Source organism: Sprattus sprattus, assembly GCF_963457725.1.
Source record: "Sprattus sprattus genome assembly, chromosome: 12".
Classification (NCBI taxonomy): domain Eukaryota; kingdom Metazoa; phylum Chordata; class Actinopteri; order Clupeiformes; family Clupeidae; genus Sprattus; species Sprattus sprattus.
In genome coordinates this window covers 22824023-22880875 of record NC_137910.1, presented here as the reverse complement: position 1 = coordinate 22880875, position 56853 = coordinate 22824023, and the positions used below count along the sequence as shown (strand labels likewise).

Here is a 56853-nt window from a genome sequence, read left to right as displayed (position 1 = left end):
AGAATTTATGGATGGCTAACATGCACACTCAGCCCTTTGAGTAGGTGTTGACATTTTTTTGTCCAGTCGCCCTGTCACTTAATCACGGCCAGTCCATTTGTTTTGATTCACTAGCCCTACAGCCAATCATAATCTCTCTTGCTTTCATGGTTTTGTTTGAGCTTCTTATATAGAACAAATCTTACATTTGTGTTAATGTCAGTGTTTAAGCATTCATGTATACAATCCGTACAAGATGATTTGGGATTGGACTGTATTTGATCTAGTCTTTCATATAAAACGGCATCATACATGACATACTGAATGCATTTGACACCAAAAATGCATGAAAACTCTTTGCATTTAGAATGGGAGTTGAGCCCTTGAGGAAGCATCCAACCGTCATGTTAGCTTTGTACCCTTAAGGGACAAGGTTCCTATTTTTAGAAATATTTTTGTATGCCTTCAGGACATCTCATGGCTATGATAAATTAAATGGTCATAATAACTCACCATCTCCCCTGTCATTTTAAACACTAAGAAAAAAGTGCAATATAGAGGACTCATCATAGGTAATGAGAATATACAATTAACTGTAAAAAGTCTTCTGAAGCGACTATGCAGCCATGATTATCATTTTAATGAATTGAAGGGATTGCTGGTGTTTACAGATCAGCTGTGTATTTCACTGTTACTGATGTGTTCACCGAAAGGACCAACCATGTATGAGCACGCATGTTACTATCCTGTCTGTCCATGATGGTTGCATTTATCCTTAGATGACAAGAAGCACTAATGCAAGCAGGTACCCGAAGCTACATAGAAATATGTTTGTTCATTTCTTCACAAGGAGAATTTTTAACAGAGATAAAGACATACATAAATACATACAAATGCTCACTGAGCCATTTTGTGATCTCTTTGATGTTTAAGACAGAAAAGTTATTTTGTTTTGAGAAAATATGCCAGTCAGTATCATAAAAAGGGTTATTTCAAAGGAAGTTTGATGAGACAAAGCCAAGCCATTTTAAAAAAGCCCTTCAGTAAGCCATGTCCATAAGGATCTTGACTGTTCTACTGCTTTGCTTTCTCAGGACTTCTCATTGGCAGGACAATGGTTTTGGTGACAGTGATGGCAAGCCTAATATTAAGTTTACCATGTCTTGGAAAACTAATTAGGACCGTGTATACTATTCATTGTGAAGAAGCATTAATAATGTCAGGGATCAAGAGGGAAATTCAAAACACTTCAACACATATCCATCAAAACACGTGGGCTGAAAACTTGGTGCTCATTATTTTAATATGTTTGAAATGCTGTACGTAAAAAAATGAATCTGGCCAGTCTCTTTTTAGCCTGATGAAAACATCCCTAATCCAATCTGACAAAAAAACTTTGTAATTTATGTTATCCTACAAGAAGCCAAGAACATACTGTTCATACTGTTCATGTTGTTCGGCGCCTCTCAGTATGGTATCTGTTGAAGAGAGAACCACCACAGAATATGTTCTCTTCCACAATCAGAACTAATGTCCTATATTGATTTTTCTGATGACGATGGAAGACTTTTTATTGATTTATGGTAGTATTGAAGTCTTTTCTATTTCACTCCCTTTCCACAGTAAAGAACACACACTGTGGGAATGCCACTGGAACATCACCTAATCCAAATAGCACCAGTCAATTGTGTGAATTCTGTAGTTTTTGAAACTCTTTGTTGAATGAAGTAAAGAATGTGTTTGAAAGTTTCTTTTGTTAAGTCAGTATAAAAAGGAAAGCCTTCTGGAAGGATGCAATTTAATGGTCTCTGGCCAAAGAATGTTACCCACAATGGCCTGAAGCTGGGCAAGGTAAGCATTTTCAGGAAAGTTTCAAAAATGTAAAACTTTTGGCAAGCATTTTGAGAATCTGTTTGAGCCATAGTGCCAGGCACAGCCAGTTCTGTAGTTGCATATTCCTTTTGACAGTCTCAGCTGTGATCAACATGAAGAACATCCCACTGTGTCCAAGATGCTGGATCGTGTTCAAAAAGAGTACTTCTCAAAGGCCAATGCTGATATGTAAATCATTTGTTACCTTCCCAGGGATGGTGAGGACAGTGATGCATCAAAGGGTATGTTTTTTTTATATTATACACACGCACACAATCGAACATGTTTCACGTTGGTGTAGTCCTTGATCTGTTCATCAGGAATTGCAAGTACTCAGCTGAAGAAATTGCATTCTTGCCCTTTTGTAAAACTGGGTACCAATAATGCGTACCTCTCTGTCACTTGCACCACCCGTCTGGGAAAGACACTGGATGAATGCTAGATTCAGTTCCAGATGCATACAGATCGATCCCCCCCTCGCCCCCCTTTGGACCTCCACACAGGACTACTTGCACCAGCCTGTTCACCAGTGGTAGGGAAGACAGAGAAGCCAACTGAGACCATCAAACAGTGGACCAAGGATGGCACTGAGGCTACAAGGCTGTTTTTAGGCCATTAACTGGAACCTCATAGCCTTATCCAGTAACATCAACCAGCAAGTGCACACAGTTTTAGCATACAAATTCTGTGTGGACAATATCATTCTTCAAAAAGGTTACTTTCTTCCCCAACAATAAACCTTGGTGACTATAGAACTCAAGGAAATCGTCAATTACTAAAAGTCTTTGACTGGTTCTGAGACTGAAACAAGGAGGTTAACAGAGAGGTCAAGTGTGCTATCGAAACCAAAGTATAAAGTAAAGACGAGGTGGAGGGAACATTTACGTGAGGGAACCTCTGCACTGTTTGACAAGGTCTCAAGACCATGGCAGCTGTAACTACTTCTTCCACCACCCACAGGTTCATTCAGGGTGCCGCCTCTGCTACCCAGGCTGCAGGACACAGAGGAGAAGGGCAACCATGCTGTTCAGCTTCCAAGCATCCCGGACCCTGACACGGCTCATGCATTGAACTGCCTCTCCCCCACCTCTCACACACACACACACACACACACACACACACACACACACACACACACACACACACACACACACACACACACACACACACACACATACACACATACACGCACTCACACATGGCTTTGACTCTGTACTGCCACCTCACCCGCCTGCTTTGTAGCAGACTGCCATTGTGCTTTAACTATGTTCATAGATCTACCAATCAATATGTAAACAGTGTTTGCTGCATTATACTTTATTGTGCTATTATAAGTATTATTATACTATTATTATAATGTGCACAGCTTAAGTGTCTTGATTTAAATGTCCGACCCTGGAAATTGCCCTCTGGGACAAATTTGAATTTAACTTTATTGAATTGAATTGAATCTCGGACCTTTGACACCATGGTTTCACCGCCTAATGTTGGACAGACAAACTCCCATACTCTCACACTGCATTCAAAACATGCTTTAGCCACAGATTTGTTAGTTATCAAATGTACTAAGTGCATTTTAGCATGTAGCCTTAAAGCCAATTATATCTCAGTTTATGTCTCTTTTGCAGACCCACCAACATTACCACATCTGTTTTATTGATGATTTATTTGAGTGTTTTTTCTACCAGGGCGATTGCTCTTGGTCTTGCTCCTTTTTTCATGCTCTGGTAAATGGAACATTTTTGATTTAATTGGAGTTTTAACAGTGTTGAATAGCAAAGAGTCAGTGAATTCCTTTTAACCCATGTCCACTTGATGATTCACTTAGTTTTGCCCATCCATAAAATGTTTTTAAAAGTTTCAATAGTTATATTCTAAACTCTGTTATTCACAAACAATGCATACGTAGTGGTGAATGGTGTACTTGCCTATACATCTGAGAGATGTACAGTTGTGGTTTGTAGAACAGCATGCAACATACAGTTTGACCTCTTTCAAGCTGCTGTGTGAGCTGAACACAAAGCTGCTAATAAATGGACCTTTTTCAAAAGAGGGTTTGTTTTGCCCCAAAATATCATTGAATTTGATCAAATGCAATTCGTCTCCCAGATTTGCACTTCCTGCAAAGAAATGCAAAACATGTGTTCTGTTGTGTCAGTGGTAATGGACTGTGCACTTGAAAACTGGTTACTTTCCAGTGCCTCGCCACCACCTTCGCAAACACGCAACACTCAAAATAACTGTCCTTGACAGTGGGGGTCCATTGTCATGTGTAAGTTTCATGCCTGTCATGCCACTCCAATTATCTGGGATCTGATGGTTTCCAATCGACAAGACCCCCCAAGACTCTCTCTTCTCTCCTCTCACCCACCGACTCCAGCTAATAATGAAGCCGCCACATGAGGCAACAGAGATAATAATAATCCTGCCTCCATCACTTCTCTAGCGGGGTGCCATTGTTGCATCGATAGAATGGCTGAGTGTGAGTCACCTGCTCCTGTTCTCCCTCGGAGTTCTCATGGTCCCCAGCAGCTCTTGCGATTACCAGCCTTCGGGGGCCACAGTGAGGGAATGATTAACCTGCTGCACATGTTTGCTGTCCTTTGTTACCTTTTGTGATTGTGATAAAGCCACAGGGACCTACTTGACTTGTTGCCTTCCCACCCCCAGGACACAGCCTGGTGTTTGCAGAGCGTGCATTTGTGTGTTTACCACCAGTTGCTGTTTTGACGGCCAGATTCAGAGGCTGACATGTTATCAGTTATCAAAAACAGTGTCTGAATGTGCTGTTAGATAAGGTATTTCTTCGGAATGTCATTGAAGGTGCGAATGACCTAATGTGCTCTAGTGTTATACGGGTATGTGTTGCAGTATGGATCTATGCAAACAAAAGACAATCAGAAATCAAGACTGTGACTAATGACTCTGCTCTTTTTTGCAGGTGGTCAAGGTCTCCTACAGATAAATATGATAACATCTACTGATGGCAACATTATGATGAACACAGTTTCTGTGGCGTAACAAATACTGTAGTGTACAGGGCATATGCATTATATACCATATTACTGGTGTATCCTGTAATTACTCAATTTTTTTCTATCAGTTTATTGCTGCATATTATAACGCACCTAACGTATTAATTATGCTGCAACAAATTAGACCAAAGCACTGAATTATTTTCAGTGTTGCTAACCAGTGCAAAATATATTGTAAGTGCTGTTGTGAATTCGCTTAATGAGATTTTCTTCCATTGTTAGACCCAGACAGATTTATGTGTGCTTACGTACACTGTGTAGCCAGACTAATCAGTACAGTGGGCGTACTCATTCTTTCACCTGATAATACACAAAGACATTTATTTGTTCCACGGCTTATACTAGGTGCCCTTGGGCAGTAATAAGGAGAGTTAGGGGTGCAAGAATGCGTTATAGATTGTGAAGAATGTTTTTGTATGTGTTTGCACAAAATTAAATCACAGAAAGACAGAATAGAGAACTTTTTGCTCATCGTTTTTTTTTTTTTTTGTTCATGGAAATGTTAATTTTTGCCGATGCAATGTGCCTTTGCTTTCAGTAGATTTAAAAATGAATTAACCAACAACATGCCGCACTAATACACATATGGCTATACAATCAATGTGGCATGGTGTATAACAAAAGCTCTATAATGTAATAGAGGGTCTCAGTCAATTAATCCAATTAATCCAATTAATCCAATTAAGTCAGAGCAGAGATAACAGCCAAATTAAACATTAACATTTAATTTCAATATTTAGATTTTGATCCATATTCCACCCATTTTGACTGAGCAGTTCCCTGAAATAGTGCAGAAGATAATTAATTACCTCTTTGGACAATCTTAATTATGGACCAGAGGAGACTGCAGAATTTATAGCAGGCCACTTCACTAACGAGATTAAATACTAGCTCTTCTCAGGTTGGGGTCAAAAATTCGCTCCAAATGTCATTGAAGAAGTTTTAGTAGATTCTCCTACACCTGTATTGATCACATTTGTGCAGAATAACCAGGGCTTACAGATTGTATCTGAAGCAACATTTCACACAATGAGATCAGTTAGACAAAGAAAAATGAATAATCTATAATACTCTTCTTGGGTTCAGATGTGTAATGTAGTCAAGTGGAATTGACAAAAAGGGATGTAGTTCATGGCCATCGTAATATATTGCCAAATAATGAGATGTATGATTTGACAAGATAATGTTTCATCGGGGACTAGGGACATTTATGTGTGATGCAGAATACTCAGGTAAACAGTGGAAGCACTGCTGAAGTGATTTCCATAGCAGACAGATGTCAAAATGTACCGTGATTGTGTTTATTTGCCAAAATGATGAGCCTCTCTTGCAGACTCTCATGCACACCTGTGAAGATGTGGCACCAGAACAAAGAGCAAGGCTCCCATAGCCTGATTACACACAACAGGTAGAAAGGATGATTGGCCAAAGGTAAGTGTCACGGAATTAACATTTTAACGGCACGCCGCCAAACATATCACCTGAAGTCAAAGTGCAGCTTAAGTCCACTCAAGCAATGATTCTGCATCTGTTTATGTATTCATGCACAATCCAAAGAGTATTGTAATTAAATACCAGGCGATGCTTAGATGCCTCAGATCCCACACTTGGGTCATTGGTGGCTCTTTAATATTCCTGCCAAACTGTTACCCGTAGATGGCATGCATTAGCATTTGGCTCTCCCCAGAGGTGTGGCGACCCCATTTTGCATTGTCAAATAGAGAGGTGCCTCATCAAGGCGGAAATATGAGTGCATACCTCCTCCCACCACTCAAATATGAAACCAGAGGCAAAAATATCGGGTCATTATCCTGATTGATTTCCCCACTGCCTGAAGGATGCTGGGGAGAACGCGCCCAGCTATAGGGCTGAAAGGTAATCAAAGGCCGCTAGCTGGATGGTTCGCCTTAGGAACACTTTAAACTCAATCAATTGTGATTGCAGACTATTAATATTCTCTCCATGGGGATAGGGATGGCTTACAGACCTCGGAATTATGGTGGAAGTGTGCAGTTCCAGAAAGTCCCACTGGTGCGATCAGGTGACATGGATGCCCTGGCAGGTATACCCAGAGGGGCCCAGATGTCTGCCACAGACTGCCAGTCTGAGTCTGAGGCTTCAGCAAATAACACACTATGCTTTGATTGACTGCGTGCGGATGGTATGAAGTCCATCCTTCTTCTAGGACAGTGTCTAAAGGGGTCATGGTGATGGCACAGTTTGTCAGTTTTCTGCAACAAAGGATACAGCCAGGCAGTTTATTTACCTGCAGAGGGAGAAGCGTTACTTTAACGAGCCGTTGTGTGCTTCTTGGTGAATGTTCATGTGTACAGCTACTGAAAATCAGAGCCGGCACAACAATGCCGCAGCCCACATACTGCATTCCTAGCACTTTAATTATAGCATTAGGCCTTGTGGTTTTTGACACAGACTTGTAGTTTACTGCAGGTGATGCTCCCGTGTTGTCTTCAGCAGAACTATTAAAGTAAATTAGTGTACTGGCTTTTGCCCTGCTGAATATCCCCAGCTGTTTGTCTGTTGTTTGATTGTCAAATAAAGATGGATTAATTAGAATGGATTAATTTAGCAATATTTAACAGACATTGCGCTACCTGTGAAAACAATGTCCTCCTCAATATTGTCATAAAGCTGGATAATAGTAGGTGTGCAGATTATGTCTCTTTCTAGAGCTTTGAGGGTTAAGAAATCAATCTTGTAGAACAATCTGGCCATGACAAAATTGAAAAAAAGGAGGAGAATGATTTAGTGAGAGTCTCATGAGTTTTGGCCCAAGCAAAGGTCCCCTTCTAATTAAATACTGCTGTGAGCCATACTCTTTTAGATATTCCCTCTTTCATTTCCGACAGTGATCAGACACACAAAAGCTTTCCTTTGGCACAATTTGCTCCCATTCAGATTGAATTGATTCTGTTTCAATCCTGTTGTGATTGTATTGATTTTAATTCAATCCCGTTTTTCATTGTACTGATTGTCTTTCACTGTGCCATTTACTCACCTGGCCCTCAGAGCCCGTGTTGACACTGTTGGTGTGGCACACACAGAAGAGTCCTGGCTTACAGCCCATTTCAGATTTTAAAATGAGATTCACACATTAAAACGATAAACAAAAACATATTTGTTAAATCTTTATTGAAATCCAAGGTGTGGAAAGATGAGCCTTATTAAAGCAGATTACCGTTGTAATCCACACCTTGTGGATCCGTCACACACATGCACACATACACACTTTCAGTGAGCAGTGAGATTTAACCTCTGCATTTGATCTACCGTCAGCTAAGGAGCAGTGAGCACACACACATTGAGAGCAGTGACCACACTGACATTGAGAGCAGTGAGCATACACACATTGAGAGCAGTGAGCACACACACATTGAGAGCAGTGAGCACACACACATTGAGAGCAGTGAGCACACACACATTGAGAGCAGTGAGCACACACACATTGAGAGCAGTGAGCACACACACATTGAGAGCAGTGAGCACACACACATTGAGAGCAGTGAGCACACACACATTGAGAGCAGTGAGCACACACACATTGAGAGCAGTGAGCACACACACATTGAGAGCAGTGAGCATACAGACATTGAGAGCAGTGAGCACACACATTGAGAGCAGTGAGCATACACACATTGAGAGCAGTGAGCACACTGACATTGAGAGCAGTGAGCACACACTCATTGAGAGCAGTGATCACACACACATTGAGAGCAGTGAGCACACACTCATTGAGAGCAGTGAGCACACACACATTGAGAGCAGTGAGCACACACACATTGAGAGCAGTGAGCACACACACATTGAGAGCAGTGAGCACACACACATTGAGAGCAGTGAGCACACACTCATTGAGAGCAGTGAGCACACACACATTGAGAGCAGTGAGCACACACTCATTGAGAGCAGTGAGCACACACACATTGAGAGCAGTGAGCACACACACATTGAGAGCAGTGAGCACACACACATTGAGAGCAGTGAGCACACACTCATTGAGAGCAGTGAGCACACACACATTGAGAGCAGTGAGCACACACACATTGAGAGCAGTGAGCACACACACATTGAGAGCAGTGAGCACACACACATTGAGAGCAGTGAGCACACACACATTGAGAGCAGTGAGCACACACACATTGAGAGCAGTGAGCACACACACATTGAGAGCAGTGAGCACACACACATTGAGAGCAGTGAGCACACACACATTGAGAGCAGTGAGCACACACACATTGAGAGCAGTGAGCACACACACATTGAGAGCAGTGAGCACACACACATTGAGAGCAGTGAGCACACACACATTGAGAGCAGTGAGCACACACACATTGAGAGCAGTGAGCATACACACATTGAGAGCAGTGAGCACACACACATTGAGAGCAGTGAGCATGCTGTGGGAGCAGCAACAGTGCAGCAGCAATGCAGCACACGGAGAGCAGTTGGGAGTTAGGTTCCTTGTTCAAGGGCACTTCAGCCATGGGTGTTGAGGGAGGGGAAAGCGCTGTTCATTCACCCTCCCCGGCCACATTTTCCTTGCTGGGCCAAGGGATCGAACCGGCCACCTTTCAGTCAGAAGCTCTAGGATACCTTATACCTATTGGTGTTGGGGGAGGGGTGCACAGGGTATCAACATAATGCAGGCTTTGAAATCTCTCAGCCATTTTCCACCATAGGCATGAAGGAACTCATGCCTGATAGACGTTCTGCTGGTTTCCTGGTTTTGTAAAAGAAATATTGCAACAAGGGAGTGTGGGGGAAATGCCACAGATTAAGTCATTAAGTCAACATTAAGTCCATTATGTTATACATTTCATCTACAGTGAGTGTGTTAATGTATATTTACATCAATGCAATCCAAACCATCATAACTTTCACAACAAAGAAGATAAATGCAACTCCTGCCAGAAGATCCTTGAATAGACTGATACACACACACTTTGGGCTTTGGCCTCAGCTAGAACTTTCTCCCCATCACTGGAAACTTGTACAATTAAATCAAACTAGCCTTGTCATTAAATAGGCCTCTTATCCTGGCCACTGCTTTCTCTGTTACTTTGTTTGTGAAATTAGTGTTGAAGCCCTTGTCTGTCAGTCCTTAGTTTCAGCCAGCTCCATTTGCACAGTTGTTAGAGACAATATCTGTAGGGTCAAGATGAGAGTACCCTGCCAATGCTTCTTCTTTAATGCCTGAATGAGAGACATTAGCCTCCCAGCAGCACATCACTGTGATGGGACACAAGAAGGATGTCCGATGACCCAGCACTCTCATGCAGCATCAGTACTTCACGGTTCTGGCAGACACCTCAGGTGCACAAGTTGACATGTTTTATTTTTTTGGTGGATTTTCGAGGCAATGAGAACTCTGTACATTAAGAGAGTAGATATTTCCTTTCTGTCAGACTCTAAAAAGATCTTTGGCTGTCTGTAGTTTTACTTTTTTTTTTCATTCTTTGTTTGTATGGATTTTCCCAGAAGTACAAACTGTTGCTAAATAACGCGCCCTGATAATGTGTTTTATCTGATAATTGTGGTTTTCCAGTGACCTCTCTGTGAACTCGATCAACCTTCTCCAAGCTCCATCAGACTCATAGATTCATAACTTCAGGAAATGACATCAATCCAGAGGTTTCAGTTCGCCTAACATCAAATTTTATTTCACCATCTTGGTTGTCTTGGTGAGTCTCACATCTCTTTCCCAGAATTAAAAGGAGAATACCCAGAATTCAATGGAGAGGCAATTCATAATTAAAAATAAAATAAAAAACAGGAATCTGACTTAGCCTGCCCAACATGTAATAACCTGTCCTGTCTATTACAGTAACCTTTCACCAATACCACTCTCTGTTCTTTCCCATGCGGTTGGAGTGAAGGAGGCCAGGTGCAAGTACACCTAAAAAAAGCCATCAGGAACTTTATAAAAACCTTGGCAAGTTATGAGTAGCGTCAGGAAGCACCAGCCAGCTTCCCTGTGTCAGTTTAATCACACAACTGGGTGATCCTGATATCTTGATGACGCCTCAGAGAACCAGGAAGTTCAACTCACATCAGCTGATGGCTACTCGCTGTGCATACCAAAATGGTTACAGGCAAATCCCATGTATTACATAAGGTACTTTATCTTCCTCTGTCTCCCTAATGTCTCAGCATACACAGTCTGGAGGTTGGATGGAGAATGTCCACTAGATTCGCCATAGCCTGCCAGTACCTCTTATTGGTGTGAGCAGGCATGGGCGTCATTTTGGTTTGAAAAGTGCTTGGGACATATGGGATTTTAAATAACCCATCTGCTACATATGTAACAAACTTTCTAAGCACAATTTACCATTGACCAATCAAACATAGCGAAAGTTAATGATAATTAACTCTCTTACCTTTATATGTCCTACTGACAGTTATCCACGAATCACACCGTTACGGCCACTGTTATTTCAGTTATGAAGCATAATGACAGGATGAACTAGTTAGTACATGCATTATTAGGACCATTCCTATGTTCCCAAGGTCTTATGTTGCCTGGGTCCTTTGTTCCCTGAGTCCAATATACCCAGGGTCCTATGTTCCCCAATTCTACATATGTGCTCTCCCAGGGTCCTATGGTCCATGGGTCCTATGTTCCCTGAGTGTAATGTCCCCAGGGTCCTATGTTCCCAAGGTCCTATTTGGGAACATAGATACGCTCATAGCTAGTTAGAGATTATCCTGGCCAGAGTTGCCAGAAATGTTTAGATCTCTTTTTTAGCACAGTATCACTTTCTATATTTTGGTAACCAAACCAAAATGCGATGGTAGCAATACTTACTCTGTTAGAACATTTAAAAACACTAAAAGCCAGGAAGACATAATTTCTGGCATTTGATTGAAAAGCAAGCATTTTAGATGGACGGCTTACATAATTGCATTGGAACAAAGGTGAGGGCATCAGATTGGGGGTCATCAAAGAGTATGCTACAATGCTCCATTGCAACAGTTAGACTAACATTACACATAACATAATTTTCATGTATCAATTTCGATTTTCTTCTATCAACTGCTGAAGAAGCACTTTGTTTGAGAAGTGGTCAGACTATATTCTCAGTTCTCCAAGATGGTGGGGATGGAATTGGTGATTACTAGAAGTGGTGGGAACATGTCCCCAGGGTCCCCAGCGTAAATGATGCCTGTGGGCAGGGGTGATAAAGATCACTGGGCAAGGCTCCCTTGGCATAGACTTGCTACTATGTCCCTCTCATCCGCCCTTCTCAATCACTGACACGCCTTAGTTCATTCATTACCTATGTTTTTAAATGACTTTGTATCGCTACTCAGGCCTTAGTATAGGTATGACTGTGTACGTCTTAGTGCGTCTGTCTAGAAAACATGATATTAGACCACATGTGTCAAACTCAAGGCCCAGGGGCCTGATCAGGCCCGACAAGCCATTTAATCTGGCCCGCCAGCTCCTCAGAATATTGCAAAAAGTTCCATTGATTTGAATGAGCAAGGGTGAAATTTTATTTGGTTTGCCTAATTTTCCATCAGGATTAATAAAGTATCCATCTATTTATCTATCAGAGCTTGTCTGCCGCGGCCGCTGGTATGTCGAACGCACCACAAATACTGCAATTCTCACAATGCACTGTCCCCGCGTTGGTAGCATACGTCAATTTAGGGAGTGCTTGCCCCACTGTCCGGCCCTCGACTTACACCCATTATTTTTTTATTTCGGCCCTCTGTGTATTTGAGTTTGACACCCCTGTATTAGACTTTAGATATTAGGGTTCCCTGTGATTTCAGCTATTTGTTCCCTGGGTATTTTCAAACAAACGTCACTGACTCTCCTTTATATCAGCTATTTGTCCCCTGGGTATTTTCACAGAAACTTCACTGACTCTCCTTTATATTTTGTTCGAACAACTTCTGGCTCTTGTATCAATGTTTTCACTGTTACAGCTTTATTTCTTAAGTACAATCTCTCTCAAGTGTGAAACTCAAATATTTGAACACGATTAAGATAAGGGTCTCTTGTGAAGTTAATCCAGTAACCTATCGAAGTGGCATTATTATCCAAGATAAGCTAATGAAACCTTTTTTATTTCCTTTTCTACATCTATGTGTTTGCTTGAATAATTAAATCTGAACAAAAGGCAGTTATAAGTGTATGAAGTGCCTGGATAAAATGGTCCCTACATCAGAAAGTTCTCCCACGCTTTTATGGCAAACTAACCTTTTAGTCTTAGAACCTCAACTAAAACTCTTTACACAATCTGCTGTGTATTTCAGCCCAGGCCTGGCAGAACAGACAAACTGTGTGAGGTGCGCAAGACTAGCCTCACATCTAGTTTGCATTGTAAATGTATACACTGTGAAACATGATGTTTTACGATCCTTAGGTGATAAGTTCTCCATACATTTTCACAACCAGATGCAAAGCAGATGGTCTTGAGCTGAAATGCCCATTTGAGGAATATGTTGCTATGGCTATGCATTGGATAGTAAATATACTACTGTATATATAACATCAGTAGTCCTCCAAACAGTCTCAGGTTCAGACAGCAGCCTTTGCTCAATATGCTGTATGGGCTTTAAAGCAGCAATACGGAGTTCTGTTCCAAAACTAGTAAGCTAACTACCTAAAAGGCATGCTAAAACCTTGCAAACACCACCAATAGCCCAGCTGACACGGATAGAAGCTTGCCAACACAATAACTGGTGTCTTTTGGCAGTTTAGTTGGCAATGTTAAGCGTGAAAGCTTTTCTTCCATTTGTGCAGGGTGTACCAGCCCATTACAAAGAACTCCATAGGGCATATACACATATGCTATCAAAATGAATTAGAGGATGGTACCAAAACTAGTTGCCTATAAAACCTTATCTCAAAAAGTGTCACATGTTTTGCATAGTGTTACTTTAAGCAAGTGATGTCCTGTGTATGGGCAAATAAGTGAGACTCACGTCATATGGATTGCCGGAGGATTTAAAACCTGGCAAATGCTGCCCTCTCCTGTGAAGAGTGTGATGTGCTGCCTGGATGAGGTACTCTCAGAAATTCAGATAATATGCTTTTCATGAGATGTACATAATTATTAAAAGAATTTCATAAAAATAAAAGTTTCAACATGGAGTTTGACCACTGTAAATGACATGCACCTGCTTTGATAGATGTGTTGATTGTCTTTTTTTTCTTTTGTACTTTATTGGCCTACACTGCAGTCTAGTGCGAATGTTGAAATGTGATGGTATGTCCTTCTAAATGCTAATTCAAAACTAGTTTTACACAGTTGTGTAGCAGATCATTGCCCAATAAATAATGCATTTCAGTTGTGTAGCAGATCATTGCCCAATAAATCTCTAATCTCTAATCATAATCCTTGTGCAAAGGCCAATCTAATTTATATTTCCATGCTTTTACTACTCCATCAATTGTGACATAGGTTTTATTGTATCTGCTGCCATGTATCCATTTACAACAGTTTGATCAGATGGCCAAAACACAAACATGCCTGTGCTGCAATCTGAGGTCTGAGAGATGCAGTGTCACCAGTATTACCCATTTCCTGAATGACTGGGCTTCCATTCTCTGCAGCCGAGCTGCAATTGGCCGATCCTTACAGACCCCTCCCGCTCCACTGTTTCTCTGGATCCTGTCCCTGGCTCCTCCCCTCCGCCTGCCACGACCCCTCTCCCCTGCACCCTGACTGCCGTGTTGCCGTTCCACTGAGCGACATCCCCTCCTCTCCAACCCGTCCCACCAAAGCACAGCAGGGGGGATATGAGGGCTCCTTCAAAGTGGCCCTACACCAAACAGACTAACCTCTGTCCAACTGCCAGAGCGACTGACCCTGTATCAAACTGAGCCGAGCTGAAGCCACAGCCATAGCAGAGGTAAGGATGTGCTTTTGCTTTTCTCTGATATCATCACATTATGGCTCCAGCCATGCATGTGAGGCCAGAGGCCACAGCAGCAAGCTGCAGCAGCATGTCACAGACTCAGGCTGTTTGGCTCTGGCTTAATGTCACGGCGACTGGCTCTCCCTGGTTGAGGGCTTATTTTGTGCAGAGCGAGGATTTGCCTGGGTCTGTTGCCGTGTTGATCCAGAATCCATGGGAGAATGAGAGGTTTGGTGAAAAAACAGGGAGAGGCTGGAACAGGAAAGCAGAGTCATATGATAGCAAGGCCGTGAAGTTAATCAGTAGAGAAAGAGAGAGAGCGAGAGATAGAGAGAGCGAGAGAGAGAGAGGGACAGAGAGAGAGAGAAGCTAGCACAGATGAAGTTGGGTGTGTTCAGACAGCAAACAAAAAGGCACTTCTTCCTCTTGAGTGCCAAATATGCGGTGAGTACATTGTGGTTATTGTTGACTTAACTTTGTTTAGGCTTGGTTCGATCAAAGTGTACATACACAGCTTTTGGTGGTTACAATTTTGACAGTCGCTCTGATATAAGTCTCATGTAAACAATCACAATAGCAACACATTTATGAACTGCGAAGCAATTAAACTAACAGTGTGTGGAGTTATTACAATGCTGATCGTATTTGTATTTATTTATTTATTCTGACATGTGCCATCAAGGACAACTCTCTAAAACATATGTCATTCCATTTATAAAAAAAGGAATGCGTTCAAACACCATAGATGTCTCCATATGGTGTACAACAATACATTTACCCCCCCCCCCCCCCCCCCCCAATGTTTTTCCCTGTAGATTTTCCCTCTTCAAAGGAACTGTGAGGAGGCGGATCCAGGGTAGGGTCCATCTTGACCCAGTCTAAGCATTGAAGGTGCACTTATGTACTCCCCTCAGAGTCTGCATCGCTGGGGCATCACCCACAGTGAGAGCATGGAACGCCTAGCATACAGCCAAGGTAAGCACAGTCAACATGCCTGGACTCAGACACACATGCGGAGTGGTTGTGACCTGTGAGATGTCCACAATTACTAATCCTTGGTTGTTGCTGAATTAGTTTCTTCCAATTCTTTATGTTGTTGTTGTTGTTGTTTATTTTTTAAAGAGTCAGTACTTTGGCAACACATTAGTTGTCTTTGTTCAAGGCCTCCACAGTATCCCTTACACGCAACTGATGAATTATTCCTATTGTACAAAAATGCTCTTTTTGCACATTATCTTTCAACCAAATTAAAAACCTGAAATGTCCACCTTACAAAACCTTGGATTATTAGCTGCAATTGTTTGGAATACCTTATTAGAATGATGTGCTTGAAAAATGTATACCTGTCATATTCTGCTTCAGTAAACTGTGGGAACATCATAAACTCCGAACATTTCTGCGTTAATTATGACCAACACTAGAGGGCACTACAAACTTGCCCGACCATAGCATTACGTAGCGCTTTTGTGTCTTGTGAGCGTTTTTGACACCACCCCTTCTTTGCAGACGGACTTGAATAGGGACCACTCGGTGTAAACAAATCTATAGCGCTGAAGAACTGACTTGTTCTGAACATTGACCTGTTAAATCTAATTGGACTGCTTGTCTGTACTGGTCTAAGGATGTAGTTGAATGGACTGACGGCTGGGAGAATCAACCCGATCTGGGTTGGAATCGAATCTTTCACTGTTAATCAATGCCATCCGATAGCGTTAGATATCTGCCGTGGTCGCTGTCAGGGGAGGAATCGTACACAATCTTATGATATTCACTTCTGCAATGGCGACACCTGCAGAACATGACCTCACTTTAGCTGAGGCCGAAAGCAACAAAGAGAAGACTCAGGTGTTTGGGATCCTTAGGTTGCAGGAAGACAAGTCAGCCGGCGACAAAGCTAGCACCGTGGCCGCCAGCACCAGTAGCAGCAACGTCAAATCTGGGGACGGGAGATGGCAGGCGCCTATCTTCGCATTGGCAAGGAAAGCATCGGAAACCTTCTCAGGAAGCATTCATGTTCTTCCCAAGGTAGCAGAGCACAAAACCTCTCCCTTTACCGAAGACTGGAGCACCAAGGGTGAGTGGCGATGTGTTTTTAAAGCGTTTGTTACAGTGGAGGCCCCGCTGATAGGCGAAGATTGACATTTAGATACTATCATCATAATTTTCAATGATGTAATTCCAAGTACGTCCACCACTACCGTCTCGTCTTGTGCATCATTTGTAGTTCCTACCTAGGAAGTGCTATATGAAAGCAGTGTGTCCTGTTTTATTTTATTTCATTTTTTATTTTATTTTTAAGCTCCATTCTCCTCACTCTCCAGATGCCTGTTTTTTAACAACACGTGGTGTCGGTCGTCCAATTAGCTGTGCGAATCACACCGAACCACACCCGGACCCCTGACGCGATGCTCGTTCAGATCATTTACATATGCAAAGTCTTTATTAGTCTTTATTTTCTTCGTATTGTAGCTGTGATGAACTAGCCCGTCGACATCTAATGTAGATTTTGGTTTGTAGAATCTAGTTTCTTGGGACCCTTTGATCTCAAGACATATTGTCCTGTTCACACCGAGAATGTCAATTGCCCTTCATGAACCATTTATTAAGTTAGGCCGATTGAATTTGAATCTTTTCTTTTCGTTAAGAATGTATCAGACTCAAAAGGCAATGTAATCAAACTGTCACGAACAGCGACCCAACCATGAGCAGTCATGTAACGCACTGTACACTGACAGCATCTGATCTCTTTAAAATACATTTACAGAAACATGACATGTAACTGGGAAGGTTTGTCAGCGCCACTAGCCCGTGACTGCCAACTGTTTTTGTATCATGAAGCATTGGGAATAACCGTATAGGAAAATAGCTGGCCACCTGTGTTTAAAGGCTGTTGTGGATTGCTATCAGTTCTGGTAATTGTAAACCCATCCAGGGAGAAATCGGAGTAAATTAAACGGTTTGTGAATGGATTTGCTTACCCATTGCAAACAGCTTCTGGGCTTATACTCATCATTGGCCACAGTAACTCAAAGGACATTTTTATCAGGCTGATGCACTCAGACAGAAATTGATTTTTATCTAACTGACTTGACTAATCACAGCCAAGGTTTCTTTGAGGGGTTTTGATCAGCTGCATCTCAAGCACATTTGTTATTTTAAAGTAATTGTTGTGTTAGTTGTGTCTCAACTGAACTTCTGAATTGACGAATCACAGCCAAGGTTTCTTTGAGGGTTTTTGATCAGCTGTATCGCAAGCATATTTGTTATTTTAAAGTATTGTTGTGTTAGTTGTGTCCCAACTAAACTTCTCAGTTTACTGGGGACGTTATTTTCCTGAATTGCATTTAGATGTTACTGCATGCATTCAGGAATTAGCTCAATCTCTTTCACCTGCACCTGATCACACCACATAAATGAGAGACAACTTCAGGGATATACATAATAGCCGCATTCTGAATATAAAGAAAACTCAGGCAGTTTTAACTGCCCTTGGGTGTGCCATCACTGTCAAACACTGTCAAACTCACTGAGCCCAGGCTAAATATATATACACTATGTGCCTGTTAGTTAAGATGTATATTTATCTGTTCTCTCTCCTTCTCTTTGTCTATTTTTCTTTCATTCTCTCGTTTTCTTTGCCTTCATTTCTCTCTCTCTCTCTCTCCTGTCCTTCTTTCCTTTTCTCCCTCCAGCCTTTCGGGACCCTATGTCCATGGAGCGTGCCAACCTGCTGAACATGGCCAAGCTGAGCATCAAGGGTCTGATCGAGTCTGCCCTGAGTTTCGGCCGAACCCTCGACTCGGACTACCCTCCCCTCCAGCAGTTTTTTGTGGTGATGGAGCACTGTCTTAAGCATGGACTGAAAGGTAGGCTACCATGCTGTGGCAGTTTTTGACTCCTTCCTGTCATCGACTGGTGATTATGAAAGGGTGTTTATGAAAAGGGATAGAGACAGTCAGTCCCCGCACTTCAGAGGTACAGTGAGGTCACCAGTGATCTGTCACCAGTGCGTTGTTAATGCATTTGCTGACAGTTGGTATCCTCAGCAAATGCCCCCCAGGCATTTATGCATCATGTGGTGGGTAATTAAAAGCTGCTCCCTGACTGCTTCTCTTCCCAAGTATAACAGACTGCAGCCTGCTTAAGAGCAACAGCAGTGGTACTTTGATTTTGATTGTGTGAGAATACATGAAATTATTTTTTTTCTCTGGTGGGGTGTGGTTCTTAGTGCTTAAGTTTACATATCAGTGGCTAATTCACATGGCGATAGAATGTTGTTCACCTTTTAATATGTAGATTATGTCATTCTTGCAATGAACTGTCAATAAAATCATAACTATATATAACTATATACATATGACTTTGCAATAAAACAAAACCGTTCTTATGCTTATTGCTTTGTGTCTCTTGGACTAACTTGAGGTGATACTTGTTTGCATCCATCAGTGAAGAAGTCCTTCCTTGGATACAACAAGTCTCTGTGGGGCCCTCTGGAGATGGTGGAGAAGCTGTGCCCTGAGGCGGCTGAGATTGCTGCCAGCGTCAGAGACCTCCCCGGCCTCAAGTAGATACTTCTATATTTTTTCCCTGTTAACTTCCTCCTGGAAGCCATATTAACCTTTAGGAATGGACATTTAGCTTAGCTGTACAGTTTATTTTCAGTTCCATTCTGTTTTGTAACTGGGACGGCTTAGACTGCATTTTTCCAGGAACATGAGTCTGGAAATTGAGTCATTAGTCACATCGCAGCTCATGATACATTGGCAAATTTGATTCCTTTCCGCTAAACGGTACAAAAACCCGTTTGGCCCCCAAGCCTTGACATTTGTTGGGCTCTATCAGTTTAGCTGCAGATGTCTGTGGCTCATTTTCCTTCCCCATGTGTCCTTTTTCTGACAAACGGGGACCTGAAAGAGGAAGTGTGAGAAGACGAAGCAGTCGCACTTCTGGTTTAGGGGACCAGATGCAGACAAACTAAATAAAATAATGTGTGACATGTTACCAATGCAGAAGAGATAACCTCAAACATTGATATATATCTATTTATCTAACTGAATGAGGAACATTTGTATACGGCCTTTCGGCTTGTAAACACCTGCGTAAGTTTATTTCTTTGTGACATAGCAGGCCACACGTCTGCAAAGTTTGATTGACAGCGGTTAGAGCCTCTCTTCTCAGCCATTGAATTAACTCATTTGTTGCATTTGTATGAGCCAGATTTCTGCTTTTGACATAGCGCTATTAAATAAGGTAGAAACTACACTGCAACAGCACAAGCGGCTAATGACCCGGGCTGGCAAAAGAATGCATCAATGTGTTCTTATTTCTGACAATTAAAAACCAACTGACCACTAAAACCAGGGACATTTTTTCAACATGCGGGATTCGGGACACAGGGTCAAAATGCTGTGCAATACAACAAAGTGGGACAAATGCTCACCCTGCTCTGGTTTCATCACCCAGAGGAACATCTGAGCCAACTATGTGATACTAACGATGTTAAGCAATTCAACACAAACTCACTATAGAGTCCACATCATATGCAAAATCACACCAAGTTAAACATGACAGAAAAGGGTGACTTATGGATGAGATATATTTCTGTAGACTTATTTGGGTGAGACACTCTTGATAGAAAACTAACGTTTGTTAGGTGTCTACAAACGGACATCACTCTGACAAAAATTAGTAATTCAGAGTTCTACAGATGTTTTCAAATCAGTTTGTTAAATAATCTGTTGTTAGCATAGTAAAAGTGTTTAACGCTTGTGTGTGTGCTCTTTTGTGTGGATCAGGACCCCTCTAGGGAAGGCTCGAGCGTGGCTGCGTTTAGCTCTCATGCAGAAGCGTCTGGCCGACTACCTGCGATGCCTCATCACCAGGAAGGACATAATGAGGTACGGGTGCTCATTCTCCTTTCCCCTCCCCTCCCCTCCTTTCCTCTCCTCTCCCCTCCCCTCCTCTCCTCTTCCCTTGAACAGCTTTCCCTCCTTCTTAGATCCTTTCATTCAGGAGCAGCACTCCATACAAAAATACTGATGAATCTTCACACCATCCAGATGAATTAGATGGTGTAGAAAATAGTTACCTAATTGGCACATTTTTTAGATAAAAAGAGATTAAATATTCAGGAATTCTTAATGTTGTGATGTTCCTGTTGCTAAATATCCAGTTTTGACGAGCACTTTCCAAAGCGTAGGCTAGTAGTTAATGTTGCAGGGATCTCTGAGAGTTTCTAAGTATTGTAAAATTCTCTGCGGTAGAAATCATGGTTTGAGTGTGTGTGTGTTTTTGTGTGTGTGTGTCACAGTGATTTCTACGAGAATGCAGCGGTGATGTTGGAGGAGGAGGGTGCTGTCATAGTGGGGCTTCTAGTAGGACTCAATGTGATCGATGCAAACTTATGTGTGAAGGGGGAAGACCTGGACTCACAGGTCAGTCTCACTGTGCCAGATCAGACACTCACCATGCTCAATTACAATTCATCTGCCGAATTATATATTCTATATGGAGCCCTTTATTGTAAGCCCAATGAAGAGTATCACACTGTAGGGATAGCCAACACCTTATTATTTCCATATTAACGTGCTTTGTTGTGTCATGATGTTGAGTTTGGTCATACAAAGTTGCCTTGGTACTGTACAGGTGGGCGTGATAGACTTCTCAATGTACCTGAAGAATGACATTGATGACTACAGAAGTGAGGAGAGGTAAGGATGTCAAATGTATGACATTGTAAACATGTTTCACAGTTTCATTAATGCAAAAATGAAACATTTGGTAAAATATTTATCAGTATAGTCTGTTTGATGCTGGGAATATTCAGTGTCCCTCTTACTGTTTCACCAGAAATGGACAGATAGCCGCCATTTTGGACCAGAAGAACTATGTTGAGGAGCTGAACAGACAACTAAAGTGAGCTGCTTTCACAAGAGGGTGCACGCACACATACACACACACTCACCTATAGATCATACATATGATGAGTAATGTTAATGGTGACTATAAACACACGCAATACTTTATATTATCCCCAAGGACAGTCCGCTAAATGCTGAAAATACATTCTTGATACTGCTTACTCACAGATTTAGTATTAAGCTTTCATTGGCATGATAATGCACTGGTCTTTTAAAAGACTTCATAATGCTCAACTGATCTTCTCCTTTCTTGTCTCTCTGATGTGCAGTTCGACTGTACAGGGTTTACAAGGAAGGGTAGACAACCTCGAGAAATCCAACTCCAAACTCATCGAGGAGGTACAACGTTCACTACCTTAATGTCTTTCCCATCTGCCGTGTTTTTGCTCTGTGTCTAAGATAAGGTTTGCTTCCTCTTCTAGCTTGCCATAGCCAAAAACAACATCATCAAACTACAGGAGGAAAACCAACACCTACGAACAGAGAACTCTGTGATTGTCATGAAAACTCAGCATCGTCTAGAGGTAACGCTCTGTTCCCACGGCAAATCTAACTCTCTAATTCAGAGAGATTGCACTAAACCACCATAGCATGCAAGGCTTTGCATGTAGCTGTTATCCATATGTGAAAAAGTGGTTTGTTACATGTTTAGGTGACTCAGGTAGATGTAGACGTTGAGCTGGACACTTATAAGCAGTCGAGGCAGGGCCTGGACGAGATGTACAACGATGCCAGACGAGCACTAAGGGAGGAATGTCAACTACGGCAGGTCAGAACTCTTTCATTCACACAGATGTAGACAGAAAAACAATAACTGTAAAGTCAGCATCTGTCATGGCAGAGAGGTGTACCTGTCTTCATTGTGTACTCATCTCAAAAGGCATGAATCTCTTTGCAGTACGTCATTACAATGTCTTTGCAGTAAACTGTAAACCTAAATCTTAATAATGTAAAGAGGACCTATTATGCTAATTTTCAGTGTTCATAATTACATTTTTGGGGCCTCCTAGAATTGATTTGCATTCCTCAATGTTCCAAAAACACATTATTTTTCTAATATTGTACATCTGTATCCACCCTCTGTCTGAAACGCTTTGTTAGAGCTCCTCTTTAAGCCCACCTTCTTCCCGATGAGCCCAGTGGGAAGGTTTCTGTGGGAGATAGTTACTCCCTCTGGTGTGTAACTCCCTCTGGCTTTTGTAACCTTGCAGACTCTTTACATGTCCAAAAAGCAATATAACACACTTAAAGGAAAGAAAAAAACAGAAAAACATAATCGGTCCTCTTTAGTAATCAGTCACTAGTAGCGCTTGCTTACTCTCAGATGGATAGATGTATGGATGAAAATGTTCTGTATACGGTATTCTGTCTGATAAATCCGAGCTTAATTTAACTGAATTCAGTTGAAGCACAGTGCGTGAATGTCTGTTTGTCTGTCTGCGATGGCTGGGTGGAGAAGGATGTGGAGAATGAGCTGGTGGTGCAGGTGAGCATGAAGCAGGAGATGGAGATGGCGATGAAGCTGCTGGAGAAGGACATCCACGAGAAGCAGGACACCCTCATCGGCCTGCGCAACCAGCTGGACGACGTCAAGACCATCAACGTCGAGATGTACCAGAAAATGCAGGTAGGGTTAATGGCAGTCCTTGCATAGTTTTAGCCATACAAATGTATGCAATGGGTCTAGGTCATAAAATACCAAAATGTCCTTGGATGTGTTAGGAAAAAGAAACTGAAAGTAACTGTAATGTAACAGAGCCCCTGGAAAGTCCCATTCTTTTATTTGAGTGATGAAAGATGAATGGTAGAGAATAGAAGTGAAGGTAAATAAATTAAAAAATTTGCATTGATAAAAATAACCTGTATGACCTGTTTTCTACTCGTGTGTGTGCATGTTGAGGTGAATGTTTTGTTTTCTCTCCGCAGTGGCCCTTATATTAGTATCTTACAGGATAAAACAAATTATAAATGTATTTCAACACAGTGTGCATTCACTGATCGACTGCTTACTTTTCCATTAACAGGCTGCTGATGATGGCCTCAAACAGAAGGATGAGATGATTGCCCGTCTGGAGGAGAAGACCAATCAAATCACAGCAACCATGAAGCAACTTGAACAAAGGTAAGGGTGCAGTGTTTTACCTCATGCTATACCACACTTAAATATCACAGCTGTTTTTAATGTTTTTTTTTTACATCAGACATGACTGTTTTGTGCAATATTGGGCATGCAATTATTTGTTCTTTTGCATGTCTTTAGTAAAGTGGTCTTGTTCCACATGTTTGCAAAATCACATTTTAGTATTTTACTGTACTAGCTTGTGCAGCGTGTTGCCACCAGTACATTGTCATGTGTCAGTCAACATGGATCCATCCCCTCCCCCTCTCTGTTCCATTGCTTTACCGCCATCTTACCTGTACTATTTTTACGACTGCATTGCTTAATGATCTTCTGGAGGCTTTTTGAGTGACATGGAAATTCACTGATATGTACATCCTCTTTCCCTTTTTGTTCTCCCTTTCTTCTTTTCTTTTCCCCCTCAATCATCTTTCTTTTCTTTGAAATCATTCCCTCTTCTTGTGCAACTATACATGATCTCTCTCCCCTTGCCAATGCATCTGTGACCCCCCCCCCCCCCCCCCTGCACTTGCGGTGATTTCTCCGTAGCGACAAAGATTTGCTGAGTCAGACCAGAACTCTCGCCATGTCCTTCGTGAAATGTGCCAGCACAGACACCGAGCACCAATACAAGCTCGTCAAAGATATTTCCTTCTGAATTTTTAAGACACTTTACACTATTTGTCTGTAAACACTTTAACAGCATAGTAAAACACAGTCTGGTATAATTCATGGTTTTTGACTGTTCTCCTTGGCTCTCCACTATAACAGTTATTCTGCAATTGGCTGTTTCTATGACAGACTTTTGTTGTTGTTGTTTTTTTTCATATGGAGCAGTTTTATAGAATATCTGATTATCGTGGTACTGTAAACATAAAATAATTAACAACAGTAAATGTAACTGTTTCACCAGACACCACTAACAAATAAAGATGTGTGTCTTTTAACATGTGACTCAATAAACTTAGATGTTTTGAAATATTCAATTTCGTGTGATTGTGTCCAGAAGTCCCCTCTGAGAAATTACATGAATGGCGCGCTGGTAGCATCTTCCCAGTTCCTTTCCTGTCCCTCAGCTGAGTCTCCTGGCTCTCTCCTTCCCTCTTCTTTCTTCCTGTGAGTTAGGATGCCTGTACATGCCTTGCTTCTTTTCTCTCTTTTTTTTAAAAATCCTGTTCAGTTTACATCAATTTTGTCATTTCATTCCCGCCCCTCACCCTGTCCCACTTGTGATGGGAGCCTCAGTTTTACCCATTCGGTTTGAATTACGCCAGATTGCAGGAGGCCGAGAGGGATTGTGCGACCGCCGAGGAAGGAACGCGGAAGTTCAAGCAGGACTTTGCCAACAAAGCAGACAGTTTACAGAAGCAGATTGCCCAGAGAGAGAAGCAGATGTAAGTCTTGTCTAAAGGCTCCTCATACCCCCTCCTGCTCTGTATTCAGTCTCTTTCTGCCACCAGCTTGTCTAGGTACAGTCCGTGATTCAAATTCAGCTCATTTATCCAGTCTTCTGTAATGGCACCTCAAAAATCCACTTTTCCAGCCAATCAACACCTTGCTTCAGGAGCACGGAAAGGAGGGGTGTAATTTGATTGGCTGTTAAGCTTAAATAACATCTACAGTACCTTTTGCTAGAATCATGGAGCGCACCTTTTTTTGTCTCAGTGTTGATATATTGAAAGAAGTGAGTTTGTTGTTTGTCCATTGGCAATAGGCTGCAGCTGGAGACGGACCTGAAGATTGAGCGGGAGTGGCGGCAGACCTTACAGAATGATCTAGAACGGGAACGCGAGAATGTTGCTCAACTCAGCGCTGAGGCTCAGCAGATAAACGGACTCAAAAAAGTAAACGTCCTTATTCTCTCAGTTTTCCATATTCTTCACTCAGCATGTGCTTAAATGACTCAATGTTAAGGTTATGTAATCTCAGAATAATCCAGTCCTGTTAGGCAGTATGTTAGGCAATTTCTATAGCCACTTGAACTATATTACACTGATAGGCATCAAACAGAACTTAGATGTAGACTGATGGCTGGTGCCAGTTTGTGTAGTTCCATTGCAGTGGTTGCGTGTACATTGCTCCAAATCCTTATGTGTTAACTTGTGTTCAGCTAAATAATGCTTTAATTGATTTGTTGGGCATGTTCAGTTGTGTCAAGACCCTGAAATCGTATCTTTTGGATGTGTTCATACAGGAGTTTCACCGGATGCATGATGAAAACAGGCAGCTGAAGGGTATCTGTGAGGATCAAGAACAAGCCCTAGAGGAGCTTGGCTGCAAACTCAGCGAGTAAATAAGCATTTCCCTGTTCTGAATGAGGTCCCATCTACACTCAGCATAGTCATAAGCATATTCCTCTTCTGAATGTAGCATTGTGGTATATCTAGCTCTAGTGACTGAGAAAGTGGTAATCAGTAATCATAAGGCATTAGTAATCATAAGGCATTAATGTTTAATTATATTATAGGCAACCTCATTACCAGAATTCATGAAAGTGAAATCATCCATACTCTATTGCTTCTGTAACACAGGATATTAAGGCAACACTATGAATTAATTCTTGAAAGGTATCTGTTTCTTTAGTCACTGATGTTTGTGTAATATATTTAGATCCAAACTGAAGATTGAAGACATCAAGGAAGCAAACAAGGCACTTCAGGTATGTTGTGTGTGTGTGTGTGTGTGTGTGTGTGTGTGTGTGTGTGTGTGTGTGTGTGTGTGCGTGTGTGTGTGTGTGTGTGTGTCCCTCACACATAGGGATATTTGGGATTCATATATCTTTATCAAATTACAATACAATCAGGACATGCTTTGTAGTAGTATATATGCTGCCTGGGAATCCAGCATATGACCATGGATGTTTCAGCAAGCTCAACCCATTGGGCTTCAGATCGAGCTGCTCAGCAGAAACAATATTAATTTTGAGTGATTATTAGTACAAATAATTATGATCAAATAAATGTATCAAGACATTTGATTTCAGCTCTTTTTTTATTTGATGTACTCTTGACTTCTCTCAGGGTGGCCAAGTGTGGTTGAAGGATAAGGATGCTACCCACTGTAAACTGTGTGAAAAGGAGTTTTCCATTTCCAGAAGAAAGGTTGGTGACCACGTCTGCAAACAGATAACACTCCACTTCACTCCACTACATTATGTTCCAAGATCAGAGAGAGAGGTTATTTATAACATGATATTATTATTTTTGAATTTCTTCATTTCATGAAAAGGCATGTAATTTTGCTGAAAGGGTGGCATTCAGTAATATCTGAAGAAAAGCATGTCCTGTTGGGTCATTAACCTTTGACTTTTGTGCCTGAGCAGCACCACTGCAGGAACTGCGGCGAGATTTTCTGCAACGCCTGCTCCGACAACGAGCTGCCACTCCCTGCCTCGCCCAAACCGGTGCGAGTGTGCGACACATGCCACGCACTCCTGCTTCAGCGCTGCTCCTCCACTACCACCTAAACTAGAAGGAGGCCAGGGGTTGCCACACTACAGAGAGTACACTCACGTACTACAGCCACAGACTAGACACTGCTTTAACAGAGCAGACACAGCAATAGCCACCTGTTGCCACTGACACAATGTACAACAACTAAAATCCAAGATGGCCGACCACTTGTTTCAGGTGTTAAAGACGTTTACATTCACCTCAGTGTTGTGCCTGAGCCAAGATACTTTTTTGAGATTACATGACTTTTTGGCAGCTGGCCAAAATCAGACTTTCATAAAGACTGAACATTCCAAACTTGAAGTACAAATACCTCTCTTTAGTCCATACAATGCATCAAATCAGTAAAAACTATTGTGATAAATGCTCTATCCCATGTGATGGAGAGAAGACTGTTGAGATATCTGATTTATTTCTGAAGTGCAAGATATTGATTGATATTCACACGTGCCTAAGTAAGAAGCCAAAATAATGAATGATGACATTTCCAGACATTTCTTTGTAGAAAAGTCAGACAGAGACGTTTGACCACCCTAAAGCACTAAGATTCTTAATGCTGCTTTGATTTTAATGACAAAACTGCAAAGTATCAGTTCTACAAAACTTGCCATTTACTAAGAGAAATCTGTACTTGTATTTAGAATGAGGTACTATATGTAACATAGCACATAATGGTCATAAAAACACCAAGGTTTTTACTTTATTTACTTTTTTTTGTAAGTGTAAAACTGGAATGCCTCACAAAAGAATATGTATGATGTCAGTATGATTGATAATTTATGCCAGTTACATGATATATTTAAAACCGAATTTGCAACAAGACATGACTTCATAAGATGGCCAGATATTTCAATTGTGAAATGTTGTACAGTTGGATAAATATGTACTAAACCACTGGTGGTTATATCTGTTGATTGTTTTTGTATTTGTGTGGAAGCACAATGGATACTGATGAGTTTTCATATCAAATTCAAATATATCACTTTTGGATGTCTGAAAGAGCTGAAATACTGTCCATTTATTAACATGTCTGTGGACATTGAAGTGTTCTGTTAGATTATATCCTATGATTTACTAGTATCTGATCACTTGACAGTTTGCCTTCACACTGATTATATCTCAGATCATTGCTCAATCAACTGGTTTCAGTCCAGGGGCGAATCTAGGTTCCGACTTTTGGGGGGGCTAAGCCCCTAGAGAAATCCTATTATTTTTCCTGTAACCCAACAGAACTAGGGGGGTCTGGGGGCATGCTCCCCCACAAGATTTTTTTTGAAAATATTCTTTTAAATAGTGTCCTCTAGTGGGTTTTAGGTGAGAAATTAACACATTTAGATTTAAAATATGGCACAACAACATATTGAAGACATCTGCTGAGAGGTGCTTATTATACTGTAGCATAATCATTTAATGAAAAGAGACAGATTAGTTGCCTGTTTCACAGAAGACAATCAAATTAAATGTGACATTGTGTCCCAGCTATTAACATTGTTCGGTTATGTGTTCTAAGATAAAGATCCTACAACATGCATATCTACCCCAGGTGAATTAATGAAAGCCAATTAATACAATGTTGATACTGGAATTTTATTTAGTTATGTATAGAAAGATACACTTTTTAGAGAAAACATTTTAAAATAACAGCAGCTGTTGTAAGAGAGATGAGGGAGTCAAAGATGTACGCCTTTATGGCTAATGAGGCCAGAAATGGAAAGACTGCACTGCTGGCCCTTTCACAGGATGCTGTTAGGGAAAGGCTGCTATCCCTTCACAGAACTGACTCACTTTGATGCTGTCTTAATTAGCACGGTAATTGAGGATCAATTAGTTGCTCATGGTATTGAGGACCTGAAATGTGTAGCTCAGACTTACGATGGGGCAGCTGTAATGGGCGGGCCTTGTTGGGTGTGTGTATTTACGATGAAACGTACCTTGTGATAAAGGCAGTCCGAGTACTTTTCTCCGGCGCTTTCTCCTTCCAATCCTCAGTATAATTCAAACTATTAACATGGGGCGGCATCAACGGTTAACGTTGTAGGCTGGAATTCACTAGCTAGTTATATCTGGCTGAGCTACTGAGTAGGCTAGCATACCCACAGGATCAATGATGATCACTGGCATGATCAAAAGAGCCACGACATCTATAATAAATCCGCGATGATTTAACCATTTCGTTTAGTTTACCATTTTAAACGTAATGCGCTATATATACCTTTGTATCGAGCAGCTGATTATGGCAACTTTCACAGCTTTTTTCCGGCTTGAGTCGGACAGTCGCTCCCAGTCTGTTTATTTGACGTTGTCACCGTCTGTCTGAACGCTCTGTCTCACTCACTCACTCACGCACGCAGGCACGCACGACCAAACAGAGCTGTGCGCTTGCCACACAACAGTCTCAAACAGGCAGGAGTCCTGTGCAACTCGAGACTATTTTATTTCTAACCCTAAAAATGAAACTTAATACGTTCACAAAATCGGTTGATAGGTGTGAGTTTGACGATCTCAGAATACAAAAAATTAAACCATTTTTGTTTGGGGGGGCTAATGAAACTTTTGGGGGGGCTCCAGCCCCCCCAAAATGGGGCTAGATCCGCCCCTGTTTCAGTCAATGAGTGGAGAGAAGTGACCTGTATAAAAAAATAAGCCTTTGGGAGGGTAGAGGTTAAGTTTGTGGTTTCAAGGAACCATAGCTGAATGCTCCCATTCCAGTCGGGTTTCCCAGAGAGCGAAGTTAACTCATCATAAACCGTACATTTAAACCGCACTCCGGCCTCCCAGTTTGCCACCTTCACCCAATACAAAGTAAATGTAGAGCGATTAAATAGTTTTCCCCTCTAGTGTTGGCGGGTCTTAATTGTGCACTTTCTTACTGTTTCTATTTTGCGTAAAGCGTGAGTTTATTATTGTTATTTATTGGGAAGTATTCGAGGCGCCTTCCTGTGATAGTGTTCTATTGGCTGGTTTAGACAATTTTTTAGCTAATATTGATCTGGGTCCACATGGAAAGGATTGTATATTTATAGCATAGTATATTTTCAGCCAGTCTGAATTGTTGCAATGTTTTGGAACGAGTTGATAAGGGACTACAATACGTCGTACAGATGGTGAATAACAAAATAAATGTATTTGCAATCCGTTACATGTTACAGAAAAAAACATTACAGCTAGGTAAGTAATATTGATGATTACAAAGATGATTACATAACATAAATGTAGATGCTTTCCATCTTTTCGCTGTCTAGACAGGCTCCATACATTTGGCAGTAGGCCTAAAATTTTCTCTTGAACCAAGGTTCTCTTTTCCGTTGTGGTTTATTTGTCTGTCTGTGCGCATGATTACGGTTGAACTGCAGGCCCAACTTTCATTTTAACCAAAACGCAAGGGCCAAGGTCGAACCTTTTGGATTGGATCCAACTCACAGTGTAGCTCCACAAACTTAGTTTTACTTTCCCTTATGTTGCCCCGTATGGCATCTGGCCTTAGCATGGTTTGCTTTCTCTGACTCGAATCCCATTAAAGTTTGAATTTGCAGCACCTCTCATCTTCCATTAAAAGTAATGGATTGTTATAAGTTACATTTACTTTGATGAAGTAGGCTATTTCTAATAGTTATATTACTTATTACACTTATTAAAGCCCCATTATGCAACAATTATACTTCATAATTAGGGTTAGGATAAGCAGTTTAACCTTAAAATAACAGCTTAAAATAAATTGGGTCGCTACAATGACTTTTAATATGGAGAATTGTCTCCGTGCCATTGCGATACAAGGGTCCTTAGGCATATAACTGCGTTCTGTAGTTTTGCCTGCCGATGCCCGCCGACCTGACTTTGATTACCTTCTGCAGATCTAGTAAGTAGCTTATTTGCCGTCTTGCTTTGTCTTGTATTGCACTTGCTTGATGTTTGACTGTGTAAGGACAGTCGTTGAGTAACTAGTTTGTCATAATGTCAAATGTCAGCACATTTCAAGAGATTTCGTTAGTTTTGGCTGCTAGCATGCCGTTCGCGAATAGCTATTGATCCGTTGTGCTGCTTTAACAGGGTAACTGATCCGTAACCTATTACATTTCAAAAGTAACCTAACCCAAACTTGCTTGTAGATGGCGTCACCTTTTCGTGCGCCTCACCGAGCTGATCAGAATGCCAATTTGGGTAGGGATATTGAAATTGTGGTTGTGTTTCTATCTGAGAGCAGTTTACATGTAAAATCCCATGGACAAGATACAACAAAAATACTAGGCTACCTCAAAGGCATATCAGTGAAATTATCTAAAACAATAATTTTCAGTGTTTGTACAGTAATAACCCAGTAGTTTTGACTTGACATGTTTAAAAAAAAAAATAAAAAAAATAGCTCCTCTTGTTTCATGAAAGGACAAGAATTAAAGTTAAGAATACCCCTTAGAATCACCACATACCAGACTCAAAATGAACACTTCAGAGGATTGACTCTTGTCTATTGTGTTTTGATATGTACTTGTGACGAAAATGAAGGTAAACTAGGAAAAAAAAGACAAGAAAGAAAAACATAGTTAAAGGTATGTTGCAAAATATAGCAATATCGTCTTTATTGTGTCTCTGGGTCAAGTCTTGAAATATTCAGACATAAATCCAGTATAAAAAAAATGCATATCAACATGGAACTACAGTAAAGGGATCATGAATTAGTAAACTGAGAGACCTAGCTTGCAATCCAACTCTGTCATTTTAAAAATCCCACAAACAATAAACCATGAACAGCAACAAAAGTTTATATAAAATTTTAATAAGTAAAATTTACAATAGCAGGTTAACCTATGTAATGAGCCCAAATATATATATATATATATATATATATTTGTATAGACATAGCTTTTTTTTTATTCCACTCTTTGAGACTGGAAAATATACTATATAATAATAATAATAATAATAATAAGTACATTTTTATTAACATAAGAAAAACATCAAAATACAAAACAACTCTTCCAACTTTGGGTTGAAAATGGTGGAACTCCAAACAGAGTCTACTCTAGAACTCTAGAACATTCCCCTCAGTGCACTTCCCCGTGAGCCCATGCCTCCAGAGTTGTTGTAGAACGCACCACCACGCCCTGCAAAAGAAAAACAATCAGACCACGTTTTACCCATGTGTTTTAAGATTGAACAGGTTAAATTGGACTTATACAATCAGTTTGTATTTTATAATAAAGGGAACAGCATTTCTTTTTAGAATGTGATACTGACCACCCATGTCAGATCCTCCACTTGAAGTTGAGTTTAAAAACAGCTCAATGTAACGGTGCTCTGATGAGAGAAAAAAGAATAAATAAATATAAAAAAAGAGTTGAATGCATTAATTAACTCCTTTTTCATATGGTCATACTGCCCCCAAAATATTACCAGAACATCAATGAACACAAGAATGGTGACATGATCATTTAATTACATTTTGTAAATACTGGAACCCGTTGTCAACACTTGGTGACAAAAGCCTGTTTCATTTCCTCATGCAATGTTGTTTCAAAACCTGAATACGCTAGTAACCAACACAAAAGGCGTGTTTTGTCCCCATATACTTTACACTGACAATAAATCCAGATTTAGATGCAGTGCTACATAGAGAAAACACAGGCATTAGGGCTCTCTTGAATACCTGCTGCTGACTTTGAGCAGCTTTAGCAAATCCCTGACAATCCTCAAAACAAGTTTCCTGCGTGCTGACCTTCAGCATGTTGGACTTCAAAAGCTAGCCCTTTTCATTCTTGTGTAAACACCACGCTTGAGATGGTTTTGGTCCCTATACTAAAGCAGCGGCTAGGGGCACATACGCATGTGATTCTTGTCCTTGGACATTGCTGACACCGCATCCTCATGCGATGCAAACTCCACATCGGCTTCCCCCGTTGACTTGCCGTTGGGGCCCACGTCTATGCGCACCCGCACTGGGTGAAGGGGCGCAAAGAACTGCAACGACAAAAACACGACAGAGGGGCATTGCTAAACATCCAACAGAAGCAACCGTGAACATTGGAACTTAAAAAAACTGTCCCTTTCTGAGAACAGCAAAGTGGAGGCTGAATGAATGACTATGCTCTTACATTGGCAATGTCGGCCTCTGTGGCTCGGAATGGAAGGCCCCTCATGTGCACAAAGTGTCCGCTGTGGAAACTCGAACCAGTGTCGCTCCCTCCACTGTAGCCATGGTTGCTGCTACTAGCTAAAGGCACGCAGACAGACACAGACACACAAATAAAACAATAACACACGCGCGCACACAGACAAAAGCAATGTTGTGGGTTAGAATGCATGAAGGGGAACCTAAAACTAACCTGGTCATTGGTGTCACTATTGAACTGATCTCCTACCTCGGTTTCGATCTCCCCTTCCTCGCTCCTCAAACATGCCATTGCCAAAGCAGTAGTTGTTGAAGCCATTATAGTTGTCAAAGCCTCCATAACCTACAAAGCAGATTTCAGGTAGATGGTGACTATAAAAGGGAAACTACAGTATTTTTCAGCCTGGGCCCTATTTTTAGATATTTTTTGGGTCCAAACTGTTACTAAACACAATTAACAAACCAAATCAGTCCAGCATTAAGTTAGAATGTAGTTGATCAATTCCAAAATTTCCCTTTAAGTCTAATCGGTAAATACTCGAGAGCTAGAATATGCATACAAACTGAACAAATATTCCAGTGTAATATCCCATTGAAGTGCATGACAGAGTGAACGCACCACCGCTGTAGCTACCCCCACTGCGCATCTGGTCCAGAACTGCTCCACCTCTCCCTGGACCCGGACCAAAGAACCCACCGCGGCCCATTATGGGCCGATCGTACGGGCCTGGCCGCTGTCCCATCATCCTCCGGGGTACCTCATAGTATGCCCGGATCTCATTGCGGCTGCTCTTGAATATCTCGATGTACCTGGATTCAAGAAGTATGGAGTCATTATAAGCTAAGCTAAGCACGCAAAAGGTGCATTTAATCTTGATCCTAAACACTATTTGAAACTTATAGAAATATCTTAAAGATTTCGGTGGGTTTAGGCCAGCAAATGGAAAATATGAACACTGCATTAAACTGAATGTCACTTCCTTAATTGGATGCTGTAACTACACAAGAGTGCTTCTTTAATTGCTTTCTTACAATGAAGACAAAGCAGATAAACTAAATGCATTTTTGACATATTAAAAGGCCATTTCACCCAGTATCAATCATACTCTGACTATTGGCAGTGGCAACTATGACCAGTGACTTCTAGAGAAACTCCAATGTTGTGAAGAATAAGGTGGGATCAATGCCAAGGTGTAGAAATGAGGGAAGGTTCGGATGAAAATGGATATTAATGACATCTTTTTTTTCTGGAGCAGAAAGATGCATGAACCCAACCAACCCTCCCTTCCCCCAACCCCCCCCGCCCCCACCACACATTCCCCTCTCCCTCTCCTCCCTCCCAGTCCTGGCCCCACAGTCAATGAGAGCACAGTCCAGCCCCAGCCCCAGTCCCAGTCTTGCTGGCCCCACCTGTGCCCTATTCTTTCCTTGTGTTTCCCCAGTGCCTTTTCTGCTATCTCCTTTGAGGCAAACTGCACGAAGGCTTCCCCTGTGCTCCTCCCCTGGTAGTCCATCGGCAATGTTATCCCATTTGGAACGATTTTCAACCCTTTAACCCAAAGGACAAATAACCCCACAAGGGGAGACATGTTATTAAAAAAAACCCGCAACAGATCCCAACTGTGGAGAAATGATCAGAAACAACACACCCCACAACCAAACCCTGCTACCAATTCAGACTTTTTTTTAGGAACATTATTTCCTGAATAACACTTGATTTAAGAACCAACCAAATATAACATTTATTATGAGTTAACCCATTCACGTAATGCCATATGATTGATCAGTTCAAGCTTTATACCACCAGCTGACATTAACAGATTTAGGTCACTTTTGCATCCAAACACCAAAGCACAAATTACCTGTTTCATTTGTTTGCTTTAAGAAAATATTTCAGTGCTATATATAATATTTGTAGGATGAATCAAGCCACCACATTCCTTCAAGACAAGACTAGACAAGGCTCCATCAAAAATAGTGGTGCCATCCTCAGAATCGACATGCTTGCTTTGCAAAGAGCTCTTAACATTACAGCAGCACTGGTGTCAAGACATGGCACAAATACCTGCGAAGAACTGCACAATCTCCTCCTTGCTGCAGCCGAAGGGGAGGCCTCTGAGGCGCAGCGTGCAGCCGCTGCTGCTGTCATAGTCGGTGGGGCCGCAGCGCTTCAGAACCCAGTCCATCTCGCTGCGGTTGGACTTAAATACTACAGGATGGCAGAGCACAGAACAGTTCAGATCAGCATGAACACAAAAAGAATGATAAAACTAAAACCAGGTCTGCTCTCTTCGCTGCTGTCTCAGTAGTTGCTTTTTTGATTATGTTTGGATAACTGAAAGCTGCACACACACTGAATGCAAAATTCATCTCCCCACAAGCAACAGAAGCCTCCGGCCACTGTGTGTCTCCAAATTATTACATAATGGGTACAATTCATAAACTGGTAACTATAATGCAGCTACCTAGATATCTATACTAGCCAGAAAAGGTATGAGGTGTGGTAAGCCACAAATTAACATTTGTGAAATGTAAGAGAGCCATTTTCAAGAGAGAACATCATAAAGCCTGAAGGAACCACCTGATCAAGGATTACACTCAGAAACTTCAGAGGAAGGCCTCAACACGGGCTTATTCGTACACTGTGAATGTCACCATTTCCATTCAAAATTATGAGAAGAAACTAAGCATTCTTTTGGATGGATGATTTAAGAAGTGAACTGATACACAACTTTCTAGAAATACAGTAGTTTACATGTTTCAGTACTACTGATGTTACACCACTGAATATCATCTATCTACCTTCAATATACCGATGACCCATGTATTTGCGATCCTTGGCCAACGCATTCTTAAAATCCTCTGCTGTTTTCAGCTCTACAAAGGCCTCTCCACTTGGCCTCCCCTCTTTGGAGTATGTGAAACATACCCCATTCACTTTCCCCACAATGTCACAATCTGAAAAAGAAATCAAACTGATCAATATCCACCCTTTTTAATACGTACTGCCTTAGGGTGCTTGTTGTAGTTGACTACTGTACTGACCACAAAAAGAGTCCTCACCAGAGAAAAAGGAGGCTACTTCTTCTTGGGTGCATGACCATGGTAAACCCCTAATCCGCACCACGTATCCCTCATCATTGTGAGACATTTTCAATCTGTCGACAGTTACTAAAAAGGAACAAAATTTGATTAATTCAAAGGCTAAAATAAACTCACTCAGGACAAGTACAGTGCACCATAGTCCTTGCTCCAGAAAAGGCCTGTTGCCCATTACACAATAATTTGTTTGTATATTTCCTTGTACGACTCGGAATAACCTACGGTAAAAAAAAAAAACTCCAGTTCACATGCCTGAATGCAGGTGTAGAATGTGTGGGCGCATGTGGAAAATCAACTGTTTCAAGGTTAACTTACATGACATTGACACTTACACAACTTAAACCCGTTCTATCGCGTTTGGATTTCTAAAATGGTGCATTTAAACTGTTTAACGTAATTGTACACAGGCACTGACATATTACTGCAATATTTATGCAGAATCATCAATTATAAATTAGCTTGTCGTGGGTTAGCCAAATTGCAAATAATATTGACAGAATATATTTTCCAACGGAAACAAGGCTGTCTCACTAAAACAGCTAGCACTGTCGCTACTAACGTTGAGCATGACAACAGTGACAGCTCAAACTTAGCCTCTAACATCAAGTTTATGAGTTCCCAGATGTAGCATTGACGAAGAAGCAAGCTAACGCCACTGACACCCACAAACCATTACATTAGCCTTAGCACCAAAGTCTGACATTGACTCGACTACAGCGAGCTTCACCTGTAGCATAGATCGATGTTCTGGGTAGTAAGTTAATAAGATAACGTTAGCTCGCTAGCTGGTTCAAGTTGCCTAGTTTATTGGCCAGTCAAAATGCACCATTTCGCTAGCATCTGTATCCAAGAGGTGTATTCATTTGCTAAGGAGACGGATGAGTTAACGTTACTCTCCTATGCTAGCTAGCCGAATTACAAATAGGAGGAAGAGAGTGTTGGGAAATGACACTAAGCACATTATCTGTACACCACTATATTTGCAATCTAGCGACATATTCACACACAAGGATTCGAGGTTGGCAAGAAGGACAAGTTCCACCGCCACTTCACACAGAACGCTGTGCCAGCTAGCAAACATTAGCTAGCAGGACACCGTAATCGGTCAAGCAACGTTGGCCAAAACGGTCATCTTTTCAAACATGATGAACCGCTATCACAATGACATTTCATATTGTAGTTACTATAAACCAGACGTTTACACGAACTTCTGTGAACAAATAAATGTACAACCACACAGGAGTTAAACAACGATGTTTATCTTTACCGTCAACCGCCTGCCTGTCCTCAGGTAGGTAGCTAAGGAACAGCGTTTAGGTAATCTCTCGCGAGACTATGTTTAGTTAGTGTCTTTCAGGCAGTTCAGTTACTGCATTAGAACCACAACCAAATTCCATACAATGTCTCTGCCTTAACTTGATTTTCTACATAGAAGTGGAATTTGCGATAGTGGCAAAAACAGGTACTTTCCTTACACCTGCGGATGACAAGTTGGCATACAGACAAAGCACAGCATTACACATCTATGCATGAATGCATGAGATTTTATATAATTATAATCTGTCTCTAACCGACTGGCACTTTGCAATGATTTGGAAATACCAATTTCCTGGTGCCTGGGTAATGTCGGGTAAAACTTGAGTCTCATAGCAGGCCAATGTTTTGGGGAGCAGGTCTGATGGCAGGATTTGCAGACTGTGCCTTTAAGGAAGGGCTTAGATGTGCTAATGCTGAGGGTATAAAGTCTAACTTCCACTCCACAAGGTAAACCAGTGAAAAGTCAGTGTTCACAAGAGTTCTGGAAAAAAATTGCAATGGATATACCAGTTTTCATTATGGATGCTTTTACCAATTTACCTTTCAAAGGTAATCCGGCATGTGTATGTCTGCTGCAAAAAGTAAGTCAAAGAGTGTGCTGTATTTATTAACCACCATTGTGCCCAATTACATTATAAGCTTGATGGTGCCTTCATGACAGTATAAGTGTGGTGGTTTCTTCAAAGTAAAATTGTCATATAATTGTTTAATATTTACAGCCATTGTCAGAGGAGTTGTACCAAAAAATTGCAACCGAGATGAACTTGTCTGAAACAGCCTTTGTGATTTGTAAAAATTCAGCTGACAACTTCAGCACAGGTATTTGTTTTTGTATGTTTGCATGAACTTTACAAAGTAAACATGCCATTTGGATGTAGCTGATATGGTGAATATTAAAAGGCTGTTATGTACGGAAAAACATTCTAAAACTGAAATGGTGTTGTATACAGCCTAAATTTATGTTGTGTCCTGTGAATTTGAAATCAAATGTGAGAGTAAAATTGTAGTGTATTTTATGAAGAGAGATGGTATTTTAAGAACAGCTTCAATTTCTAACACGTTTCATCTTAAATACTGCTTAAACATGCCTAAACGTATCGCAACAGTTATAATCCTGTTTTTTTTGTCCACCAGTGTGCTGTACATTACAAATGGTCAAGCCCTTTCTTTGCTGTGAACATATTAATCCCCTTATAGTTAGTGTTAAAGTTTTAGGATATAGTTTAATTGCTACCCATCAAAATACATCCACCACTAAGACATTTCAATAAAATGCAGGGGCAATAATTCTGAATGGTCATATTCTTGCTAGTTTTCAGAAGTTTTGACATTTTATCAGGTGGGGAAAGTTTAGGAACCCTCAGTGGGACCTTAATTTGGTTGTAACATAAGTATATAAACAAAGCTTTGTTGTTTTTATCAGTTATATGGTAAACCTTTAACTTCACTGTTATAACATTTATTTCATTCTGTTAGTGTCACGTTTTAATTTACGTTGGTTCAGCCCCACTAATGAAGTTCGTCTGTGTGGACATGCCACCCTTGCTTCATCAGCTGTACTGTTTTATCACAAAAGTAAGTAGCCAATACCCTACTCCCTACTCTGACCTTGGTTCTGTCTTGAAAGATTGAACACATATTGACTTTGTTATTGACCATTGATATTGTTAATTCATCTAGCCATAAACAGATTGCCCTGAATATGATTTAAGGTTATTTACTGCTATATTTTTTTTTTGGTGAACTGTCAGAAAATATAAACCAGGAGATAGTGTTTGATACTCTGAGTGGAGAGCTATGCAACCGCATGCGTGGGGACTGCATTGTGATGGATTTCCCCCTATATACAAGTACTCCCCAGGTCAGACTCAAGAGATTTCTTAACACGTTTTCATGATCCGTAAGGAAAAAAAATAAAAAATACTACAGGCATGAATAAGAGTTTCAAGAATACATGAATAAGAGTTTCAAGCTGAAGCAATGGCATTTTTGTTGCAGGATCCAAATGAGGTTGCAGACTTAATTAAAGTAAGTAAAGAAACATTTTGACTAGCATCAATTAACCAATGCAGATACCTCATACACTACATGAAATGCTACATTTTGTTTTGTTTCTGAAACTGTATTACAGGTCGTTGTGGGAGACTTGCCCTTAGAGGATGCACGATACAGTGATGACACAAAAAAACTGTTGTTGCGTCTTGCTGACACATGTGACACGTAAATCCCTTTTAAATTATAAATAATATATTTTATAACATTGGGAAATGTACACATTATGATATATATGGATGAAACATATTTTGTCTGCTGGCTGTAATGTAAAGCTTTATAAAACGTGTTGCCTTGTGACTACATGATGGAATAGGGAGGTATCACCAGCATTTTCTTACATTTTATTCAATAACTGGACACACAAGTAAGAAACTGGAGCAGTGCAACTGTAGGTTCAAGATGCTCTTCTCAAAGGTGGATTACTGCTTTGATTTGGATTGCAATGCTTTGCCAGACTAGCCTGGATACCAGCCCAAACCCCGCCCACAACATTTTTGGTCAGGGAGATTTGGTCTGGCTCTGGGCTAATTGGGAGAGAGTTTCATCGGTCGGATAAAACCGGACCAATCAAATTGTCAGGGCGGGCTTTATACGTTGATGGACAGATACCAACGCTTGAGTTGAATTAACCGGTAGATTCGAACTCCGACCAAGATGGCCGCGTCTCGGGTGCTTAGTGTGGAATATTTTATGTGAATTAAGCTATCTACACGACTTTTTAATGTCTACATTGACTCGGTTAGTTGTGCATGTGCAACACGAATGTTGCATTTTATTGTTTGTCTTAACTAAAGCTCTCTAGACCATTATTGTTAGATCATTGCTATCGCGTACACAAAAAACCCATTGAAACAAACTGTAGCTTGTAGCCTTAATGCTCATTAATTAACGTGAGCAGGCATATCTCAACAGACAATACTACGTTGCTCTGATTGGTTCTAGGTATCCAATTCAGCGAATAGGCATTTTCTTTCCTGGTTCGTTGAAACACGCCCCATAATCATAGCCCAAAGGTTCGGTATCAGACTCATATTCTGACTAGAATCATGAGTATGACATCGTCAGGCTATTGCCAGACTGGAAATTGGACAGTTTATTGGATCTAGAATCTCATCTCCCCACCTGTGACTTTCTTGGTAGTAGGATGCTTGTTATCAGCATACTATGGATCCAAAGAACCTGAAGTCTGCTTCAACTGCCGAGCTTCAGACCACCTGGGTCTGGGAGTGGTGCAAGTGGACTATTGCATCCCATGCAGCACTCTGTCTGTGGTACAGTACAACATCTGTTTGGCCAGATAGTAGCTTCACAATGCTACCTTGCCCCTGTTCTCCCCTACAACTACATTCTCCATGTTTCCATCTTCGGTAGTAATTTTACCTCAGAAAGAATGAGCAGGGCTTCAGCTGTGGGGACCATATAGTGATTCTAGCAGTCTTCGTTACCGGACTCTAAGCCTGCATCTCTTCATGAGTAGATCCTTTTCTCCTAATTCCTTGTTAGCTACAAAAAACACTAGTTTCTTAGTCTGAAATTCATATAGAAATAGAAACCATAGTGGATATTAGCTTGATGTTTTTCAAACCCTATTGATTTTTTTCAAGACCTATTGAGGTGGCTGTGGCTGGCGCGAATTCCTGCTAAGCTCTGATAGAAATGTTGATGAAAGGCCATAGCTTGTTCAGTCTAGCAGTAAAAGTTCTCTCTGCACTCATTATGGTACTTAATAACCATATCTAGATCCCCAGTTAACCACAACTGTACACATAACATTGGTACAGTGTTGCATTGAATCCAGAAAGGCATGTCACTCACTGCAGAGATAGCAGTTTCACAGGTCTTTTATAAAATATGTGCCCCTTCCAGCAACTACCATATTGTATTTTAATCCCATAAAAAACACTAAATTGGAAGGATTATGCACTAGGGCAATGTTTTCACAACTATTGGGACAGTAAAATGTGATCCTGCACTGCTGTTAACCCTCAAAAACATAAACACACATCCAATGGACAAACATATGTTGACAATGAGACTGCTTATTAATCACATGCTGTGCTGGGGGTGAGTTACTAGGGATGCATTACTTTGCATCTCGGCCTTGGGCCCACTTCAGTTAGCGGGCTCTGCGATCGGGGGGCTCTCTATATTCCATAGAGAGATGTTGAGCAAGTCGATTGAAAGAGAATATTAGGTTATAGTTGTTACCCCAGTTCTAAGAGTGAGACATCTCACCAGAGCGCCCTTCTTGCCTTCCGTGAGCTGGTTTCTGAAATAAGAGATTGGGTCTGTGCACTAGGTTTTGGTAGGAGGAAGCGGGACGTTTTTGAACTGACCAATTAGGCCTAAAGGCGTGATTGAATTGGGCTTCAGCAAATGACCACGGAATGTCTTGCTCATCTCCCTCAGAGAACCCGGGTAACAACCGTAACTTCGTGCTTTGGGGCAGGAAAGCTTCATAACAGGAATGTTGGACTACCTTCCAATTATAAGCACCTTCATAGTGGTCATAGAAAGGGAAACAGAGTGATGGTTATGCTTGTTACAACAGTCCAATGACCTACTGGAAGGGTTTACTCCTAAGTCTCTCTGGGTACTCATAAGACTTTGACATTCCCCTCTTCATTCTATGCAGACACAAGGTGACAGTTGATAAAGTTCTTAGCAGAGCAAAGAGAGTGGCTACAGCCCACCCACTGGGTAGTCTTCTGGTAAGTCAACAATCTGCAGATACATCTGAACCCTTCCTTTCATCAGGTCAGCACTGACATCCTTGAGACCAGATCCAGAGAAGATGATGAATAGTGAACACACTGGCAAGGTTAAAGGTGTAATTGTCACCATAAAGGGAGCCCCTGAATCCCAGCCAGGGTATGACTTCTTCTCCAGGTACTTCTCACCGTGGAATGGGATTCCTGAGGACCCAGTAACTGGTAAGACTACTGCAATTAATATCAAAACACTGCTGTCAGTCAACTGCATGAGACTAGTGTGTTAACATATATACATCTCATTTAATCTCTTTCTCATTGTCCATAGGATCAGCGCATTCTGTCCTTGCGAAATATTGGTCAGAGAAACTGGGGAAGCAGAGGTTGCTAGGTAGGAAAAAAAGCGTGGATATGTTAGAAATGCCACTGCTACTGCATTGAAGCTGACATTCAAACATGCTCTCTAAATATAATGTTCTAATACTGTGACTGTCTCACTGTCTCCATACACTTAAACCCTAATCGTATGTTGTCCTCAGAATTGTTCTTGTATTATGTAAAATTGGTTTTGGGGTTATTGGTTCCAGACTGTCAAATGGTATCCATTTTCACTGGCATTGCCTGTAGCACGTCCATTTTGTTTTCTGCTAGAAAACTTGCATTCCGGACTAGTCCATTTGTCAAGATTTTCCATAGCTGGCAGACAATTCTTTCTTGACTACATAATCACTATATTTCATGCCAGCTATTTACTTCTGAGACAGGAGGGTAAGCCTATATGGCAGAAGACTACTGCAAATCTTGAGATGTTATGGTTGATCATCACTTTTGAACCATCTCCACCAACAAATTTGTCTGGCCATTGTGGGGCAATCAGGGCTGATGAGAGGCCGATCGATTCAGATGAGGGAATACATACTAATGTTTGGCCAGTCTGATCTACTGTTACAACACTGTTTTCTCTTTGTCAGAGGGGCATATCACTCTCTCCCACCAGCACATGCCCATGGTGCAGCCAAAGGTTAAGAGCTAATGACCCTAAGGAAACATTGAGCTTTTGTCCTCTGCCAGGCTGGTAAACTATTAACAGAATTGAATGCCTCCACTGCCAGGTTGGGGATCTGCATATCTGAAGACGGGGTGTAAAGCACTCCCTTTTCTTCCCTAGCAGATATAGGCCAGTGAAGGTTATGGCTGGATGTAGATAGCCTTTGATAGTTAGCTGCAATTCCTACACTCTTGTCACTGCTGTGTGTCGTTCATTTAGCACGTGTGTGTCATAGGTGCCTCCATGACTGGTTCCTATGGGACTGCACATGGTGAGCTATATCTGTTCAGAGAAGCAGAACTGCTGACTGCCAGGTCAGACCTACCCACCCCACCGATCTGAGTAATTATGACCAGGACATATTTGTGAAGATCACCATCTGGTAGTCTGGAACCTATGAAGAATAAAGCTGAATGTATATGCAACCATGTCATTTGCATATGGGTTGTGTGACTTGGTAGTGCCATGTGGTTTTTTTCTCACATTTGTGACCAGCATTTTTTTATGCTTTACAGCCTACCAGAGCTCCAGCCGTGGAGGAGAGCTGGAGCTCGAGACCAAGGGGCACAGGTTGGACATTGCGGGCAGAGCGGTGTTTGTCCTTCAGGGAACAATGACCCTCTAGACCTGTGGAACCTGCCATTGAATGGATTATGGGAGTATGACCATGTCAGTAGAATCCTTATAGGACATCAAGCATCCATTTCAGTAGCCTGTTCTGTAATAATTTCAGCTGCTTTTGTCAGTGACCATTATGAAATGAGTATCCTCTATTGTTCTAATAAATTAAATCACTCAGAGTGCTTCAAGATGGTGGAGAACTATGTGTGTTTGTGTGTGTGCGCCACATCAGTCTGTAATGTTGAGAAACTGTTAGAATTTGTCTAGCTTTGGACACAGTTAAACTAATTGAATGTCATTACTAAAAAAGTATCAGTGTCAACTAACTTACTCATGCAATGGGTAAACACTCATGGACATTCATTTTAAAAGTTTTTAATTATTAGAACAAGTTAATTTCAAATACAAAATACAAAATTAAAACAAACATACTTATTTAAAATACAAAATATACTATTAAAAATAAATTCATAATATTAGGATGAGTTACCTGAGGTCTGACTAAAGCAGCTAATCACATTCACAGTAATACGTGTGTAAACAGCATGACTGACTGCATTCAAAAGCAACACAGTTTCACAGTGAAATGTTCTTCCAAATGAACATTTCTGAGGTGGGGGTGGAGTGTTTTTGAGGTTAGTGTAAAACTGAGGTAATCGGAAGGCCAACACTGTATACTTCAGAGAAATGTTGTGGGCAGTACCTCATGAGCTGCCACTGGTAGCTGGAACATGTTGGCATAAGTCAAGGAGGAAATCCTTTTTCAGAAAAAGGAAACACATCACACATTTGCAGAGCGTGACTATATGGCTAAAGCTTGAAGCTAGGGTAAGCAATGTATTTCAGAAGCATTTTTGTTAAATTTCTAAGAATTCTCTGTACATCCCAATAGCAATGAATAAGCCAAATGCTTGGTCAATAAAAAGAAAATAAATCTAAAGATAAATCATCTATGGCAGTCGCAGGTCTGTAAGTCAGTCCCAGGCTGTAAAGGTCTGTAATGGTAAATAGTATTCCATTCTCCTGTAGCAAATTGTAGCCTTAAACTCTTCGCAACTCCAAATATAAAGGAAAAAACGAAACAAAAATCACTGAAATGATATTACTTACCATACTATGGTCTCCAATAAACCACTAATGGATCAGCGTTTTTACATGGCCCCTATATGTGCTGCTGAACTTCAGTAACACTTGAAATAATAACTTGCCAGTGCGGAAAAGGATATCATGCGCTCCTGCTCCAGGTGCGTGAGAAGCTTTTCCAGGGGTGCGTAGCGTCGCAGCGTGCTGACTGAACCGATCATGATGAGCTTGTGCTTTGCTCGGGTGATGGCCACATTCAGCCTCCTCCAGTCCTTCAGTAGCTCCCCCATCTGGACAAAAAAAGCATTACATTTGGTGCCATGTTTTCATAAAGAGACTAACTGAGGCCAGCTCTTCCATCACCACAACTGAAGCAGTAGAGGCTGCCTGAAGAGTTTCACTTCCATATCAGACTGTAATACATACGCAGGCTGATATCCTGGGAGCTGAGAAGTCTGTGTTGTACAGCTCCATTATTTGTCTCTACTAGGAAAAAAGTTCTCTACTCACATTAGCCTCCAGGCTACTCCTGACAAAAGACACGATGATGACACTCTTGTCGCGGCCCTGGTACTTGTCCACCGTGTTCACCTCCACTGGGCTGAAGGCAGGGCTCGCTAGCAGCCCAGAGATGGTCTTCAGCTGCTGCCGGTATGGCGCAATGATGCCAATGTCTGCCGCTTTACAGCCAGACTGAAAAAGAAGCACCCAGTCAGCAATACAGCTGACATCTCAATGTTTCTATAAATGTTTGTGCAAACCTTATTAAGCCACTTATATTATAGTACCATAGACAATCAAGTCACTTTGAAACGACCCATGTCCCTTCAGCGTTCCCCAAGGTCCTATGTAGTGCTGCCATTGCTGGGACATACGTTTGAAATTACTCAATTGATTTTTCCTCCAATTATTCTCTTCTCTACTATTCTATTATAGAGTAATGTGGTTACAGAGGCTTACATTTTGAATAGCTATACTGATAGCTGCCTAAATGTTGAATAAATGGGTTCATATTTAATATTTACAAATTTGACACAGTAACTTACTTGGCACGGCAGCAACATGCATTATCTTTCATTTAATAAGGAGATCTATGAGGAGATTTATTAAGTTTATTATAAAGGCCTACAATTCTGAGTAATTGTACAATCTATTTTACGTCTGTAAAATGGCTAAGTAAAACAAAGAACAGTGTGAAAAACAGTCCTACAGCAAAGGCTGTGAACCCGTCCTCATTTCATGGTCATAAAAACAGCTCTTGCAACTGCAGCTGATGTCACAGAAGGCAAAGTCCAGGGCTAGACCATAAATTCATGCGCACAAGCTGGATGACACAAAACAGCTCCTCTCTCTTAATCTTAAGTAAACCTCGAAGGTCCACAAATACTGGGTAGGACTTGGACAAATCGGAACCTTGTTTTTGCATGGTGGCACATGAGCAGCATTCCATTACGCATGCCGAGTCAGTGCTAGACCATAACTTAAAAGAGTTTAAGCCCAGCGGGTAAATCCAAAGGCCTTTACTCAAAGCAGATCCTAAACGTGCCAATATAAACAGACCAAAGAAAAAAGGAGAAATGATGAGGAAATATCCATGAAATAAAATACACATTGGACATATCTAACGGGAGGCAAACCCTGCTTTAAATACTAGCCTTAGGCGTCTGTTTGCAATGAAAACCAATTTACTATCCAAAGGACATCAATAGCGATAGAGACCAAAACATCTTCTGAAGGTATGACACTACCGACATAACTAATTACGTGACCTCCCAGGACCTTACCTTAAGCAGTAGGCTGACTACAGCATGCACCAGTGTGGCCTCAATCTGGTTGCTGATGCCTCCTTTCTCCACCGTCTCAATAGCAGGGACCTGCAGAGCAAACACCATGAAGATGTGTGCACTCTTTAGGGGACATGTCCTAAAAAACTGTACTAAACTACTCTAAACCTCGACCAATTGAATTTGTTTCCAGGCAGGTTCACATGCAGTCACTTCACTCTTAGACAGCATGGTACATTACAAAAACAAGGAAGGATAGAGTACTGCTTTTATTTGCATTAACACATTTCTTTAAATAACTTTGTGCTTTTCTGTTTCTGTCTGAACCATGTATGTCATTGCTCTTCAAAAAATCAAAAGAACATTGCCTCCGTTCTTCAGGCATATAGTTAAATAGAGTATAGATTAAAAGTGACAGGAGCATTTGGTTATACCTTGGTGGTGTCGAGGAAGCAGACAGGGTTGAGAGGCTGCAAGGCAGCTCGGATCCATGTCAGGTACTCCACCTGGCCTATAAACAGCTCTAAATCCTGTTCGACGCTGTCCCTGGTGGCCAGCTGCAGAACTGCACCTGCTGTCCGCTCAGATCCACACTCGAGCTTCCCCTCATACATCAGTTTGTTACTCAAGGACATGATCTTACTGTGAGAAGAGAAAGCACACCATTAGTCTGATTTTCTTTAACAACACTGCAATAGATTAGCCTGACGATGTCATACTCATGATTCTAGTCAGAATATGAGTCTGATACCGAACCTTTGGGCTGTGATTATGGGGCGTGTTTCAACGAACCAGGAAAGAAAATGCCTATTCGCTGAATTGGATACCTAGAACCAATCAGAGCAACGTAGTATTACCATCTAATAGATTAAACTTTTACCTGATCCCGTAGGAAGGACGGCAAAAACATCTTTTCAATCGACAAATGCCTTGATCGCGTTTCTCTGTTCCTCTTTCAAAATGAATGCGCTGTCAATGTCTGTTGAGATATGCCTGCTCACGTTAATTAATTACCATTAAGGCTACAAGCTACAGTTTATTTCAATGGGTTTTTTGTGTACGCGTTAGCAATGATCTAACAATAATGGTCTAGAGAGCTTTAGTTAAGACAAACAATACTCTGCAACATTCATGTTGCACATGCACAACTAACCGAGTCAATGTAGACATTAAAAAGTCGTGTAGATAGCTTAATTCACATAAAATATTCCCCACTAAGCACCCAAGACGCGGCCATCTTGGTCGGAGTTCGAATCTACCGGTTAATTCAACTCAAGCGTTGGTATCTGTCCATCAACGTATAAAGCCCGCCCTGACAATTTGATTGGTCCGGTTTTATCCTACCGATGAAACTCTCTCCCAATTAGCCCAGAGCCAGACCAAATCTCCCTGACCAAAAATGTTGTGGGCGGGGTTTGGGCTGGTATCCAGGCTAGCAATAGATATGATTCTTCACTAAGTAAAACACACAAAATCTGCCAGAATTTAACTACTAAGTACTCACCTGTTCATCCTGTACTGCACGGTCAGCTGGACCACAGCATTAGAGTGGTGCTCCAGACGCTTGAACAGGCTTTCATCCATACCCAGAGCCCTGGAATCATTGTTACAGTGTGGAGAATCCACCAGAGAGATGTTAAAAATCACTTTAATGGTAAGTGAGACTTCGATGGAATAATTGACCTGCACATGTCTTCCAATTCTGATAAACCTGTAGAGCTCGAGTAATGCGTCTAATGATTACTAAATGCCACTTGATGAACAATACACCCTTACCGAAACACTTTGCAAGACATATTTATGTGTATGTATGAGTGTGGTCTTGAAGAGTGTTTTTCCAACAGAGAACTAGACAAATTGCTACAGTGGAAAGCACATGGAGAACGACGGAGACACCCACCTGGCCTCTGCGTTCTGGACGATGGGGGGCAGCTGCTGGTGGTCCCCCACCAGGACGAAGCGCTGGGCGTAGATGAGCGGCCCCAGGCACACGGGCTGGCTGATCTGAGAGGCCTCGTCCACGATGCAGAAGTCAAAGCGACGCCGGCTGAAGAGGGCATGCTTCACACCCATGCATGTAGTGGCCACGACCAGCTATGGGGAGGGGGGAGGGGGTGAAAATGGATGAGTAAGGAAAAGAAAGGTAAAATGAAAGCATGCAGAATTAGAGACATTTCTCATCAAATCATTGTAATACAGTTGTCAGTAATTGTGGATCAGCAGATTTATGGAATGGAATCTGATCAATTCAAAGGGCTCTTCATCAATATCCTAAAAGTAATTTTAATTAAAGAGACACCTATGCATGCATTGTGTATACTATTCAATAAACTGAGTCAGTTTACATTTCTCTGCCAAAAACAAAACAAAGCCATTTACATTGCATTACAGACAATAAGTGAAGTTTGGATTATGAGCGCTGAAAAAATATGCAAGTACTCCCTTGCTAATCTTATCTGTAAGAGATGAAAATAAATACCCTATATTAACTTTGTTCCTTTCTCAGTGCTGGCGATGGGGCCATCATGCTGGCTTCCGTTACCTCTTTGTTGTAAAGGTGCTCCAGGTCAGTGAGGCTGGTGATGCCTTTGGCCCGACAATGCTCGTCTGTGAAAGGCCGGATGTCTGGATGCACCTTCTGCGCTCGGCCTAACCGGAGGAAGCCAATCTTAAACTTCTTCAGTTTGAGGAGGATGTTGTCGACGGCAGAGTGGGTGTAGCTGGTCAGCAGAACGCTGAAGCCACAGGCGTGGAGAATACGCACCTGAGGGGGTCATCAAGAGACACGAGTGGCCAACTTCAGTTTTGTTTGCCAGGTTGTAAAATGTTTGGTTCTAATCGAGCTCCTGACAACATCTTGTTCTTCCGCATGGTGTTAGCAACATTTTGAACAAAGACTCTTTTGTATTTAACTATCGATTTAGAGCACTGCCAAGGGATATGTACTTTTTTTCAAATGGCTTCAAGGAAGGCCATTACTGCCAGTGCTAAAAATTAAAAGCGAACAAACATCAGTCCTCAGACTCACTGGATAAATGCTACAACACTGATGTCCATGTGAAACATCACATGGCATTTTGCCACAGCAGACACAGCAAGTGTAGTTCATTTGAAGACTAAATATGTAACAGACTTGGTGTGAGCTGCATATACTTTGATGACGGAAGGCGTTCAAAAGCGTTCCTTACCAGGGTGCAAATAGTGGTGGTTTTGCCTGTGCCAGGCATTCCTACGATAAGTGTGTAATCTTTAGATAAAAGCACTTTCTTCATGGCTTGTTTCTGGGGCTTGTTGAGGCCTGTGGCACAGAGAGTACATAGTGGTACAAAGTGTCATTTATGAAATGTGTTTTTGTTTATGTAAAAGAACCCTTTGTAAGGGTCATTTATAGTCTAAAAATCAGGATAAACCTTTTAGGATGTTTGCGACGGTATCCTTGGCATCTCGTGGTAGAACACTGCTCAGGCTGTCAATGAACTGAGGCAGGCGGAAATCCACTATCAGCTCCCGTAACCTTTGGCTGAAACAACACACACACACTCAGTTTCCTGTGAAGGCTCCTTTGAACACTCTACTTTTTGCCATAGACAACACACAGACACACACACACACACACACACACACACACACACACACAGACACACAGACACACACCTACCTTGTTGGGGAATTTTCCATAAGCTTAGAGATGTTTCCAAAGTGGGTGCTCAGTCCCCCTGCTCCCTCATCCTTGTCCAAACAGAACACCATGTTTGCAGGATACTTGGACAGATCCCTGGATGTGCCACAGACGAATGTTAACGTTGACATAAATGTTGAATAACAATGAAAAGGGAACCAATCCAAGTATTACAGTACAAATTCCAGTATGTTTCAACTGAAGCTCTAGTCTACTTGGTAAAGCAGAAACTCACCCTTCTATGTTTTAATGGAAATCAACCACGTCTTCACAATAACACCACACAAATAAACATGATTACCATGTACAGTCAAATTACAGGGCATGCGTGCCACGGACTACACGTATACAGACATCATGACCTCACCGATCCAAAGAGCAGCTCACTCCAGCGCCAGAAATCTCAGTCACATAACCAGCTGACATGGCGATGAGTTTGGAGTCCTGGTCACCAACCACCACTCGTTCTCCGACGTTCAGCCCTGTCAGGGCCTGGGTGCCTCCTTGCCGCTCAAAGGTGTGAAGGTAAACATCTTCAGCCAGTGTGGTCACTTTACCCGTCCTGAGCATCTTCCCAAGACAGCCACCACTGCTCTCCCTACAGAGACACAGGTACCCATGACATACTTTTCTGGTTCAACATGTTATACATGAGTGCCTATTTTTATGAGAAATGCAATGAATTACCTTAAGTAGTAAGAGCAATTATTGCTATACTGAACTTGGAAAAAGGTTTTGAGAGCTGGGCAAAAACATTTGGCTAGGCAATGTTATAATGTGAATAATAAAAACATAAAATAAATAATAATAATAATGAATAAATAAGCGTTAGCCTACCTCTCCTGGGCTGACTGGAGCCAGATGTTTCGGCGGCCTCCTTTGGCCTCCATGGTTCGGGCCTCCAGGGCGCAGAGCAGAACCCAATGGCTGAAGTACTGCAGGTGGGGCTGGGTGAGGTGCTGGCTCTCTAGCTCCAGGAAGGGCTGTTGGGGGCTGCCCGCTGGGTCGGTCTCCAGTGCTCTGAGGAAGATGTGGGAAAACATGGACACAGTGATTATGTAGCACAGGAGAACAAGAGCGTTTCTAAAGGAGACACAAACAAAGGCAATTTGACAGACGAAATATTACGTGTGATATGATGTAACACACGTTGTGTTTTTGAAGAATAAACACACGTAGTCATGTGTGCTAAATACCTGGAATGCCTAGAATACGAAAGCCTAGAGTGGAATTACAAGGAGACAGAAGTACTGATAAAAAATGCATGTGCTTACTATTCTTGGGGGGAGAAAGTGTGAATGAATGGAAAGCATACTTTCAAACGACAGAGCACCACACTATGAAACACACAAACAAACACACACACACACACACACACACACACACACACACACACACACACACACACCAGTACAAACTCCACAGCCCATCAGTACAATCACTGAGTTTATTTTGAGCTGAAGCTCACACGGAATTACCCCACACCCACTTGTTATATATGGCACAGTTCTGTTTCTGAGGACAGTATTTGCAGGCCTGCCGATCAGAGATGACGTCAGGTAATGGTGCAAAGCATGTCGTCCCTCCGTCTACTTTCTTCAAGTTGTTGCCAAGGTGGTGTGCCAGCAAATTCCTCAATTTCACAAGCTCTGAATAAACAGAGGGTGAAAATATGCAACGTAAAAACATTATCATATGCGATTTGTTTGACATGTCAGTATTAAGATTACGGGCACCATCAGTACCTCTCCTGTCCATGTGATTTCCCACGATGGGGTGAAGGTTGCCAGTTTTAAGGTAGAGCAGGAACCCAGTCTCAGGATCGCTGCGCCTCTCTTGGCTCATTAGCGTGTACAAGATGACCTGAACCACACACAGATCACTATGAGCCTCATGTTCACATCAACACAACTTTGGAATTCATACAAAAACATCAGAGCATGCAATACACATAGCTTTACACACAAAGGTGGTGATGGGGAAAAACACAAAGCCCCTAAACTGGCCAGTGCTCAGCCAAATGAGCTTAATAAGACCATTCTGCCAAGATATCAATACTGATGTGGTATGCCAGAAAGTCTGCTAATGGCTTGTAATGACCACCAGACACTGGCTAATGAAGGCTGACCTGGCTGCGGTGTTCGATGGAGTTGGACTCCTTGCCAGTCTTCAGCTCCAGAGGCACCACGCGTTCTATTGACCTCCGACCCCGCCTGTGGATGCGCACGCTTGCAGTTACGTCGATCTTCCCCTTCAGGCCGAAACGTGGGGACCAGAGGTTCTCCTCGATGTCTGTGAAGTCCGTGACAGTCACTGTGCATGCACTATCCTGTTTACTCAGGGTCCCATCACTGGGTCTGCAAAGAAAACAGAACAACAAAAAACACAAACAGTACAGGTTGGAGTCGTCACCATTTATTACAACCTGTTGTAATCTGATAGCTGCTGTATTGAGAAATAACTATAACTTAACATTTGTCTGCACTCCCTTTGCATGCAATAGCTTAGAGTAACATCATTAATACATTTTAGAAAATGAAATACAATATGAAATCCAACCACCAGAATAGTAAAACAGATTTAACAGATTAACAACAGATGAGAGACATGCGCTTACTACGTACAGTTTCAGTGTTAGCGGCTTGTTCCCGGCCTGTGAGGAGGAGTCCAAGTAATCTTTGGCCCAGTCTGAAAGGGATGGTAAGTACTCCTCAACGTCCTGCCTCACATCCTCCTGGGAAAGACTAAGGCTGTAGCTGATGAGGATGAGAAAGGGGATGGTGATTGGCTGTTTATAGTTCTTTGTAGATTATACAGGGTTTGCCACTAAGAATGGGACATGGTTTTTGAATCATCTTGCCTCAAAAACTATATCTTCCCTTGTTTTTACCAGTGAATGGTCTCTGTGTGTGTGTGTGCGCGTGCTATAGTTTTAGTAATAGTTCCCAGTGAATATTTCTATTATAACTAATAATATAGTATTTGTGCTAGACAAATCCCCATCATATGTTCCACAGTGGAGTACAAGTGTGCTAAAACCCCAGGCATAAACAAAAGAAATCTATGTGAATCTAAAGCAATCAGAGTGTAATTACACTCAGTTGTGGTTGCAATTCTGTAACTATTGGAAACTCATTGTTTTGAAGAGTCTTACATTTGACCCAAATAGTTTGGGCTGAGAAGGGCATCTTCAGCAAGCTTCTTCAACCTCTCCTCAGAGAAATTCATGGACATGGCTGCCTTCTGAAAGATCTCATGAACTATGTTACCAGTCAGCATCTGTTTGGATCCTCCATCAAAACCCTGGGCAAATGAGATTCGTTTCAACTTACTGAAGAGTGCTGTAAGAGTGACAGCTTGTCAAATGCTTAATTTCTAAGAAAACAATTAACAATAATCTCCAACTATTTACGACCAGGTGTGGTAACTCCTGGGGATTAATGTCTAGACAACCTGATGAAGGATATGACATCTCTGCAGCCTACCTTAAATATCTCTCCCAGCACAGCTCGTCTCATACAGCGGATGCTGTTGGCTATACTGGTGCCAGATATGAGCACGTCCGGCAGCAGGACCAGGAAGCCTGAGTCTCTGCCCATCACCCATGTCCCAGAGACACACTCGCCCTCCATGTGAACAATGTCACCCACCGCAACAGGTGTGCTCTCCCTGACAGACAATACAAAATAAGTCCTGATTAACTACATTTCTGGTGATTTAGAACTTATACTTTACGTTTAAAGCAGAGCATCATTAGAGTATAAGTAAAACTGTACTACCAGCCATCTTTCAGGATGCAGCTCTCTGTGGGTTGCAATGTCTTGGAGGCTGTTATCGTCAAAAGTTTTTCCGGATAACCAGAAGGACCGGTTCGTTCCTGTGTGTCCAGTACCCAGTACCGATTGTGTAACCCAGTCGACAATATTACATGGTCTGGAATAACTTTTGTTTTTCTGGAATGACAAATAATCATTATATTTTGATTACTTTTCGCTCTACCAGTGCTATTGGTTCAAGTGTGCAGATGGGATTTGGACAATTAATTAGAACGCCAAATTTACATTAGAACAAACATCCATGATAGTTTGTTACAAGTATAATATTATCCTTACAACCATACATCTGAATACAATACATTTCCCTCAAACCAGAGCGACAATCAAAGTATTTTCCCCTAATAAAATGCTCATTTTGTATCACTGCTTTTAAGCACTGTTTTGTTCTGCTTACTCAGATTTTGGGATCGGCTTCGGCTCTTTTGGCTCAGTGTGGCTTGGCTCCATCATGTCATCAAACCAACTATCATCTAGTTCCTCCTGAATATCATCCACAGTTGCTTTCCCATCTGTGTCTCGCTCCTTCACTTGATACAAATGTCCCCCTTTGGATTGATGGACAGTTGACTCCATTTTATCCATGGCTTCTTCAGGCACATTGCAAGCAAATGAACAAACCAACTCTTCATTGATGGAAAGACCTCTAGACATGTTATGGTCCATGATGGGTTTTGGTTCTGATATTACAGTGAAAGAGCTTTCACCAAATCCCTTACTTCTGTTGGAACTAGAAGAACTTTGGACTTTGGACAACTCTGTGGATAACTTATCTTTATTCAGTGTCTTCTCCTCCCTCTTGGAGTGTAGAGCCTTGCGTCCCAATTTACTGTAATTCGTAAACATAATCTGTCCTGCGTTATGGAGCTTTGGAGCAAGTTTAGTATTTGGTCCTGGTGTGGTTTTGGGCATTGTACTTTTGGGGCAACGTATCTCCTCAAGGTAATCATCTAGGCCGTTAACAACAGAGGTGTTGGGGTCCTTCAATGGGCTTTGACTGGGTCTCTTCACTGGCATGGGTCTGACTCGCTTCGCTCTTTGGGGTTCATCAGGGGAGAACATTCGCCTTTTCACAGACCCCCCACCAGTGCAGTCACTCTTTGAGTTGTCGTGGTCTTTAGCTTTAGGACTGTCATTCTGCAGAGGCCGCATGGGCATCCTGGTAAAGAGGTTACTCTTGACACCTGAGCCCCTGGAGGAAGGGCTACGGGAGACAGGTGAGCTCGTCACATCATTGAGGACACCTGAGGGATTGTGAGGCTTGATGAGGCTTTCTGGTGTCTCCGGAATAACAATGGACTCAGGGGAAAGAGGGACATTTTCGCTCTCCTCTACCAGGACACTAGTGGAATCCTCAGTCTTAACAGGGACACTCTTCTTGTAGGAACTTGAGCCCACCACCTTAAATGGAAAAGAAAAAAGGGGTTCCATACAATGACTAAAAGAGAAAAGAAAATTGATGATATGGAACATGCACAAAAATGACAATATATTCGTGCGTTCAGGCAGCTGGGAATATTTCTTTTTACAGGACCCATGGTACATCCTGACAAATTGTGAGACTGGGTTCAGATGTCCCACAATGCAGTCATATCATACCATCTAATATTGCCTAACTCCGAAACGAAGCAGTTGACGATAATGTTACTTACCTTTGTGGAGAAAAATGAGGCTATATTCACTTGGAAGCCCCCTTTCGTCGCCTGGAAAACCAAAATATTCTGTCAGTAGGCATAACGTTTAGCCAGGAGCATCGGCCAGTCGCCGGGCTCAAATGTAGCCACTTCAATTATCATAGTTTGAAAGCTAGCATCGGTAGGTAACAAGCCACATTGTTGCCACCTCGACTAACTAGCAGGTTAGGTAACATAAGCTGTCCGCTACTAATGTTATGCTATCCTACCAATGTTTATGTACTCACCAAGCGTTTCTGTGATTTGATTGGCATCGTCAGATCTTGAATGAATGCCGATATTTTTTATCCAGTCCCAGGTTTAACATTCCTTCATATGAATGATGGTCGACATTGTAATGTTTATGTTTCCACATCAAAATGCAATGAGAAACGAATTGTCGTTGTGAGCAGCACCAACTTTCCCGCTGATTGCATTCAGCGCCTGGTGTTTCGAATCGTCTTTCTTATTTGATGTTAAATGACAGGTATAGCAGCTGAGTAAACTCATTACCGCCACCATCTGTGCTGGAGTGTACGCGTCAAAATATTATGTGACAAGATTTAGGTTTGATGC

The 56853-nt window shown here is 41.6% G+C and overlaps 4 protein-coding genes across 6 annotated transcripts; 2 read left to right on the top strand and 2 right to left on the bottom strand.

The window, feature by feature from the left end:
• Positions 1-16294: 16294 nt before the first annotated feature.
• Positions 16295-28199, top strand: rufy2 (RUN and FYVE domain containing 2). 3 transcript variants are annotated; one of them, XM_080849315.1, is made up of 18 exons: positions 16295-16851; positions 18470-18643; positions 19224-19341; positions 20573-20674; positions 21088-21211; positions 21423-21487; positions 21627-21692; positions 21967-22036; positions 22120-22221; positions 22350-22466; positions 23157-23324; positions 23722-23819; positions 25091-25210; positions 25531-25660; positions 26011-26105; positions 26427-26475; positions 26837-26917; positions 27139-28199. In XM_080849315.1, the coding sequence occupies exons 1-18, from the start codon at positions 16539-16541 to the stop codon at positions 27280-27282; spliced, it is 2136 nt and encodes a 711-aa protein (XP_080705441.1). In that variant the 5' UTR covers positions 16295-16538; the 3' UTR covers positions 27283-28199. The 3 variants fall into 3 exon arrangements, with proteins under 3 accessions (XP_080705441.1, XP_080705440.1, XP_080705442.1); XM_080849314.1 differs by having other exon boundaries at positions 23154-23324; XM_080849316.1 differs by lacking the exons at positions 25091-25210; positions 25531-25660; positions 26011-26105; ... (1 more) ...; positions 26837-26917; positions 27139-28199 and adding an exon at positions 24366-24846.
• A 3865-nt stretch (positions 28200-32064) lies between these two features.
• hnrnph3 (heterogeneous nuclear ribonucleoprotein H3 (2H9)) lies at positions 32065-37531 on the bottom strand. The gene is made up of 11 exons (XM_080848412.1): positions 37481-37531; positions 36435-36542; positions 36174-36329; positions 35437-35580; positions 34782-34920; positions 33991-34181; positions 33622-33714; positions 33355-33473; positions 33085-33220; positions 32501-32560; positions 32065-32367 (listed from the first exon to the last, which is right to left on the bottom strand). Exons 2-11 carry the CDS (start codon positions 36520-36522, stop codon positions 32294-32296), a joined length of 1200 nt encoding a protein of 399 aa, XP_080704538.1. The 5' UTR covers positions 36523-36542; positions 37481-37531; the 3' UTR covers positions 32065-32293.
• A 756-nt stretch (positions 37532-38287) lies between these two features.
• Positions 38288-44229, top strand: LOC308373409 (phenazine biosynthesis-like domain-containing protein; the record flags this gene model as incomplete). Its single annotated transcript, XM_080848900.1, has 9 exons — positions 38288-38371; positions 38510-38609; positions 39267-39365; positions 39542-39651; positions 39789-39818; positions 39922-40010; positions 42603-42778; positions 42885-42947; positions 44120-44229. The coding sequence occupies 9 exons, from the start codon at positions 38288-38290 to the stop codon at positions 44227-44229; spliced, it is 861 nt and encodes a 286-aa protein (XP_080705026.1).
• Positions 44230-44904: 675 nt separating this feature from the next.
• Positions 44905-56552, bottom strand: dna2 (DNA replication helicase/nuclease 2; the record flags this gene model as incomplete). The annotated part of the gene is made up of 22 exons (XM_080849153.1): positions 44905-44958; positions 45452-45598; positions 45819-46001; positions 47093-47182; positions 47527-47734; positions 48597-48686; positions 48993-49186; positions 49635-49856; positions 50281-50390; positions 50503-50612; positions 50751-50867; positions 51139-51369; positions 51609-51791; positions 52261-52420; positions 52517-52634; positions 52900-53128; positions 53396-53527; positions 53926-54074; positions 54257-54440; positions 54551-54724; positions 55002-56005; positions 56526-56552. 22 exons carry the CDS (start codon positions 56550-56552, stop codon positions 44905-44907), a joined length of 4116 nt encoding a protein of 1371 aa, XP_080705279.1.
• Between the last annotated feature and the right edge of the window lie 301 nt (positions 56553-56853).

Excerpts from the sequence above, each read along its gene's own strand:
- rufy2 (XM_080849314.1), top strand. The coding sequence starts at position 16,539 with ATGATATTCACTTCTGCAATGGCGACACCTGCAGAACATGACCTCACT. Across the intron at positions 25,661-26,010 it reads AGATAAACGGACTCAAAAAA|GAGTTTCACCGGATGCATGA; the intron begins GTAAACGTCCTT and ends GTGTTCATACAG. Across the intron at positions 26,476-26,836 it reads AAGCAAACAAGGCACTTCAG|GGTGGCCAAGTGTGGTTGAA; the intron begins GTATGTTGTGTG and ends GACTTCTCTCAG.
- hnrnph3 (XM_080848412.1), bottom strand. The coding sequence starts at position 36,522 with ATGTCTCACAATGATGAGGGATACGTGGTGCGGATTAGGGGTTTACCA. Across the intron at positions 36,330-36,434 it reads AGTAGCCTCCTTTTTCTCTG|ATTGTGACATTGTGGGGAAA; the intron begins GTGAGGACTCTT and ends TTTCTTTTTCAG. Across the intron at positions 33,474-33,621 it reads AAGGGGAGATCGAAACCGAG|CTAGTAGCAGCAACCATGGC; the intron begins GTAGGAGATCAG and ends GCGTGCCTTTAG.